The sequence below is a fragment of the Delphinus delphis genome, chromosome 17 (assembly GCF_949987515.2).
Source record: "Delphinus delphis chromosome 17, mDelDel1.2, whole genome shotgun sequence".
NCBI lineage: Eukaryota > Metazoa > Chordata > Mammalia > Artiodactyla > Delphinidae > Delphinus > Delphinus delphis.
Genome location: NC_082699.1, coordinates 52,277,811 through 52,349,899, shown reverse-complemented (window position 1 = coordinate 52,349,899; position 72,089 = coordinate 52,277,811). Strand labels below are relative to the sequence as shown.

The 72,089-nt window shown below is 39.4% G+C and overlaps 1 protein-coding gene across 1 annotated transcript; it reads right to left on the bottom strand.

Moving 5' to 3' along the window:
• Positions 1 to 16,737: 16,737 nt before the first annotated feature.
• Positions 16,738 to 58,305, bottom strand: TRHR (thyrotropin releasing hormone receptor). The gene is made up of 2 exons (XM_060035238.1): positions 57,517 to 58,305; positions 16,738 to 17,145 (listed from the first exon to the last, which is right to left on the bottom strand). The coding sequence occupies exons 1-2, from the start codon at positions 58,303 to 58,305 to the stop codon at positions 16,738 to 16,740; spliced, it is 1,197 nt and encodes a 398-aa protein (XP_059891221.1).
• Between the last annotated feature and the right edge of the window lie 13,784 nt (positions 58,306 to 72,089).

Below are 72,089 nucleotides of genomic sequence, written 5' to 3'. Positions count from 1 at the left end.
TGCCTGCCCAAAGAGGCTTTTTCTTCCAGCCTTTCTGAAAATCCTCTTGGAGCCACTTGTACTGTCAGTGTCTCCAAGTGGATCTGGCAAATGAATTAATGCCTCATTGGACAGCACGATACCTTAACCTCCTTTATAAAAATGACAATTTATTTTGACATGAGTGTCCGTCTGGTGGATCTAGGGCAAGGGCTCTCCGTGTTCCCAAGGTGATCAGGGATCATCTTGTGACTCAGTTAAGGTAGAGTAACACTCGTAATCTACCGATGATTGATGGTTAAGTGGGAATAAGGGTTCAGTGTCTTAGAATCTAAGTCCTGTCCTTTATTGATTCCTACACCACTTATCCATTCTTTCCTGAAATCTTAGCAATTTTTCTGTTCATTAACATTCTTTGACATTTTCATGCTTGTTCATATTTTGTGCTTTGCCCATAACGTTCCCTTTCCTGAAAAATGTATTTTTCAGTTTTTTTCTCTATCTCAAGATTTTACCTATTTTAAGGACCTTTCTTAAATGCTTCCTCCTTTGTAATGGCTGTCCTGATATCTTCAGGAAGAATTTACCATTTATTATATGTGATTCCAAATACTTTGCTGATCGCTAGGTTAAAAAGCTTATTTCAGTGTAGCTGTGCATGTGTCAATTCACAACGGAGGATGGGGGTGGCCTTGACCTTGCACAGTGCACATTGTAGGTGCTCAATAAAAAATTATTACTTAGTAAATGAGCTTTCATTATATAATTCACTGACTCCAGGTGGCATGGGTCGATGACTCGGAGAATGTGTAATCTAAGCTAACTCTCAGGAACTAACACTTGCAGACAGCTTGTATCTGAAGGATTTATAAACTCAAATCATTGCCTCAGATCGCAAAGTCTGATTTAAAAAAACTGGCCTTTGGAGTTCAACAGGCTATGCTCTAATCAGATCATATTCATTCTTCCATTCGGTGAAATGGATTTTAGCTTGAATAATCATTTATTCAATTCTCTGCAGAGTACAGCTTAGACTTAGATATATGCAGGTTATTCTGTCATTCAGGTTTAATTCTGTTTTTGATGCTGGAGGCTGCTGACATAGTGGAGTCCCGGATGGAAACCTAGGCTGCGCACCCACAGGGGGTTCAGGACCAGGTGCATCCAGCCTTGTCTGAATGGCTGACAGTGGGGAGTCACCAGCAACTAATTTTCTGGAGGTTATTTGAAAGCCTCATTGTGAGGAGCTCACCCACAAAGAAGGAAAAGTTACGGAATGAAACCTTGGTGTGAATACAATGTGGCGTTTTGAATTTAGGAGTGTGATTTATGGCTCAACCCTCTTAGCATCAATTAAGTTATCTGTGAACTCAGACCAGAACCATTTTCCTTTTTCATGCTACTTGCATACTGATGACAGAAATAACTGTAGACCTTTAGAAAGTTGCTCTTCCAAGTTGCTCAAAATAAAGAGAAACGCCTGCAATTTCCGAAATGTGTCCAAGTTGCTCAAAATAAAGAGAAACGCCTGCAATTTGCAAAATGTGTAAGCTACTCCCAGGTGGTTCTTGGTCCATAGTTTCTCTTTCCTACAGCCTCTTCCTCAGGAAAACAATCTCCCCACATGACTACTAAACCCAGGACTGCTGGCTGACGGCCCTTCAACACACCTTCTTCCTTCCTGCCCAAATCCTGGTTTTGCTCAGCTATCTGTCCCTGCACCACACAGCGCACATGAGTAAGAGGAAACTGACACCATCTCCAGTACCAAGTGTGGATAATAATTAGCCTAAAGGAATCATCACATGGAATTCTCCTGGCAACTATTACTGATGCAGGAGTGGGCTTCTGACTTTAGTTGGCTCAATGAGCTTAAAGTGAAAGACATATTCCTTCCTTGAGAGCAGTGATTTCTCTCTTCCCCCCCCTTCCCCCTCCTTCTTCCCCTCCCTCCCTCTCCCCCTCCTTCTAGATGTGAACAAGAGACCACATGGCTATAGTCGCTGCTGGCAGCCATCTTAGGACCAAAACAAGAAGGACCATTAGGATAAAGCAAACACTCTATAGACAGCAGAGCAGAAAGACAGAAAAATCTGGGTCTCTGATATTGTAGCTTGAGCCCATGAATCAAATCACCCTGCAGTTTACTGCCATACTTCGTGTTATGCGAAATAATACAGTTCCTTATTGTTTAAGCCTAGACGAGTCATGGCTTCTGTTACTGCAGTTGAAACCATACCAACAGATATATTATGAAAATAGCTAATTATGAAACTGCGAACACAAAATTTTGTGTTGTACTCAAACAAAACTTAAAGTTAACCTGACTCATTTAGTGGTTTACGTAATTGTTATCACACTGCATAATAATTAGATATAAATTATAAATGCACACAAATGACTAATTTCCCAGGGAGACGGTGGGAGAAGGTGACATGGAGCAATGAAGAGCTTACCTTATTCAGAACTATGGATGGAAATGTTCTACCCCACTTACTTCTAAGAAAAGGAGCTCCACATACATTTGTGATCAATAATCAGCTCCCAATTGGAAAGGGACTGTTGCTTATTGAGTACTTACTGGAAGACGAGCAGTCTCCTGGGTGCTTTTTATATAGTTGGAGTCATGCAGTCATTGCGAGCAGTAGATGTGGAAGAGTGGCTTAGAACTTGTTCCATTGGGGCACGTGCTGGATGCAGCCAATTTTGAATTGAAAGAGCAGATGGGGTATACATCTTCTCTACTCTGCTTCACCCAAATTCCACACTTGGATTCCCAAGATGACTGTTCTCTTGGCGAAATCAATCCTTCCCAGAGCACAGCCACTTTGCCCCAAGGGGCTGGTTCCAGAGGAACTTCCCGTATCAGCCACATACAGTGTCAGAATCAGCCCTCCCACATAAAACTCTTAGGCCCTGGTGTTAAGGCTGGATCAACAGCTGAAATAGCTACCCTTTTTTGTCAAGGTAAATTTATTTCAGGTGCTGCATTGCTTGTCGATGAAACCTGACTGGCGCAATCCCAGAAAGCCCCATCGGGTCTCACCAAGTTCTGTTCTCAGGAACAGTGTTGGATCTGTGGTCCCTTATTCCCCAGAAGTCCTCTGGGCTCCTAGGTAACGCTTTTGAGATCCTGACTTGATCAAGTTTAAAAAGCACTAATCTAAGAGTGCCTGCTTTCCTACACTTGAACAACCAAGGGGGCTGCACAAGTGATTCAGCACTTTATAAAGGATTGTTAACATTTATATAAAACAACACATATTCAAATTATACACATGTATATGTATGCAAAATCAGATCATTACACAAATGTTCCATATCTTTTTAAAGGTCTCATGGAATTCCATCTATAAGAATACCATAATTTACTAAATCAATCTTCTAACGATGAACTTTTAGATTGTTTCTTTTTTTTCTCTTCTATAAATATTTCCTCACAACACCAAATGCATAAGTTTAAACGTTCCTGGTAACATTTTAAAAAAACTGTTCAAACTGACCTTGGGGAAATCCAGAATCACTGTAAATGAATATGGGGACTATTGTGGAACGTGTCACTAAGTCTACCAGAGAGATTACGAGCCAGAACCACATAGCTGCTCCTTTTCAGGGCAAACGCTACCCGCGTAATGGACCCTCATTCCTCTTCTTTGACCGTTTCCTTGCTGTGTCCTGTTGGGCCCTATTAGCCTCCCACATCTACTTCCTCAGCTTTTCGTGTTTCCTCTGCTCTCCCCCCAGGTGACTCCTGACCAAGGCCTTGCTCCGATTCCGCCAGCCAGGCACTGGGGTGCTTCAGGGAGCCCAGTCCATGGCTCTCTGCTTTCTTCCTCAGCCTTTTTTGGAACTGCCAGCTTGCCCCAGCCCAGCTCTCTGTGACCACACGAGGGTTTTAAATTGTTCTGAGTAAGGCAGGAGTTATGGGAAGGCTGAAGAGCAGTGCTGAGGCCGGGTAGTTGAAAACTTAGGGAAAACCCGCCATTGGGCTGCACCCACCGGCCCTGCAAGGCCTGTACTTGCCCAGCTTTAAGGCCCAAGAAGGGGCCTGGAACCAGCAACAGAGACATCAGTGGTTTAATGCGTGGGGGAAACTTACGTGTCTGAAGCAAGGTCCTGGAGCGACACCCCACCGTGTGCAGCTGACCGCGGACAGGACATGGCGGCGTTCTTGGCGTTCTTCGCGGAAGATTGCTAGTTATAGGGGGAATTGACAGCAGGTGGGCTCATTAGTTACCAGGGAAACCAGCAGAGGGGTACGCCCCTTCCGGCCCCTTTGATGAGAACAATCACCAGCTGGGGCCTGGGGCAAGTACTAGGCAAGTCAGTCAAGTGCCTAGGGCTTAGGTGAAGCACGCACTGGTCGAGAAGGGGATTACAGAGAGCAAGAGAACAGCCATGTTGAGTGGCCTGACCATACACCCACCTTCAGAGCACAGATCCCACTCTTTCCCGAGGTGCCTTTTAGCGATGATATTTGATATTCTACTTTACTTCCTTTTTGCCCCAGGCTAATGTTTCAGCGACTGCACCTGAGCTGCAAGTTTCATTTATTTTTATCTTCTGTTGGTAAGCATCTGGACCCTACATTTTGAGAGGCACTGGCTTCTGATTCTATTAGTCCTTCTAGCCCTCCTTAGAGCTCCTGGAGACCCAGGTGCTTCCCCTGCCTCTGCTCTCGCGGTAATGAAGAGGCCGTGCTGCTCAGTCATTTAGTCATTCATTCATATTCATAGAAAAGCATAAAGACAGTTTGCTTAATTACACGGCTTGATGCTGCCATGTGTCTCCCAATTTTCCGTGTGTGGTTTCATCAGTGTAACAGTCACTCTCCATGAATTTAAGACCTTTAATTGCTGGGGAAATTTCTCCAGGAGAAGTAAGATGCAAAGAGGGAAATTGACTTCCAGGATTCCATTTAAAGGATGCTTATTTGACTCTGGTCTTATTGAGGCTGAGATTTGCATGTACAAACCAAAATTACACTTCTGGTTTGCATTCTTCATTTGCTAATGAAAGTTTGTATTTACCTGCAGGTGAAGATTCAGACCTCACTCTCTCCTGAGATCACTGTGAAAGAAGGGAATGAATAATTGGATGGTCTCTAAAACATGGAGAGAAAAATGCAGGTTTTCACCATAAAATTGAATTACGGGAATCTATCAGTTAATGTTTACAGGTTGTGAGGAAGTAGAGTGTAGCCTCTGTGACTTTCCTCCGAATGCACTGAACAAATCCAGCCGTTCTAGGTTTGTTGGGTAGAATGCTTTGCGATCTCAGTGCAGAGTCTATAGGATTTCAAAACAACAGCTGGGGGGACTTCCCTGGAGGCCTGGATTATTCTCCATTACCATAATGATCAAAACATTTTTTTTTCTTTTAAAAACTCTATATAAGCCTCAGCATATAAAATGTCCTAAAACAAAATAATCCTTTCAGTTATTCTGTTATAAACTGTATGGGTCACTACTTGTGATCCCAAATTAAAATCTGTCCTGTTACTTGGGATAGATTTTTTTATAATAATACACACACACACACACACACACACACACACAAACACATACACAAGATTTTAATAATTTTTATTGGTTTCTGGGACATTTTTCATTCCTACTTTGGTGGTTAATCAGAATTTTAAAACCCGTAACTAAGAGGTTCTTTCTCTTCCCAATAAACACTTGTATTTAAAATATTTAAAACATTGATGATCAAATTCTTCAGACATGTGCCTGCTTTGCTCTGGGAAATACACAATCAACAGTTGGGGCAGCATGTGTTTCTGCTCATCCCATTCCTGAAAAGACACTGAAATTCCCCTTCATGTGAATAGTAATCACAATGTTCAAGTGAGAACATAGGAGCTTAATGTTGGTCAGGTCTGCCTGGTCTTTGAGTCTCTTCAGTCTCCTTTGTAGGGCTGGGGTCACTTGACCTCACTTTGAAAGCTCAGTCTCATTCCAGGCTCTCAAAGAAGTTGTGACTTCAGCTGGGTCTATGTAAACACTTACAGCTCGTGACTGTACTGCTCCACACAGCACCAAGTCACCCACACTTCAGCATGGCTCTGATTATTTACATTGATATTTGTCCAGTTAGATCTCTGAATATCATTAATTTCTTTCAAGTGCTCTCCTTGTCTAAGTCAATAAACAATTATGATGAACTTCCCAGTATCAAGTATATGTAGTGTAAGATGTATGCTACCAGTCATGGTGTTGGCACGTTGTAGATGCTCACTACCCATTTGTTGCCTTAAATTGAATTATGTAGATGCCATTTTTCCTAATAGACTGGACTCCCTCTCTGTTTCCACAGATGGATGGACCCTCACCTCAACTTCCTTCTCACAGTGCCTGCTAAATGCAGGAAGCAGTTTTAGTGCTGGGTTCCAATCTCTTTGGGTCTCCTAAGTGCCACTCTATTGATTATGTCATACCAGTAATAAGACATGGTCATATTAATTTTTATAAAATCCCAAACACATGTAACTGATATAAGAAATTAAAGGACAGCAATTCGTACTCATCGTATCCATTGCCATTTCCGATCAGTGAGCAGAAGTACAGTGTGAGGTATAACCTAGGAGAACAATATGAAATGTGGGTAAACTTAGCAAATGCTCAATTTGAAAGAAGCTGTAGTTCACCATTTGGCTTGAGCGGGTTACCAATATGGAAACTGGGGGCTGGTCAGGCTGAAGACCTTCTAAAGAACCTTTTGAAGATGCTCAGAAAGATGAGCATCTTCCACCAGAAGATGAGAGGCTGGCGCTTTTGTCCACTGGTTTTCATCCCTCACTGTCTTAATGTATTAAGATAGTTTTTTAAATTAGTCAAATGGCAAAATTAGGCAAACCTTCTTAACAAAACCACTAGCAAAGCTCATAACTGTCAAACCATAATTCAAGTGCAGGGATTATTTTTGCAAGGAGCTCTTTGAATGTCTCTCACTTGAATCAGTTAGCTTCGTATTTTGTTATATAGTAGTATAAACCAGAAAAGCCCCATCCTAACCCCAAATACACACAAACACACTGCCAGATTACAGAATATAGAGAAGCGTAAAATAATTAAAAAACCAAACTGACCATAGACAGCCTTCTTCGTTTCATCCATATAACCATACGTTGACTAAAATATATCATTCATCTACTACATGACTTCACAGGTATTATAAAATGGACACTAGTTGACTTCAAGGAGTTTCTAATGACTCTGCCATTGCCAAGGTACCCTCAGAGAAACTCCATCATTGTTGATTAAAACAGTGTTTCAACTTTTACCTCACACTCCAGACCTTGAAAATCACATCTTATGTCTTCAGCTATTATGGCAGGTGACATGGTTGTGGCAATTTCCAAGGTCTAAGAAAGACTAACTCTTAAACTGAAAAAAAAAACCTGAAAAAGAGGTGACAATAGCAACAATTAAAATACTTGTTTGTTTGTTTAGCTTCGTAGTACTATTAGCTATGACTGGACAGATGTGTACAGAAACATCTTTAGACAGTATCCCAACAGTCGAAGGGAAGAAATATAATAACAACAACTAAAAGGAAATAAAACAAGGATTAATGAAAATAACTTTTCCAAGTATCATATTGTGTTGGATTTATTGAAAGAAGTTCTTTCAGAATTTACTAACTTCTAATATAGCACAAAATTTATGAATCACAGAAAAAAAAAGTTGTTTCTCTATACTACTCTATACTACCATAAAGGATCCTGTCATTTCAATTCATCTTTTTTCTTCTCAATTTCTCTTATGTAATTTATAAGTATTTAACTCAGCATATAATCATTGCATTTGTAAAATGGAGATAGAAACATCTAAGTATGACCTAGAATGTTTCCCTATGAGATCCAGAATTACCCAAGGACATTAACTCCCTTGAAGTCTATGCTCAAGCTGAGTGGCTTCCCACAGCTTTGCAGAAAGTTGTGAGGCAGAAAAGCAGTCACCTCGGTTTGCTGGAGCTGCGAGGGAAGAAATGTGCATGGAACTGTCCACCACAGCTGTGCTGAAATCACGGAAGCCAAAGAGGAGACGTGATGCAAGTCTCCACAGGTGGCTGCTACCACTGGTTGATTTGCATAGATTCACCTAATATTATCTCACCTTTTATAACAAATCTATCAGCAGAGGTCACAGTTTTGTGGAGTGGATGGAGTGATCACATTTGGTGGATTTTTATCTTATTTTATTTATTTATTTTTATTTCTTAATTTTTTGACAGCACCGCACAACTTGCAGGATCCTAGTTCCCCGACCAGGGATCGAACCAGGGTCCATGGCATTGGAGGCTCAGAGTCCTAACCACTGGACCTCCAGGGAATTCCCTGGTGGATTTTTATGTCAGAGGAAACAATATTAAATCATGAAGCTGAACATAGTTTAAGGTTAGTATAAATAAGTGGATGGTATTTGAGACTGAGGAGATCTAAGACTTTCAGTGTCCACATGCAACTTATACTCTTAGTAGTTATCTGTGGCATAAAATGCTTTCTGTCCATTAAATTTAACCATTTGCTAAACATATTCATTCACATCCATTAACAGATACTTTTGGTGGGTCCATTATGTGCCAGGTAGTGTGCTAGTTGTTGCACTTTACTGACCATGGTGCATGAAAACGTGTCTTCATTGATTTTTATAGCATTTTTAGGAGATTTGGGAAAGAGGAATATGCTATTTGGTAAAACCCCACTAAACTAATGACCTGGGATGGGGGCTGAGGAAAAGTGACATTGCTGAAGGTGCTACCCATCATGATATAAGAACAAACGTTTTGGAAGATAAATAGGATTAGTGGTGGCAAGGTTGTTTTATTCTTGAATAAAGAGGATTCAAAGAATCCACTGTTGTTCACTCAATGCTGCAGTGCTTCAAATGTTATTTTTTATTTTTCTCATGTTCTCCAAGTATGAAAGAATAAGGTCATTCCAGCAAAGTTTGAGATTTACTTAAGCAAGCATTTTCTTTTACATGGCAAGATGAACTTTATCAAATAGAGTCTGTATACTAGAGCAGTGGCCCCAGGAATAAGCCAAATCCACTTCTACAAGAGCTGAACTTTACAGTCCACGTATTTTTGCCTTGCTTATTCCAGGTAAGTTGGAGATTACTTGGAACTACAAAGGTAATGGAGCAATCTGCTTTTCAATGATACACACAAGTATCCGGGTTTACTTTGCTATTGTTCAAAAAGGGACAGACACCTGAAACAATTACTTCAGTGCTGTCCACACTTCAGCCACTTGTTTAAACCTCATGATTTTTCGTCTTACCTAATATCAACATCAAACGAACTCATTAACATCATTGACATCGTGAATTTGATGAGCTAGTCATATTTGCTCCAATACACATTAAAATGACTATTGAAATGGAAAACGTCTATCTCTGTGTTACTTATAATCATCTCAAAAAACCACACTGGTACATGTTGGGTGCCACTGGATTAAAATGATGTTCTTCTGACCAAGTGGTTAAGAGTCAAGTTGCACCAAAATGAAATAATTTGGAAGACAAAGGAAACTAAAGAGCCAGTTCTTTCAGTTTGATGCTTTATTGCTCACAATACACATATTGGTACAGACAGTTTCCCACAGCAGAGCACATGATACTGTACTTTCTTAAAGAAGAGTCCTTGTCCCACAAGGACACAGTGATTAATTCCCAAGTGATGAAATGAGTCAGCATACAACTTTCTAAAACTGATAGAAGGAAGCCAACGCATTCAGGAGCACATCAAAAGCAACATGCAAGTCCACGGTGTCGCAAGTAATCTGAAACTAATCACTACTCACTTTTCAATACAAAGTTAATCTTAAAGCTTAAGTTCATGAAAGGCCTAGGTCCCTGAGCTAGCTCTGATTTCTATGGTTAACATAATTGGATAAATCCAGGGCTGTTAAGGACCCCTGGATAATATACACAGGTATAAATACTTTAAAATGTACGGTGATGATAAGATATAGAAACAAAGATATACATGTATATGTATATATACACATATTTTCCACTTCGAAAATTAAGACTATAAGAGTACTTTTGGAATTATAATGCTTATAAGACACATAGTGTTCTATATTTTCTATACATAATAAATGAAATATTTAGAAAGTAAATATAGCTGACCTATATGCTTTTTAACTCTATATTCCAGTGTATGGGTGAATATTTCCTCACCAAATATAAGCACAGGTAGGTTCTTGACTTCCTTTACTTTTTCTTTACTTGGAGTTTTATTGGTGGTGGCAAATATTAAAGGACTAGCTGCCTTCCTTAATCTCTCATGAAATGGACATACTTTGGACCCGTATCCATAATGTCCAGAGCCTTGCTCTAATGTTTATTTGTACCTCCCTGACCTCACTCATCTTATTTCTCCCACATGTATTGTCTTTTCTTTATCTAAATCAAACGTATCCTTGAAAGAAGTCCTGTGTTCTCGACAACGTTATCCTTAATGACTCCAGGCACCAAAGATGTCCCTTTACCTCTGAAGAGTTCAATTGTTTGTAGTCTGAAATCACACAATTTGGCTTCCAGTTATGCATTCTGTATTTCTTATGTTTCTGTGTTAATATGTTATCACGAGATTGTAATCTCCTTGAGGGCAGAGGCAATGCATTAGTCTTGAATTATTAAATTAGGATGTGGAAGTGCTATTGAAATTGTCAAGCACTACACATATGTAAGGAATTGTTCCGACCCTCATCTAGCACACTTAATGTAGTGCCTTTCACTGAGCTGGGAGAACTGTTTAGAAAAATAAAAACCAGATAGAACTAGTTATCTTATTGTGTAGAAAGATTTAGAGGCAAATTGGACATTAGCAGAAAATTAAAAAATATATTAGCTTGCAATTCATTGATTTATTCATACATTTACCAGATACTTAGGGACATCATCCAAGTTTAGATAATTTGTGGAATACAAAGATGAAATAGACTTACTCTCAAGGAGTTTTTCATGTAGTTTGTTTATTAAGAATTATGATAGTAAAGAGCCTTGAAGGTCTACATTGGGGGCTATGACTCAGTGGTTTTCAAGGTATGGTCAGAGGACTCCAGGGATCAAAATTACCTAATAAGAATCTTGGGGCAACGTCAAATAAAGTGCATTTTAAGATAAGCTTCCAGGGCTTCCATGGTGGCGCAGTGGTTGAGAGTTCACCTGCCGATGCAGGGGACGGGTTCGTGCCCCGGTCCGGGAGAGGCCACAACAGTGAGAGGCCCACGCAAAAAAAAAAAAAAAAAAAAAGATAAGCTTCCAGATAATTCTTACGTATATTAAAGTGGGAGTGATTTATTATTCTTGGCTAAGGTGTAAACATTTAGCCTCCTTACTGGGGCATTTTGTGCCATTTCAGGAATACAGAAAATGTTCTTAATTGTCTTCTAAATTCAGACCTGTGGTTAAGTTCAATCTTATTCTACTGCCATGTTGTGTTTATTTTTCTGTTCTGGAAAGTCTCCATCTTTATCAATATCAGTTCATAACATTCTTGAGAAAGTTCATTCTCTCTTTCTTACAAGTCAGAGAACGACCATATGCACAAAAATTAAGTCCATTATTCTGTGAGGAATGAAATATTCACTTATGGGTGTTGCTTAGAGGCTCAATAAGTTGCAGGAACTCTAGCCAACTCCATTGTTTTTAATCCCATCCTTTTAACTTGTATAACATTCAAAATGCTTTTATTTCCATTATTTCAGTTGAGAGCCTGTAGTACGGACTTGACCCAGATGCTCCTCCACGAGGATATACAGGTGATCATTGTGTGGATTTGCTGTTTATTGGCCATAAAACTGTCTTTTGTTCTCTTGCGATCCAGATTTGACAGTTCGGACAATGTGCTGTCCCAGCTGAACTATTTCATCCAGCTTAATTTTTCCAGACGTAATCTCTAAAATATAAACCAATCACCTCATGTTGGATTTGCCATAAATGTACTTGGTTTAGAATAATGTAAACAAGCCTGACAACACTGTCTACAAACGTTCTTGGCAATTCTTTTCACAGAGATTACTCGAATATTAAAATCAGAACCATATAGATTTAGTTTATATCAGCGTCGTCCATTTGGTTCTAACCGTCTCAGAAACAAAACTATTCCCCAGTGGGCACTCTCGTAAATGAGCTTTTCTGCTGAGTGACTTGAGATTACAGACTAAACATAAAAACAAAATATTACAGGGCTGTATCTGACCTTTCTCCCCCGTGTGATCAATGAAGTTAAAAATTAATCAATATTTCTAATTATAGTTCATAAAATAGAATCATAATACATGAACGATCTTAATTGCTTCTTTAAAACATTTGTTTCTAATTCATGTTCTAAATATTGCCAAAATGTTATATCTTGAGATGATATTATATTGATTTAGTTTTTCCTCATTGGATTGTGAAATCCTTAAGAATGGGGAGAGCCTTTTATTTTCTTAAATTTCTGCAATCGTTTTTCACATATGGAGTATTCTTTTATTGGTTTCTCAGTGAAGCTCTGAAATGCCAGACTTCCACTTATCTGTGAGGGAAAAAACATTGAGCAGCTCAACTCTACACATGACTCCCCACCATGAAAATTGGGAGATAAATAGAAACTTTAGAAGCATCAGTTCTTCCACAATTTGAACATGATTTTATGAAACACACAAGTGTTTAGAGCAACTATATATATATACATATACATATATATATATATATACACACACACATACATATCACATATATTTGAGAGTACACTTAAGATAGTTCATGTCCAGGTTTAGTCTTGAATAAAGTCACATAAAACTGGCTGCTCTGAGGAAAACCATGTTTGCGGAGGGAGAAGAGTTTGATAGGGGAGGTGGGGAAGGAGAGAAAAATATATTTATTACTACAGAGTGCTGTAAGGCTTCTTCATGTGCATTACTCTAAAAACTTATATTCGCTCAGCCAAATCTTGGTTTTGATGGTTATTTGCTGTGGACAACTACAGATAAACAGAAAACACATTGCTAGAGATGTCCATACTCTGCTTTTTCCAAGGAGAACAAGTGACTCCAAATAGTTTAAATAAATGTCCTTTTAGCCTGGATGGACTGGTTGTCTGTGGCTGTTCCACCATTCACATCCAGTTCCCTTACTCCATGATCAAATAGTCCAACCCCTTTGTGAGCTGCACTTGGGAGACATAAATAATGTTGCATATATTATTTATAGAATTCATAGAGCCATGGGTAAGCTATTTAAAATTCTCCTTTTCCTCCCCAAAGTTAATCTTTTCTCTCTTCTCTCATGTTTATAGATTTAACGTAGTTTGGAATGACGTAACTCTTATTCTTTAAGAATAAGTCCATAACCATGTGGACTCAGCTTTACTATGACATACTGTCATTATTACTCCAACACATTCTTCTGAAAATGAAACAATTCAAGTATCTATTTAAGACTTAGTTACACTAACCTAAGTTTTATGGCTATAGTTTTCTTTGACTTAACTAGCTGTTTAGCACAAATCAGCCATGTGTTTGGGTATATCGTCAAGGTGTACTGTTCCGTGCATTTGGCCTGTTTAAGAGTGATTACAGAGTTTTCACTTTTCTCATTTCTCTTTAGCGTTTAGAATATTTGTGTTGGAGTGAAGCTCTAGAACTAAACTCATAATACTGATGGAGAAGTCTTAAGAGGAAATTTATGTCTGCTTGTTTTATTCATGATCTGTGCCCTTTACCTAATTACCTCAGGTCCAAGATCTAACCAAAGACACTCAGCAATTAATGAAATTGGAAGTAATAAAATAGCTCAAGGAATTTTATTAAGGGAGGCCTTAATAACATCACTCCGTCAGCAATTTTTAATCTATTTTTCATTTGATGGTTTGTTAACTTTTGATTATTTATGGCAATATTTTATGATTTAGTACAGTGTGATAAAGAATACCTTAAAAAGTTATATTTCTGCTGTGTAAACCCAAATATCTATTGGATATTGCATGGGAACATTTAATTTCATAATGGCATTTGCTTTAGAGTTGAAACGCTATGAACTGTGTTCTTTTGAATTTCCCACGTGGTCTAAAACTAACAGATTATTAGCAAATAACTTTTTAAACATTAAAACAAAAACTGAGCCCATATATTAAATTTCCAAAGGTGGGAAGAGTATATTGTGTTCTGTGTATAACATATAAAACTAATCATAATTTTTTTCAACATCTGATATTACCACTCTGCAAAGAATATTTTTTAAATTATTTAAGCCATCAGGTCACAAGAATTTTAATCAGCATGCTGGCTTATAAAAAGAAAAAAGAAAGACATTTCTTTATTTTCTTTCCCTAATATCTATACAGTTTAGGGAATTAATTCCTGATCCCTGGTCTTATCATGAGAAAATCACAGCTGTAGTGAGACTGTGATGAAGATAATGTTGATTAAGTACCTACCAGCATGCCTGAGACAGAGTAGATGCTCAATGATATCAGTTCTTTTCCATAATGAAAAAAATCTAATATATTCCAATCCTCATGGATAAGCAATTTACACATCCATGTGTATGTACTTGTATGCACCTGCATACGTGCATGTGTGATTTGGGGTTGGGTCACTCTAGTGCTCTATCTATATGATCCCAAAATTAATATTTAATCCAGGATGAAAAGTCAGTTAAAATAGTTTTCTTAGTGTCGTGCATATAGACCTTTAGTGTATTTCCTGTAAGTGTTTGCTTGCATTTGTTTACGGAAACAGTGACAGGATAAGAACGTTTTCATGGAGTAGATGAGGGCAATTTTCACCAAAGCATGTTCGGGACTGAGGTTCTGGGTGGCAGAGTCTCCATGAAGCAGCATTTAAAAACTGAAGTTTGAAAAATAGAGTGATATATTCTTCGTAAAGAAGGTGTTTATGTGGGTAATTATCATTAGCAATTAGGTTTCAGGTAAAAATCCACAAGATAAGTATATACCCTGGAAAGGGAAAATGCCAGTCTATGGGGCACTTAGAAGTACACAGTCCTTTTTGACCCAGTCATTAAAAGTCAGACACAGACCTACTAGAGAACGGACTTGAAGATATGGGGAGGGGGAAGGGTGAGCTGTGACAAAGCGAGAGAGAGATATGGACATATATACACTACCAAACGTAAGGTAGATAGCTAGTGGGAAGCAGCCGCATAGCACAGGGAGATCAGCTCGGTGCTTTGTGACCGCCTGGAGGGGTGGGATAGGGAGGGTAGGAGGGAGATGCAAGAGGGAGGAGATATGGGAACATATGTATATGTATAACTGATTCACTTTGTTATAAAGCAGAAACTAACACACCATGGTAAAGCAATTATACCCCCAATAAAGATGTTAAAAAAAAAAAAGTCAGTTATTACTGAACCGACACCAAGGACGATTTTTACACTTGGCCAAATCTTAGTAGGTGAGTCGATTGAAAGGGATTAAAGTAGGACCTGACAGATTCACATTCACAACTCTCTAATAATCACTGGAATAGAAGAGCAGGCCTTAGTCATAACTATAAAGAGATATTAATAATGAGATGAAATTAGTTTTAGCTCTATTGGAAATAAAGCCAACAAAATTTTGCATTGCTTTGATTTAGAATCTGTAAACAAAATGTCACAAGCATTTGGAAAAAAAAAAAAGAGAGAGAACCTACAAATGACAAGCAGGCAGGAAGGAAAGACATTTGCAGACAAGTTGAAATCCATAGGCTACCATGCTCAGTGGGGAGTCTTCAGCTGGAAGTGTAATAGTCAGCCTTTGGCTGACTTAGAATAGCAAGTAAGCTTTTGAGAATGTTTCAGACTTTTAGCTAGATTCAGCTAGAAGGATTTGCTTGACATGGCTCAGTAGTTTATAGGATTTTCTTCTCAAATGCTCAAATAGGATTTTCTTCCTGAAAAGTCTCAGAGGAAGAAGTAAAACCTTATTTTAAATACTTGGTCTTGTCTTGGCTACTTTTCAATATTAATTATATGTTAGTATGTATCTTCACAGTTATTCAATCTTGATATTTCTCCTGTCTCACCCATCGTTTAGACGCCTTGCAGAGTACAGAGCTGGATTTATCTAAATATCAAATCTACATGTCTTCTCAGTGAGTAATTTTGGCTATTTTGGGGTTTGGCTATTTACATTAAAGTTGAATGGTGACTCACCGTCTACACTTTGTAAGATATAAAAATCAACTCAGAATTTTATAAGCATTATGACTTTTTTTTCATATGGTGAATATATTTGTCTGAAATCTCATTTTTACTCCTCAAATTTTTTTTCTATTTTCCCCTGTAGTTTCAAATATTCATGAAAATAGCACTGTACTTTATTAAAATGAAATGCTAAATGAAAACATTAAAAATTTTCATGTTGCCAAATTACCACATGTATAAATAATTTGGGAGGGGTGAGAAAATACATTTGATAAAGTTATTTTGAATAAGGTAAACTGATGTCTAGATTTTATCTAAACTTCACAGCCCCAGAAAATAAAGTGTCAAATTAAATGGAAAATTTCCACCATTTGGGTCTTCCACAGATCTGCTCAGTTTTTCTATGATATACATTTTCCTGATACGAGAAGGAAGCTGTGAATCATTCTAACGGGTTAAAGTGTCTTGGGGCAGCAGGTTAGAGCACTGGTGAGGACTTTATCTGCTCTGTCGTCTCATACCAGTATTGGCTGTTTCCTCTCTTGGGTTGATAACTGCACAGATTCTCATTTTCTTTATCATCCATTTCCTTCTACTTCATGAATCAACTTTGGCTAATGGTTATTTCAGAAGCCAAGCAGGTGTCATCAAAAGACACTTTCGTGGCAGACAAGTAAGTGTCAGTGACAGTGATGTCATCAAGCTCTGTGCTGAAATGATCTGACTCCTTGATGACGCTGTAATTGAGGGCCACACTGTAGTTAGCCGGCTTCTCCACCGGCTTCTGCTTACAGTTGCAGAGCTTTCTGAAGGCTGCACGGAATTTCTGGGACATGAGATTGTAAATCACTGGGTTGATGGCACTGTTGAGATAAATGCAAATTCTGCAAAAGAGCAAGAACCAATTTTCTTGGAAAGGGCTGGAGAGAAATGAGTTGACAACCACAAGAGTTCTGTAGGGCATCCATAAAAGGGCAAACAGAATGACAACCACTGCCAGCATCTTGGTGACCTGTGGAGAAACAGAAATGCAAAGCAAACACAAATTAAAACAAAACAGAACCGAAACATGAAAATAAAACGACTCCGCCTCTGCCCTCCTCCAGCATTTAGTTCCCAAGATGTAGTCTGAGACAAGGACTTAAGTGTAGGCAGTTTACAGTATTTGGGAGATGAACCCAGGAAGCAGGATTAAAGGCATAGAAGAGAGTGTGAGAGAGGAGGAAAAGCCAAAATACGGTGTGTTTTTGAGACAACTCCCACTGCGGGCAACTGTGGATCAAGTAATGTGTTTCGGGATCATCTGTCCAGAGACAGGGAAGCTGAGGCATTTATCTACTGGCTGCCATCTCCCCTTTGTTGAGAGGTGCCTTAGGGGCTTTAAATGCATGGTACTTCCAAGTTTCACCTACCTGGAAACTCCTAGGGGCTTTAGACAGAACCTTGAGGCAGAGAAGAGGAGAGACAGTCAGGGGACATTGGATACCTGTAGTGCAGTGTTCTCAGCAAGCAGGAACCATCCACAATAGCCATGAAATCATGGCTGAAACCACAGTCTGTCTCAGAGGATGTGACCCAGGGCACCAAAAGTGTCTGCGGTAAACACTAGGACACCTAGGGTCTAATTCCATCTTTACTCACCTTTCCTTCGACAGCAACACTTTACATATTTTAAAATAAGTTTTTAGTATCTATAGTCTCTTACAGAGTTTGACAAATTTCAGCTTCCTCAGTCCAGACTTTCTAGATGTTCTGAACTTGAAAACTACTGCAAATAGAAGGAACTGATACTTCCTCTTTCATCCTTCCCAACCTCTCAGCTGTTTTCCTAAAGCCCTCTCCCCCAGCCTCTATCTTGTTCTGGCATTGAGAGAGATCCTGTTTTTACACAGGGCTTTTAAAAGTTCTTTAGCGTAGAAATAAGGATTCCACAGCTAGATACTCACTCTGTCATTAGTATCTACTATAAATTCAGCTCCTTGTACTTAATCCTGATAATAGAATCCATCTTGCTCTCCTGTGTTAGAATACCTTCCGTTCCCCTCCTAGCACTCCTTCTGATACTGGGGCTCTGTCCTACCCTTAACCATATCTTGTCCACCCCAGGAACTCCCCATGAATCCCACATCGTGGGGGTAATGCTCCCCTCTTGCTGTTATTCTATAGTAACTGCCTTCTTCCGTGGCTCATATCATTTGCTGTAAGACTTCTCACTTAGGGACACACAGAGCCTTTATCGTTTTTTGAACCACTACTATCTTTTTTTGAACAACTCCTACAACTTCTTTGCAATGGCACCTATGAGCTGTCTATCCACCTACTCTCAAGCTACTGTGTTTGCTCTTCTTCCAGGGCCATTTGATCACTTTCTTGAAGTCCTTCCTACCCTCTAAGGATGCGCCCCACGCCCTCCAGCTCTACCTCACTCACCGTTCCCTGAGTGACCACGGTTCATTGTCCTTCTGACTCACCGCATGTAGGATAATTACATTTTATATTTGGCTTACTGGGGTAGGGAAGTTGTCCAGTGGGAAGATATGATTTTCACATTGGTTCATATAATACCAAGTAAAACATTTCAGAGATTCTTGACTTCTTTCAGAAATAAAGAGGACCTATTCAGACAAGAGGTTAATGGAAGCCTGCTTTTTCAAAGCTGACTTTTAAGATTATGAGTAAATACGTTAATTGATCCTAGGAAACTAAAGGCTTAATTCAGTGATAAATAGTCTGAGCTTTGGAAGGAGCCATAGTAATTATCATCTTCATCGTCACCATCATCACTCACATCCCTGCCTGATTCCACTGCCTCGTACTCCAGGTTCTCTGATATCAGGTCACTGCTTCACACTTACCAACATCCTCTCACTCCTTGCCAAGGACTAAGCATCTTATATTTGAGCCCCTGGTTTGATTTACAATTGGATTGCTAGCATCACATTTGAGTCTTTATAATGGCCCATCATAAAGATATGTAAACATAATCTTATTTAATGCTTTTAATAACTCTGTGTGTAAGCTAGTATTGGTTCCTTTTTGCCTATGAAGAAATTGAGGTTTAGAGGATATATGTGATTTGTCTAAAGACACCTGGCTAGTAAGTGACAGCCATGATTCGAGCTAAGTCTGCTTAAGCCAAAGCCCATGCTCTTTCCTTTATACTTTGCTCTCCCTGTGAAAGTCTTTTGCATTTTCATTAATGATATTTCTACCATGTTACTCCCACATGGTTGCCAAAAACATTTAATCTATTCTAAGTATAATTTCAACATACTTATTGCCGCTTAATTTCTGAACTTAAAGGTTGAATTTTATCTGTTTATTTTCCCCTACTATTTTCAGATGAAACACTGAATTCACATATAATATCTACCTACCTCTTTTTAATTAATGTAAGGGGGCAACTTTCATTGTCTCAAAGAAAAGCAATCTGTTTCTAGGTTAGTATCTCTGCCACGCGCTTCCACAGGCCCCCAGGCATACATTGGCATCACTCCCCAAACTTTTTATTGCAATGAGTTATATTTGTCCACCTGTCCCATAGATGGTGAGCTTCTTCAGGACATGAGTAAAGTTTATTCATTTCTCTTTCCTCAGGTATTTAATACAGTATGTGACATAAGATAGCCCTCAATTAATGTTGAATAAATTCAGGCATGGAAAGAATTATTTCAAAATATGTAATCATGATCCTTTTCTGTTTTTTTTTTTCATTCAGTGAACATTTATTAAGCACTTGCCATATCCTAGGGACTTTTCTAGATGTTGGGGATTCGAACAGTAAGGCTCTCTCCTCTTTTCATGTTGCTTATATCAATGCATTGTGAAGTCACTGACTTTATACATTAAAAATAAGCAGACTGTGATATATGCCTTGTGATATATATGAGTCCAGGGTTCTGAGGAAGGATTAACTTACTCCACCTGCAGAGAAGGGGAGGCTTCATGAACCTGGTTCCCTTGGAGCTGACCCCTCTTCACTCCATACTCCATCCTGGAGGAGACACCATTCCTCGAGTATTCCTTTTCTGGGTTTTTAATACTCCAACATATTGTTAGAGGATTTTTGCAAACACTTAATTTTTTAATATTAAAAAATCCCTTTTAAATAGAAATTGGTTAATTAGTAAAATGAGTCCTTAATATACTTCAGCTTTTTGTTTGAAATATACATTTTTTAAATGTTAAGGAGATGTTAAAATAAAATAAATGCAGTGATGTTTCTAAGACTGTCCCGGAGGAACATATGTCTCCAGTGGGATAATAGAGAATACATTCAATCTCACTCATAATTATTTTTAGTTAATTCCAAATATCTTTGATTGAGCTTAATCACTTTCTAAAATGTTCCCAAGTTTTTGGTGTAGCCATAGCTTGGATTTTAATAGTTCTTAATACAGGAGCAAATACCTAGAAAGGAAATGTCCTAGAGATTGTCTTCCATACCCAATTAATTTCACTGTTGGTTGCTGAAGTTTTATTTCTGTTGTGGTTCCAAATAAGTGACAAAAATGCAAATTTGAAAATATCGTTGGGCCATTGTTTTTAGGCATTGACATTTTTACTGGGGAAGTGCACAGGATACAAAATGAGTTGAAAGATTGCTTATTTACAGACGCCTCTGCCCCAGGACCTAAAGGTCTTTGAGAAACAGCATGAAACAATCTTCAGGGGAAAATGATCTTACCATATATATATGTATATAACCATATATTTTTGATTGGGAAGGAATTAATTTACTCATTTACTCTAGGAGATTCATTGGCATTCCTACTGTGTACCAGTCAATGTCCTGGCTGTTGAGGATTCGACAGTGACCCAGAGACACATTGCCAATAGCTTCATGTATCTTATAATCTGATACAATGTGACAAATGCTAGGACGGGAAAGTTTTGGTTCTATGAGAGCCCCCGATCTGGACTTGAGGTTGAGGACTGGTGAGTGAGGATTCGGTCTCAGTGGTAGTTAAGCCGAAGTCTGAAGATAAGGAGAGGCAGGACAAGTGTTACTGCAGAGACTGGGTGTGTGTGACAGTCTGGAGGCATGAGATAGTGGGGCATAGCATGAAGACCAGAAGTAATTTAGTGTGCAAGTTCTGCAGACCACAGAAAGAAGTGGAGCGATCTCTTTTCTCTAGGAAGCTTGTGGAAATCATAACAAAATCCATCATTTTCTGTGGGGTGCTTGGCATTCCTTCTGCTAGGACAGAAGGGGAGATGCAGCTGCCAAAGGGGATGTAGAGTGTTGAGTCCTAAAAGGGTCAGCTCCATGCAGCTAAAAAGTCAACGAAGAAGTAGGCAGCCATTTTTGCAGAGTATATTGAGGGCAAGGAAAAGAGGTCATAAAAATCAGTTGATTAAAACATAGTGTTCAGCTGGAGAAACTGCTTACAGGGATGGCTGAGAAGAGCAGGGTGGGAACAGGAGGGTCTAAGGTGGGCAGGCCCCGTCCTTGGCCACCATGGTGAAGGGTTATCTTTTTTGTGAGTATCAGCTGGAAACTTTAGAATCAAGCCCTACTATATATATTTTACTCTTTATGATATTTAATTATGTGGAATAAGTGCCATATAGTTCTCACAAGAGAGTTTAATTCGAGTATGGCTTCGAGTATGGACCAGATGGCTTCACAGGTGAATTCTATCAAACATTTAGAGAAGAGCTAACACCTATCCTTCTCAAACTCTTCCAAAATATAGCAGAGGGAGGAACACTCCCAAACTCATTGTACAAGGCCACCATCACCCTGATAGCAAATCCAAATTCAGTCCTCAAAACATCATTTTGTAATCTATAAAATCTCTAGATAAAGACCCTATTCAAGGATTTCTTTTCTTCCTTTAAAGTTTTCTTTAAAAAAGACATGAACTGGGTAGAAGTCTATCTGACTGTTAAGGTTGAGATTACATTTCCCCGAGTGGACACAAGCTCAGTTTTGCATACGTGTGCTGTCGGTAAAAAGCAGAGGCGAACTAGTTTCTCTATTCTAGGCTGCTGAGGAACCTCGTTTTACTAACTACTATCTCTAGTACTAGTACTACGACTTTTACTACAAGTTCTAAAACTATTAGCTAACGTTTGTATATAACCTTTAAAAAGATAGTGTTAGATTTATAGAAAAGTTGCAAAGTTAATACAGAGAGTTTCCAAATACCCTACACCAAAGTCTCCCTATCACTAAGACCTTACGCTAGCATGGTGCATTTCTTTGTCACAATTAATGACTATTCTTACACAGAATTAGTTAACTCCATACTTTATTCAGATTTCATTAGTTTTTCTCTAGTGCCCTTTTTCTGTTCCAGGATCCTATCCAGGATACCACATTATATTTAGTCATTACATCATCTCAGGTTCCTCTGGGCTGTGACAGTTTCTCTAACTTTCCTTATGTTTGATGGTCTTGATAGTTTTGAGGAGAACTGGTTAGGCATTTTATAGAATGTCTTTCAACTTGAGTTTGGATGATGTTTTCCTCATGGTTACAATGAAGTTATGGACTTTTTGGAGGAAGGCCACAGAGGTGAACTACCGTTTTCAACACAACATATCAGGGGCGCAGGATATCAACTTGACTTATGACTAATGATGTTAACCTTGTACATTGCTTTATTGAGATATAATTTACATATAATTAAGTTCACCCACTTAAAGTGTTCAATTCAGGTGTTTTTAGTATATCCACAGAGCTGTGCAACCATTACCACAATCTAATTTTAGGACATTTTCATCATCCTGAATAGAAACCCTATACCCATGAGCAGTCACTGTTCACCTTCCCCAGCCCTAGGCAACCACTAATGTACTTTATGTTTCCATAGATTTGCCTATCTGAATATCTCATATAATTGGGATCATGCAGTCTTTTGTGTATGACTAGTGTCTTTCACTTAGTGTAATGTTTTTAACATTCATCCATGTCGCGGCTTATATCAGTACTTCATTTCTTTTAATTGCAGAATAACATTCCATCCTATGTATATACCACATTTTATTTATCCACTCATTTGGGTGGTTTCCACTTTTTGCCTATAATGATTAATACTGTTATGAACATTGGTGTACAAGTTTTTGTGTGCATGTATGTTTTTATTTTTCTTGGGTCTATAAGTAAGAGTGGAATTGCCAGGTTGCATATTGCTTTTTAAGTTACAAAGTATTCAAGAATATTAAACATTTAATATTTGATGTAATTCTGAAATAATTCTGATAATTATTACAATTATGCCTAGTAAAAAGTACTAACTGATTTTACAGATCAAGACTCAAGAAAGATAAAGAGTAAAAGACAAAACTAAAATAGTTGGGACAACCCTCTTAGGCTACTCTTGTAACTTGGAGAACAACTACAAGACAGAATAGCATGAATAAGAGGAAATGAGTAGTTTTGGAGAAAAGCATTATTTATTTATACAAATAAAAACTTTAATTTATCAGGCAAGCCTGTTTAGAGTGGGTTCAAGAGAAGATGGGAAAAGTGGATAGTGACTATAAACATATCTTTTGAGTTTTTCTGGGAAAAGCAGTAGAAAAGCAGAAGGGCTGCCAGAGGGGGATGAAGAGTCTATTTTTATAAAGATGAGAGACATCACAGCATGTTTGTTTGCTTAGGGAACAATCCCCATAGACAGGGGAAATCCTATGATCCAGGAGAAAGAGAAAGAAGACAATTGGAAGAACTATGTTCTTGAATAGGGAAGAGTGTCCAGTGCCCAAGTGGTGTGGTTGGCCTCTTCTCAAGTGTAGACACAAAATTACTTTTTCAATATCTGCTTTTCTTTTCTTTTCTTTTTTTGTTCTTAGCCACACTTGATCTAAGCAATCGAGATAATCTGGGAGAAAATGCCACTTTCTTGTGAATACCCTGAATCCTGAATGGAGTCCTGATAGCAGTTAATTGTTTAATTCCTTGGAATTAACAAAGTACTTTCATTGTCCTTAAACCATCTTCTGTTCATGTCCCAGTGAGACCTGTAGGACAGGTGTTATTATTCCCATCTCATTGATGAATGGAAACAGCTCAGAGAAGCAGAGAAATAAGGTCATACAGCTCACATATAAATAGCAAAGCTAGTTATTAAACTAAGGTCTGTCAACTCTAAGTCTAGTTTTCTTTCTAGATAATTACAAAAATCAACATATATGGTAAGCTGAAGCCTTCAAATTTGCTGTAACATATATGCAATGGAATATTACTCAGTCATGAGAAGGAATGAAATAATGCCATTTGCAGCCGCATGGATGGACCTAGATATTGTCATACTGAGTGAAGTAAGTCAGACACAGAAAGACAAATATATGATATCACTTATATGTGGAATCTAAAAAAAATGGTACAAATGAAATTATTTATAAAACAGAAATAGAGTCATAGATGTAAAAAACAAACAAACATGGTTACTGGGGGGATGTGGCAGGGAGGGATAAATTGGGAGCTTGGGATTGACATATACACACTACTATATATAAAATAGATAATTAATAAGGACCTACTGTATAGCACAGTGAACTCAGTACTCGGCAATGACCTATATGGGAAAAGAATGTAAAAAAGAGTGGATATATGTACATGTATAATTGATTCACTTTGCTGTACAGCAGAAACTAACACAACATTGTGAATCAACTATACTCCAATAAAAAAAATGTTTTTGAAGTATTTGGAAAGGATAACATTATTGGCAGGAATCATTGGTAGCCCTGAAATCACATATGATTTTTTGCCCCAAATTGGAGTGTTACATTTAGAAAGTACTGATTAGGGAGAAGAAAATTGTCGTATCAAGGCAAATAGGAATCCTTCATACCAATTTCCTAGGGAAAAAACAAAATTTAAAATGTGAAAGTAATAAAATGGAATAAAAAATAAAATGGAAACTTCTTTTTTGGGTTACAGCTCAGTTAACAGTATGCCATTTATGAGGATCTGCTTACATAGAACCTGAGGACATTTTGATTAATTATCAGAGATTGGTTTATTAGTCTGCCTAGGAGGTCATGGAGAATGGTTGATACCTCAGTACTCTGGGAAATTTAGTTGGAATTCTTGTACTGATTCAGAAAAAAAAATTGAGTTTTGATTCTATGTATGATTCAGAAAAAACCCTGTGCCTGGTCATGGGTCCTGCTATTATCTGGACATTCTCCCCTGGGAGATAAATGCTGTGGCATAGTCCTTCTGTGTGTTAGTGAGGGACAAAGTGCAGTGGGCATAGAAGGAGCTGGAACTGGTGTCCAGCATCTTGGTTTCACAATCTACCTCTGAGTTCTGAGGAGATTGGGCAGGTCACATGACTTTTGTCTGAATCTCATATTCCGAGCCAGTAAATACACAATCTGGATTCCTCTCAAAAGTCTCTCCAGTTTGAACATTCTGAGAAAATCGAACTTATATGTTATTAATAGTAACACAATATTCAGACATGTTTGTGATCTTTTTCACATAATGGGATTTTGTTATTTGGGGATTATAAGGCCAGGCAAAGGGAAATAACACCGGGAACATATGTATCCCTCAAGATGCTGATGAACTATAGGAAGAGATTCAGTTCCCAATCACAGTGATTGTTGGTAATCATCTTAATTGCTGCATTCAGAGAGGTGATGCAGTTTCTTGAAGTGTTGAAGACATTACTAGAGTTTATATTAATTTCCTGTGGCTATCTAAGAACACAGTGCATCTCTAGACCCAGGACCCTGGTTTCCAGACCAACTATTGTTTCTTTTTTAAAGTTCATTATAGGGCTTCCCTGGTGGCACAGTGGTCAAGAATCCGCCTGCCAATGCAGCGGACACGGGTTCGAGCCCTGGTCCGGGAAGATCCCACATGCCGCAGAGCAACTAAGCCCGAGCGCCACAACTACTGAGCCTGTGCTTAGAGCCCACGAGCCACAATTACTGAGCCCACATGCCACAACTACTGAAGCCCGCGTGCCTAGAGCCCGTGCTCTGCAACAAGAGAAGCCACCACAATGAGAAGCCCACACACTGCAACGAAGAGTAGCCCCTGCTCGCTGCAATTAGAGAAAGCCCGCGTGCAGCAATGAAGACCCAATGCAGCCAAAAATAAAATAAAAAAAAAATAAAGTTCATTATAACTGAAATATTGTTGAAGACATGGAGCTATAGAAAGATATAGAGGTATCACTTTGAGAAGAAAGCAAATAATTAAATCCTTTTTTAGGGGTACTGTCAATTTAAAAACTGAATTTATAGAAGATTTAAAAAGACTAGCCAGACAAGAATTACTTAATAAAATGTACCAAGGCCCATGCAAACCTTTGGCTGTCATTTAGGGGCAGAATATCTAAATTTCAGGGCAATCTGAAAAAGCTTTCTTAGAACTAAAAAGGCAAAGCCATATTCCAGGAAGTGACAACCACGTCAGTAAATGTACTCAAAGAATATTTACCACTTTTTTTTGCGCAGGCCCAGTGGCCACAGCTCACGGGCCCAGCTGCTCCGCAGCATGTGGGATCCTCCCGGACTGGGGCACGAACCCGTGTCCTCTGCATCGGCAGGCGGACTCTTACCACTTTTATGAGTGATCATCAAGAGCATCTTAGGCTAACTTCAGTTTGTAAAGAGGCTCTTTAGCAATATTGGATCCCACATTCTATAATGCTAAAGCTCTGTTTTTGGCTTCATGAACAAAGTAAATGAACAACTAACTTTTGTAGGATTGCATAACAGGTTGGGAGAAGGCCTTTGTATGCATGCCTGTGATATAATAAGTGTTCAATTAACAGCTGAATTATTATTGAGTAAATACTTATTTTTTGCAAATGTTAAAATGTAATTGTGGAGGTCTATGTGGGTGCAGGGCTCTTTAAATTAGCGAAGTGCTCTAGTTCTTGCACTTCTGACTGGAATGTCCCCATTTTCAGAAGTGTACATCCTTCTGGACACAGTTTGTTGGTTAATGGATATAAAAGTTAGCCTTTAATCTTCTAATGCCACTTTTTGAAGGGTGACAATACATTCTGTGGTTGGAGACTATCCACGTTCTCCTGCATTGCTGCATATTAGCAAAGTGTTCTGTTACCGGGAATGTTTTGCTCTCAGATGGCCTATGATCAATGTGATCGATGTCCTCTTGCATTTTGTTACATCAGTTGAGCCAACTGAAGGAAAAACTTGACTAGACAATTATATAAATCTGAATTTAGCCAAGCTTCTACACTGATTGGGGTGCTCTGGAATTTTCCACTTTCAGCTTGTTCTGCTTTGTTCTGACTTAGTATCTGCACAGGCAGTTTAAAAAAGACAGTTATAATCAATGTGGGGTGCTTCATATCCTGGTGTGAGATCATTGACGGGATTTAAAAATTAATCATGGGGCCAGAAAAGGGCTTGGAATCAACTCAAAGCCAGTTGAAGTATAATAAAAGTGAATAAAGGCTGAGTGGTGACTCACGGTGGAGAGATTGTGGACTGTCATATCCTGTGTTGTGGATTACTTATAGATTTCTTCACAAGAAGCCACACAGGGATGCTAATGCATGGGTTCTTGACTCCACCTGTCAAGTACTATATCTAAATGTTCTATTCAGAACAGCCATTCTGGCAAGAATTCTGAAGTGTTTTCTGGGCTCTACTCTGATTAAAAAAGTCCATAAAAATGTTAGCAGAGGTTCACAGTAGAGAAACTGTGGTTGTATTTGGTGATGCTGAGGAAGGAGAAGTAGTGATTAAGTGAAAAAAATGGTGATACAAGATTTTTCAAGTATAAATTTGTAAGTGTGGTATATCCAGTGACATTGAAAAAAAATTTTTTCACAATTCTAGGGGTGTTGAGGAAGGTGGACTTGTCCAGCAGAGCTGTTTCTTGAGTGAGATGATGTGGGGACAGAAACCTGGACTCTGTGTCTCAGGGGGGCTTCGTGTGCCAGTAGAGCCACAAGTGGCCACTGCTGTTGGTAAGACACAAGAGCACAGATGAGAGCTGGAGTAACAGGGTGGCATACTTCTGTGCAGAAGACGATGTGACCCTTCTGTTGTGACACGTCCAGGTCTCCAGAATAATCGCTGAGCGTCACCGAAAATACCAAGTGTGAGTCACTTCCTGTGGGACACGGGCAGAGCTCTGCACCCAACTCTGATGTGGGAGGAACCCTCAAAGCTTGTACTTTCTTTCAAGAGCAAAGACAGGCAGAGGCACAGACACATGAAGCGTTAGAAAAAGTGATGGCATGTTGAGCTGTCCCCGTTAGTAGAGCTAGGGTTCAGGGTAAAATTACACCAACAGCTCTCAGGGTAAGAGAGACCCTGAGTGGCCGGCCGTAAGCCTCACTTTCTGAGAATCTCTGAGAATCTGTGTTAGATGGGGACTGTGCAGTATTTCTTAACATGTTTCAATCTAGAATGAAGAAAACTGGATGAAAATGAAAGGTATTCCAATCTAGCAGTGGGAATTGGTAGATGAAGGAGAGAAAGAGAATTAAGATTTATGAAATACTTACTATGTACCAGACAATGTGCTTGGCATTTTCTTCATGATAGCCCTACTTTATCTGCATTTTACAAAGGGTACGACTGATGCTGAGAAATGTCATACGTTAAGGAATAAAGTCACAGTTTAAAAACACGTATAAACATGTATATTTGACTCCAAAGTCTCCTTATCCTCCTTACTATAATACCTTGAATTTGGGGAAGAAATACTTTTTTCCTGAAGTTTGCAAAACCAAAAAGAAAAAAAAACCCCATAAAATGTGCTGCTTAAAGGTTGGAATTGATGAAGGCTGTATGTGCAGGGGAGCAGGGAGAATGAAAAACTAATTTTGAAGGGAACCTTCCTACACTGTTGGTAGGATTGTAAATTGGTGAAGCCATTATGGAAAACAGTATGGACGTTCCTCAAAAAAATAAAAATAGAGTTACCATATGATCCAGCAATCCCAGAAAAGACGAAAACTCTAATTCCAAAAGATACATGCACCCCACTGATCGTAGCAGCGCTATTTACAATAGCCAAAACATGGAAGCAACCTAAATGTCCAATGACAGATGATTGGATAAAGAAGATGTGCTATATATACACAATGGAATATTACTCAGCCATAAAAAAGGATGAAATAATGCCATTTGCAGGAACATGGATGGACCTAGAGATTATCATACTAAGTGAAGTAAGCCAGACAGAGAAAGACAAACACCATGTGTATCACTTACATGTGGAATCTAAAATATGATACAAATGAACTTATTGACAAAACAGAAATAGACTCACAGACATAAAAAGCAAATTTTATGGTTACCAAAGGGGGAAGGGGTGGGGAGGGATAAATTAGGAGTTTGGGATTCGCAGATACAAACTACTATATATAACATAGATAAACAACAAGGTTCTACTGTATAGCACAGGGAACTATATTCAATATCTTGTAATAAACCATAATGGAATAGAATATGAAAAAGAATATATATATATATTTATCAGAATCACTTTGCTGTACACCAGAACTAACACAACATTGTAAATTACTTCAATTTTTACTCCAATTAAAAAAAAAGGCCGAGATGATGTTAAAAAAAAAAAAGAAAGCCTCATTCTTAGTTCAACACAGTGTTTATGTCTCAGCACCTAACAAAGATATTCCCATTCACACTGCAATACTAAGTCCAGACAGAACATATTTTTGGAATGTTTCTGATTTCAAGTTCTTCTGCTAAGAGTAGAAAGTAGCTGTGTGCTAGGTAACATGTGCAGCTGGACTTGAGGATTAGATGCAAAACTTGCTGCAACACTAGCAACTACTGTAGGGTGGAGGTTTCGGTACTGGTTACAGAGACTGATTATTGTGCATGATGAAAGGCTGGCTTCCTTCCTGTGGCTTGGATGTTTTCTTGTTCACAGGAGGAGGATATTTGGAAACATGCTGGGAAGGGAAAAACTCAGCTGGCATACCTGGGATTCAAATTATAATAACATCTCAATTTAGAAAATGAAATGTCAGTCTGAATTCTTTCATGAGCCACGCTGGAACAATGCTGCCGTGGGTTGAATGTCCTATTTAGTCTTTTCTGAGTGTTCGCTCTTCCAGGTAAATTATTGGAGAATGGCTAAGCATGTGGAAAAGCTTGTCTTAATAAGTCTTCCTTTGGTTTCCTTACCTTTGTACCTAGGGTATGTTTAGTTCCTTTGATCATTTTTCTCATTGGAATGAGACCTTAGAAGTTCTGAATGAGGCATCTTGGCTGGCTCTGAGGTGGGAATCCGGTTACTGGCTATCACACATCTATGAAGATACTGTTCCTTTCTGAGGGAGCTATTTCCCAATCTCATCTCTCCCTTGTGCTTCTCTGGCCTCTTACGGGAGACATTGTAGACTGTAATACAGACAAGTGATCCCTCAGCTGCTCACCCACCAGGGGATGGGAAATCAATGAGAATATTTTAAGATGTAGAATATGAATGATGGAGGGGAAGGGAGGTAATCTCTAAATAGCAGTAAAGCTCTCAGGGCTGCCAAACTTTTAGTGGGCATTTAGTTGTCTTGCTTCTAAAGGTCTTGGACAAAGTCCCTTATCATGGGGCTGAGAGCACTTGGGAGGCAGCCAACTCCTTCTCTACCTGTGTCTGTCCCTGGAGAGACAGCCCGTACCATGCTTGGGTCCATCTGGAGTTACAGAGCTAATTTTCTAGCTGTCCCAAAAGAACCCACAGAGACAGCCAAAAATGGGGGAGATACGTTTCTTTCCTTCAGCGAGCCATAAATTCAGCATTTTCACTGAACTTAACTTTCTGATGTGTTAAACATGGGTCTTAGAAGATCTGGTTTGAAATTTTAGCTTCACTAGTCATTACCATTCAAAGCTTTCTGGAGCCTTGGTGTCTGCATTTAATATAGGAAAATATATGTTTGAAGATTATTTGCGAGGAGGACATGAAAACAATACTCTCTAAAAATAGAGAGTAGTGGGTATAAACCCTTCTCTAAGCTCCTTTCATCTCTTCCTGTTTATTTTTTCTGTACTAATAACCACATTCTGAAGAGATCCTGTTGCTTCATTTGGTTCTTTGTTTAGAGTCTCTTTTTTGTCCCTAGAATGATGAGGCGTCCTTGAGGATCCCTGTTCTACCTTACATGCAAGGAACAACGTGAAGGTCTGGTACCGAGTAGGTGCAATAAATGTTCAGGAAAGAAATGCATGTACAAATGAAGAAACAATTCACTAACGCTATTCTAAGTTTTGCTCCCTCCATGGAATTCCACGTGGTTGTCTGATACTTCCAGCCCTAATTGCAAATATCATTCTTATTTTGGGTCTGTTTTCTTTCCTGGTACATAAGATCTTGATGGTGGGAATAACGTGTAGTGCACATTTTTATCTCTAGCCCCTGAGGCAAGGTTTGGCATCAAAAAATGCTTGAAGTTAAAAATTAAAATCAGTGTGTAAAGATTCAGTGTCCAGAAGGGTCATGATAGATCAGACTGAAATTATGTTGAAGAAAAATTTCTGGGGAATAGTCTGTAGAAATAAAGAATTGTTGGATATATTGTTATGAAGAACTTATGAAATGTAAAGAGTTAAAGAGACGCTAACTCAATATGATTTATGCTGAGTTCATTTCCCATTATTGGATGTTGACTGTACTCTGTTAATATATACCAAAGCTTGCCTCCAAAAGATACAAATCTCACTTTACAGCCATTCTTGTTCTGTTCTTATCTGCTGCTGTCAAATTTAGTCATCTGTGGCTTCTCTGTCACTCATGAAACTGTAGAAAACTATTTTTCTAGATATCACTCTGCATCTTAAATTTGTATTTTTAGAGCCTATTGAAATCAAGGATCCTCCCATGTAACAGGCAAAGCATTTTCTTTAGGAGATACGGAGTCAAGTGAAGGCAGGGGATATACTAGCTGCTAACTTAGCCTGCCTGTGATAAGCTTGAACTTTTCTGTTTTGAGTAATTTTGTGGAATTCAAACATATTTATTTAATATGTACTTATCATTTGTTTTTGAACACTTGTCATTTACCAGTGCCTGTACTAAGTATACAATATTTTTACAAACTCTTTTTTTTTTTTTTTTTTGGTGGTACGCGGGCCTCTCGCCGTTGTGGCCTCTCCCATTGAGGAGCACAGGCTCTGGACGCGCAGGCTCAGCGGCCATGGCTCACAGGCCCAGCCGCTCCGCGGCATGTGGGATCTTCCCGGGCCGGGCACAAACCCGTGTCCCCTGCATCGGCAGGCGGACTCTCAACCACTGCGCCACCAGGGAAGCCCTACAAACTCTTAAATAGGAATAGTTCAGAGGTCAGCAATCTTTTACTATAAAGGGCGAGATAGTAAATATTTTAGCTTTTTTTGGGCCATATAGTCTTTGTCTCAACTACTTAACCTGGCTATTGTAATGCAAAAGCAGCCATAAACAGCACATAAATGACCAGGCATGGTTCTGTTCCATTAAAACTTTATTTAGAAAAACAAGCAGTTGAACAGGATTTGGCCCATGACTGTAGTTTGCCAACCAACTGAAGAGTTGAACTCTTTAAATAAAACAACAAATGGCATATAATGTATTTCAAACTATTGTTGTATTTTATGACTAATTTTTTTCAAGTTCTTCATTTCATTATCAACAGAGCTTACGAGAAACATAAACCAAATAATGCTGGCTTTTAGCTCCTGAACCAAAGTTTTGATTTAAAATTTGATTTCTCTTATGACAGAGTCATGGTTAGCATTACCTCTCTAAAAAACATCACCTAAAAAATGTAATGTTAACACTGTACTTTCAATAATCCTGGGAGCTACTTTTCTAGAAGATATGGTGCACTCACGGGTGATTAAGTCAGGAGTGTTGCAGAAACCAGTATAGGAGCCAGTGGGAGAAGGTGCATTTACATGTTGATTGGTAGCTGGTCCTCCTGTCCCTAAGCAAGCCAGTCCTTTGGTTTTTATATCAAACCCTCCTAATTTACTAATGTCAAAGACTCTTCTTTTACAACAGTCACTCTGTGCTGGTATCCTGGTCCCACCACTTACCAATTGTTAGACTTGGGCGCTACTGAAACTACTTCTGAGGCTCAGTTTTCTCTTCAGGGAAATGGTGAAAGAAATGTTACCTCCCTCCCAGGGTTTCTGTGTGGAAACATGAGATGATGTAGATCAACGGCTTATGCTAGGTCTTGGGACATAGCAAATGCTAGAATGGCGAAAGGTATTTTTGAAACTAATAATAGAAAACACTCATTACTTGCTATGCATCAAGTGCTGTTCTAAGGGCTTCATTTACACATTAGCTCATTTAATCTCTACAATAGTATCGTGAGGAAGGTACTATCATCTCCATTTTACAAATGAGGGAACCCATATACCACTTACAAAGGGTAAAACTGGGATTTGATCCAGGCAGTTTGTCCCAATCTGCTCTTTAAGCACTCCGGCTGCCATCGAAAAAACGGAATTCTCTTATCCTGTCCCTAAAAAGGCAACTGACATAGACATTATTTTGTCAGACTTTCTCTTACAGAAATGAAGAGGCCTAATGCTGTATTTGGGTAAAGGAACATTGGTCACAAACCTCTCTCAATCACTGACCCACCTAGAGGTCCCTATTCCCACCGCTGGGAAATACTTCAGTTCTGAATTAGAACGTAAAATTCATTTTCTTTTAGAATAAGTGCTATACAAGTTTATGAAATATAATTAAATAGTATCACTAATGCTATACTTCCTGTGCATAAAAGCCAAATGACTAATGTTAAGCCAGCCTGTTTTAACATTTCATCAATGGGAAAAACCCTGTTGTTTCAGGCATTGATTTATAAATGACATTTACTAATGCCTGCATATAGAATCAAAATAACACTGCACTCTGCAAATGGGCTATTTATTTGATATCTCTGACTATCCTATTTAAAAGCATACCCCTCCTATTTCAAGTTTTCATATCCTCATTATCTGCTTAATTTTTCTCTAAAATCTGATACCCTATGTGTGTTTGTTTATATATTATGTGTATTTATTCCCTGGTTCCCACCTACCACTCCCCCTTTAGAATGTAAGGTCTACGGGACAGGGATTTTTGTCTTATTTTTTCATCTCTGTTTCTCAAGGTCTCAACAGTGCCTGGATCATTCAAGCAGGTGTTCAACACATTTTGTGGAATGAATGAATCAATTTAACTGTCACATATACAAGAAGAAGTTCCCCTTTTCTTAGGCAGATAGGCCCACTCTATACCTAATCTCTCAGATACTAGTACCATGGACAGGTATGTGAGGAAGTAGAGTGTAGCGTTGTTATTAGAGGGCTTAGATCAGATGTTAGGATTAAACTCTTTCCCCTCCTATTTTTGACTGGGGGCCCTGAGCTTAATGTTGCTAAACCTCAGACCCCTCACCTATAAAACTGAGATGAGAAAATAATGTCTATGTCGGAGGCAGAAATGAGATGAGATGTGAAGATCCCTGAGAAACATGCCTGGCTCAATGTAGCAAAAGCTCAATAATATTACCTATCAGAAAGGTTAATAAACAACTGACACCTAGGTAAGGGGGACAGACTGCTTGCTTGGTTACATTGGTGGGAGGAAGACAAGGCAAGTGGCATGGGGCATGATTTTAACTGAAGAATCTAAGGTAGCATATTTAAACAGTGACTCTCCACCTGGGGTGGGGAGGCTTTGAGGAGGGTTGTAAGAATCTCTTGGAAGTTTCAGCCTTTTCCGGTAAGCGGCCTGAGGTGACCGCTGAAAATGGTTCGCTATTCATTTGACCGAGAAAACCCCACAAAATCATGCGGGTCAAGAGGTTCAAATCTTTGTGCTCACTTTAAGAACACTCATGAAACTGCCCAGGCCATTAAGGGTATGCATATCCGTAAACGGTTTTGTGAATTTTATCCTTGGTAGTCACCATGCTTCAAGTTGTCTTCATGACAAATTATTGGTGTTTTTGAAAGAATAGTTTATATTCCTCCATGTTACTAAATAACTTGACTCTACCCTTAGTATTGGGATTGTACTGAGTCAGTTTAGTTGAGGCAGGAAGATGGCCTTATTGAATAAATAGAATTCTGGTTATAATACCTTTACTCTGTAACTCTTTAAAAGATAGCAGCAGCATCTGAAGGTGGGTCTGCATTAACATCAGTTTGCAAAAATTATTGTGCCTTCCTTAAATGCTACCAAGAGTTTCATAATGCTCATTAAAGATTATTTGAGAAAATTCATACCATCATAGTCTAGAAACTTCTGTCTTTTGGCTGAGTTTAATAGGACCATGAGTTTTCTTTTGGTGCCTCAGTTTTCATGATTTAAAAAAAAAAGTTCCAGAGTGCATGGATAATTTTCTATTTTAAAGCATGTTTAGAAGGGGACAAGAAGCCTGGTGTGATTTAATAACCTCTTTTGATTAATTATTCTGAGGAAATAGGTGGAGTTGGGGAGGAGCCAGCAACAGAAGCTGTTGTTCATGAGCTTAAGAGCCACCGTGAATAACAGCAGTTTCCCACCTGTCTGAATTTTGGGTCTGCACTGGATTTCGAGTGGCTGGCACAGACTTCTTGAGATGGGAGAGCTCCCCTGAGGAATAAAGAGATATTCTGCGAGATGCTGAAGTGTGAAGAGTAGCACTGATAGAAGAAAGTGTTACTACGTGGAGCCTCTCTGGCTTTTCCCTTTAGCATCTCAAGAGTCTTGGTGAGGCACGGGAAGCTGGTATGCTTTGCATTTGGACAAGAAGGGTCAAGCACCCTTGATCGTGTGGATCCCTATTTATTAAGGGTGTCTGCACCTCATGATACCCTCTTTCTCTGAGATAGAGTCAAGAGCAAAGTTAAAGTAAAGGACTGTGTGCAAAATGGAGTGTGTTGCTTTTGTCCCAAGGCTAATTGCTTTTACGTGTGTTTCCAAAATCCTCTAAAGATAAAGTGGACAAATATCATGTATCACTTATATGTGGAATCTTAAAAAAAAAGGGTACAAATGAACTTACTTACAAAACAGAAGTAGAGTCACATATGTAGAAAACCAACTTACAGTTACCAGGGAATAAGGGGGGGGTGAGGGATAAATTGGGAGACTGGGATTGACATATACATACTACTATATATAAAATAGATAACTAGTAAGAACCTGCTGTATAGCACAGGGAACTCTACTCACTACTCTGTAATGACCTATATGGGAAAAGAATCAAAAAAAGAAGAGTGGATATATGTATATGTATAACTGATTCATTTTGCTGTACACCTGAATCTAACACAACATTGTAAATCAACTATACTTCAATAAAAATTAAAAAAAATAAAGTGGAAAGAGCCAAGATGTTTGAGGGGAAGGAAAAACAGACTGAACACTAGGCATGTCAGCTGAGGATGCTGATAAAGGAGAGATCTGGCTCTAGGTGGTGAGGAAGGAGTTACTGCCCATGAGCTGGTCCTATTCATGATATTTTTTGAGTAAGGGGTTTATCCAGGCACCTGCCTCCTCTCCATTTGGAGGCAGGGCTCCCCATGGCAATTTTGGCAAATGTAGAAATCCCTGCCCTGTGGCAATGCATCACATCTGATGTGATCCGGCCCTTTGTCCTAAGATCCTTGCCTCAGTGAAGGGGAATGAAGTGCTAAATGTGAAATTGTACCCATTGTGGATGTGTCACTTGCAACAGAAAAGGAAACAACCTTGAGGACAATGAAATGGCTCATCTAAATAGGGCACCACGCATAAAGACCTCTGATTGTCCGAACAAAGTGATGGATTTTCCTAATTTGATGGAGAAGATGTTTACTGGAATAAGTCCCAGAGGAAGTCCACTGAAAGTACTCAGACGTCACTAAGAAATTAGATCGCCTGTAATTTACTACTGCTCCAGTTCATTTTTTCTAAACAGGAATGCGACTGAACACTGTTACCATTCTACCTGTCATCTACTTTTCCCATTTCCCACAACGAACTGCCATGTCCCCTCCCTCTGCCATTGCCCCTTCATTCTCAATCAATATTGTCCATCTTATCACTGAGAAAATAGAGAACAGCTTGTGAGAACTCACCACTTCCTGCCCCAGAACTTAAAACTGATCTGCAACATAGTCATCCTCATCTCTTTTCCTTGTATCTTATTCATTTCCTCTTTCATTCACTCACTTTTCCATTTATTTAACAAACATTTATTGGGTACCTCTATGTGCCAGGCACTGTGCTAGGTGCTAGGTGATGTAAACGGGTCAGTGATTTAGAGACAAAACCTGCTGACAAGGAAAGCAAGGATGCACCCTTTTCTCTCCAAGGCTGACTGCTTTGCCTACACTCTTCATGGTATCCCTTGTTGCATCCTCAGGAACGGTGCTCTCTCCATACTCAGTCTCACTTGTGTATCTACAAATAATTCCTCCCACTCTACCAGCTCTTTCCCATCAGGATTTATACAGGCTCAGGTTTCTTCATCTTAAGAAATAAAATACAAGTAAAACAAACATAAATACCCTGCCCTGTTTCTCACTGTCATTATTGTTCTCTCTCTCATAATCAAGTTTGTTAAGACAGCTGTTTACTCTCACTCTCTTTCCAGTCTTTTTCTGCTTAGAAATTCATTCACCAACTCCATGAGATCCGATTTATTCCCCCCTACACTTTATGGAAATGCTACTCACAAAGGTTACCAACGCATGTTTTAGGTGCTTTTTCAGTTCTTATCTTTTCCTCTTTATTGATCACTATTGAAAGTCCCTTCCTCTGGCTTTTGGGACTCTACTTCTCCTGTTCTTCCTCCTTCCTCTTTGGCAATTTTTTTTTTGCGGTACGCGGGCCTCACTGTTGTGGCCTCTCCCGTTGCGGAGCACAGGCTCCGGACGCGCAGGCTCAGCGGCCATGGCTCACGGGCCCAGCCGCTCCGCGGCATGTGGGATCTTCCCGGACCGGGGCACGAACTCGCCTCCCCTGCATCGGCAGGCGGACTCTCAACCACTGCGCCACCAGGGAAGCCCGCGGCAATTTCTTCTGTTTATTTCATAGGCTGTTCATCCCAGTCTCCCTACAATTCTAGCTACTCCAGGGTTTCCGTTCCATTCCACAAAATTTCTTCCTGTAATTATACTTAATCCGGAGTCTTGCACAAACCTGATTTGTTCTCAGATCTGTATCTCCAGGCCAGATGTTTCTTCTGGGCTCTAATTCTATATTTCTAACTGCACCCATGTATCCTACTGACACTTCAAATACTGCGAAGGCAGAATTGAGTAACATGCTCACCCCCACCCCGTGAAATATGTTCCTCCACCAATTGTCTTCATTTAGGCAAATTACACTCTCCAATTAATAATAACGTTTATTATTTTCATGTTCCAGGTACTCATATGGGCATGAGATTCCAGAATGCAGACTCTCAACTGTCATACCACTTTTTTTCTCAATGGTGCAGGTGTTTGAGTCCTTTCTCTCCCCCTTTCTACACATCTGCATATATCAAATCTATTGATTCTATTCCAGATGTATCTACTTCTTTCTATCCTCACTGCTATTTACCTCATCATGTTAGGCCTTTGCAGAATTACTCCGATTATCTCGCCCATATGGTTGCAGCACTGTCCTAACTAATGCCCTTGACTTTGATCTAATCCTTTGCCTACTGAAAACAGTGATCGTCCTCAAGCGCAAATGTAATTATAATACACCTTGCCTTGCAGGCTTCCAGGGACTTTTCATAGCCTTTAGAATATTGTCCAAATTCTCAGTATCCTAGATTAAGACTTTATTTCCTGGTTTAGTCTCCTCTATTGTTGCCCAGCCTTGATGACCTACTTGCAGTTCTTTGGACTGATTGTGTTCTTTCTGGACTCCTGGTCTTCAACGGTAGAGTCTCCTTTGCATAAACCATCTTCCTTCCCTTCTTCACCTACAAAGCTTCTATTAATTCGCAAGGCTCAATTTAGGAGTCTTCTTTTCCAGAAGACTTTCTTGATGCCCACCTTTCCCCAAGCCATCTAGGTCAGGTAACACTAATCTGTGCTTTTTCCCATGATAACACTTATTCCTTTATGGCTTTAATGATCAGTTTACTTTCATGTTTTTTCCTGTTAGACTGTGACCTTTTTGTCAGCAGGAACTCAGACTTTTTCATTTTTATACCCTAGTGTCTAATACAGTGCCTGACATATAATAGGTTTTCAATTGACTCATAAATGAGTAGGTACGAATTTGTCCTTACTTCCACTATTTTCCCATTCTGTATAAGAATGCACTGGAAGGGACTGTAATAACTGAACAAGGCCATCTTTAATTCCAGGATCATACCTCCACTGTGCACTACAGTTGGTTTATATAAAAGTAGTGACTCGATTGCTCTTAACTTATTCAGAGACTTGTCTAATTGATTTGTAAAGAAATTCCTGGTGGTCCATTCTAGCACTTTATAATATCTAGTCAAATATTTCTCCTGTAGATTCACCCTGAATCTGAGCTTCTTTCTATCTTTCCCAGTAGAAAAGTGCACACTTTTCTCTCACTCTTCCCACCCAGATTTTTCTATATGCATAATATTTCAAATGTTTGCCAAGTAGAATCACTCACAAAGCTGAACCCTTATCAGAGGAAACACGGCAGTGTGTCAATACTGCACTTGGGTCGCTTGACTTTAAAAATGATCTTTGAAAAGTGATGGGGTGCTCTGCATTTACTCTCTTTCCTCTTTCATTCTCATGATCATGCCACCTCGCTCACTGAGTCACTTCCTTATTTTCAAAGCTAAGAGCTGCTGCCTGAGGAAAGTATGCTGAGTTCTCCCATAGTCATAAATCCACATAAGACTCAAACAACAAAGGCACGGAATGGAGAGGCAGAGGATGCTGTACTTACTTGCAGCTACTATAAAATTATGTTCAGGCAATCTATCCAAGAGAGATAGCTTTTGGCTAAAAGTGTTGTTTACAAAAGGTTGCAATATTTTCTTTTCCAACATAATATTATCTATTTTTATTTCAACTAAATATGGATGTCAGGTGTTTTACATTATTCATCCTATCCCATGTGCACATGTATTTAGCCTTGTTTAATTTTCAGAGCTAATTTAATTTTTAGTTTATTCGAGTTCTTTTCAGGTGCCTGCCATGCAGCTCTGAAGAGCTGTGTTTGACTCTGGTGGCAAGGACACGACGCCCCAGTTTTAGATAAATCCACTTATTCATTTAACCGAACCTCCTCGCTCTCCCTGGCTCATTCTTCTTTCTTTACTTTCCCTCCTAACTGGAATCATCCACTACGGCTATGCCTTTGACACTCTGGCTGTTCAAGGACGGGGAAATTGTGTGTGGTGTTTTTTTTTTTTAAATCTGTAGCAAAGAATCCAGTCATCTTCTAGCCTCCTAAATGCAGACATTCCTCCAGAACTAGGTTTTTGTCAGTCTGTCCTTCTATTTTAAAAAATTCAACTCTAGCCAGAGTCCAGATCAAGATGGTGGAGTAGGAAGACCCTGAGCTCACCTCCTCCCAGGGACACACCCAAACTACAACTATATAGAGAACAAGTGTCTCTGAGAACAACCTGAAGACTAGCAGGACAGCATTTCTACAACTAAGGATATAAAGAAAAGGCCACATCGAGATGGGTAAGAGGGGCAGAGATGTGGTCCAGTCAGAACCCACGACCCCAATTCAGTGATCCACACGTGGGAGGGATATCACAATCATGGAATTCCCCTCTGAGGAGCTAGGGGGCTGAGCCTTACACTGGGCTCCTCAGCCCAGGGGTCCTGCACCGGGAAGATGAGCCCCCATAACAGCTGGCTTTGAAATCCAGAGGGCCTTATGGCCCGGAGAGCTGGAGGGCTGTGGAAAACTGAGATTTCACTCTTAAAGGGCTTGCACATAAACTCGTTCCCTCTGAATCCCAGCACAGAGGCAGCAGCTTGAAAAGAACCTGGGTCATATACAAAGGAGAATCATTGACTAACATAAGGGCAGGCACCGGAGGCACAGGTATCTGGCGGCACTTCCTCCGCGGGCGAAAGCACTGGTAGGTGCCAGTTTTCTTTTACTTCCCTTTCACCTAGCTGGCCCAGTGCCGGCGAGTGCCATTTCTGTCACACTCCATCAACCTAGCTAAAACCGCGCTCCCCACCCTGGTGTTCTCTGGGACCCACCTCACTCAACCCACCTGTCCTGGCTGGCCCCTCTGAAGTGGCTCTTGTCCTCCCCAACCTGTCAGGCTATTCTAGCTGGCAAAGTGCCCCTTCAAAGTGGCTTCAGCCACAGGAAGCCAGCCCTACAAATCGATGTACCAGCAGCAATCGAGGTTGGACCTCCCAGCCAGCTGCACTGAGGGCCAGCCCTCATATCAGCATGCCTGCAGCAGTTGCAGACAGGTTTTGTAGACATTTGGGACGGGGACCAGCCCTGTCCACCAGGGAGTCTGCAGCAGTTGTGGCTAAGCCACACAGCTAGTTGGCCTGGGAACCGACTCTGTCCACCAAGAGGTCTGCAGCTATCATGGCTCTATCACAGTAGGAGGACATGCACATCCCACACAGGGGATACCCCTGGAGCACCTGCCTCTTTTGACCAGGTGAGATCGTACCATTGAGCCCCACAGAACACCTTCTACATAAGGCCATCCTTTCAAGACTGGGAGACATAGCTGATATATATAATATACAGAAACAAACGCAGAAAGTTAGGCAAAATGAGGAGACAAAGAAATACCTTCCAAATGAAGGAATAAGAAAAAACCCTCAGAAAAAGAACTAAATGAAACAGAGATAAGGAATTTACCAGATAAAGAGTTCAAAGTAATAGTGTTGTAAAGATGATTACAACAGGAGTAGAATGGATGAACTCAGTGAGAACTTCAACAAAGAGGTAGAAACTATAAAAAAAAGAACCAATCAGTATTTTTTAGTAACTAACTAGAACTAAAAAATACACTAGAGGGAATAAACAGCTATTTAGAGGATGCAGAAGAATGGATCAGTGTTCTGAAAGACAGGGTAATGGAAATTACCCAATTAGAAGAGCAAAAAGAAAAAAGAATAGTTTAAAAAATGAGGATAGTTTAGAGACCTTTGGAACAACATCAAGTGTACTAACATTCACATTATAGGGGTCCCAGAAGGAGAAAAGAGAGAGAAAAAGACAGAAACCTACTGGAAGAAATTATGGCTGAAAATTCCCTAACCTGTTAAAGGAAACAGACAATCAAATCCAGGAGGCAGAGACACCCAAATGAGATGAATTGAAAGAGACTCACACCAAGACACATTATAGTTAAATTATCAAAAGTTAAAGATAAAGAAAGAATCTTAAAATCAGTAAGAGAAAAAAACTAGTTATGTACAAGAGACTCCCCATAAGTCTAGCAGCTAAATTTTCAAAAGAAATTTTATGGGCCAGAAGGGATTGGCATGATGTATTCAAAGTACTGAAAGAAAGAAAAACTTATAACCAAGAATATTCCACCTTGCAAGGTTACAATTCAGAACTGAAAGAGAGATAAATAGTTTCCCAGAGAAGCAAAAGTTAAAGGAGTTCATCACTACTAAACCAGTCTTACAAGAAATGTTAAAGTACTTCTTTAAACAGAAAAGAAAAAGCCATAACAAGAAACAAAAAAATTATAAAAGGAAAAATTTTACTAGTAAAGGCAAGCATACAATAAATGTAGTGGATCGACTATCTATAAAGCTAGCATGAAGATTGAAAGACAAAAGTAGTAAAAATAATCTATACATAAAATAATTAGTTAAGCAACAAACAAAATAAAAATAGGTAAAATACAATGTAAAAAACATACAATGTGGGGTAGGGGGAGTAGCAAACTGAATTCAACAGTACATTAAAAGGATCATATACCATGATTAAGAGGGATTTATTATTATAGGGATGCAAGGATGATGGTTCAGTATCCAAAAATCAATCAAAATGATATACCATATAAGCAAATTGAAGAATAAAAATCATATAATCACCTTGATAAATGCAGAAAAAGCATTTAACAAAATTCAACATTCATTCATGCTAAAAGCTCTCAACAAAGTGGAAATAGAGAGAATATTACTCAACATAATAAAGGCCATATATGACAACCCACAGTTAACATTATGGTAAAAATCTGAAAATTTTCTTCTAAGATCAAGAACAAGACAGGGATGTCCTCTATCAATAACTACTTTTATTCAACACAGTATTAGAATTCCTAGCCACAGCTATCAGACAAGAAAAGAGATAAAAGTCATCAAATTAGAAAGAAAGAATTAAAACTGCTGCTGTTTTCAGATTATATGGTACTATATATAGAAAATTCTAAGGACTTTAACCCAAAACTATTAGAACTAATAAATGAATTCAGTAAAGTTGCAGGATATAAAATCAATACAGAAATCTGTTGCATTTCTATACACTAACAACAAACTATCAGAAAGAGAAATAAAAAAAACACTCCCACTTACAATTGCATCAAAAAGAATAAAATACTTAGGAATAAGTTTAACCAAGAAGATGAAAGGCCTCTACTCTGAAAACTATAAGACACTGATGAAAGAAAATGAAGATGACACAAACTAATGGAAAGATATATAGTGCTCATGGATTGGAATAATTAATATTGATAAAATATACAAAGTAATCTACAGATTAAATGCAATTCCTATCAAAACATCAGTGGCATTTTTCACAGAACTAAAGCAAATAATCCTAAAATTTGTATGGAACCACAGCAGAATGCAAATAGCCAAAGCAATCTTAAGAAACAAAAAGAAAGCTAGAGGTATCACACTCCCTGATTTCAAACTATACTACAAATCTATAGTAATCAAGACTGTATAGTACTGGCACAAAAACAGACACGTAGACCAGTGGAACAAAATAGACAGCCCAGAAATGCACCCACACTTATGTGGTCAATTAAACTACGACAAAAGAGGCAAGAACAAACAGTGGGGAAAAGAAGACCCCTTCAATAAATGGTGTTGGGAGAACCAGACAGCTACATTCAAAAGAATGAAACTGGACCATTTTCTTACACCACATATATATGTTCTTACAGAACAACCTGATTTAAAAAAATGGACAGAGAAGCTGAATAGACATTTTTCAAGGAAGACATAAAGATGGCCAACAGGCACATGAAAAGAAGCTCAACAGCACTGATATGAGGGAAATGCAAATCAAAACCACATTGAGATATCACCTCATACCTGTCACAATGGCTATTATCAAAAAGGCAACAAATAACAAGTGTTGGTGGGCTTCCCTGGTGGCGCAGTGGTTGAGAGTCTGCCTGACAATGCAGGGGACACGGGTTCGAGCCCTGGTCTGGGAGGATCCCACATGCCACGGGGCAACTGGGCCCGTGAGCCACAGCTACTTAGCCTGCGCGTCTGGAGCCTGTGCTCCGCAACGAGGGAGGCTGTGACAGTGAGAGGCCCGCGCACCGCGTTGAAGAGTGGCCCCTGCTCGCCGCAACTAGAGAGAGCCCTCGCACAGAAATTAAGACCCAACACAGCCAGCATAAATAAGTAAATAAGTAAATAAATAAATTAAAAAAAATAACAAGTGTTGTCAAGGATGTGGAGAAAAAGGAACACTGGTGCACAGTTGGTGGGATTATAAATTAGTTCAGCCAGCTTAGAAGACAGTATGGTGGGTCCTCAAAAAATTAAAAATAGAATTACTGTATGATCCAGCAATTCCACTTCTGGTTCTGGGTATTTATCTGAAGAAAACAAAAACACTAATTCCAAAAGATATATGCACCCCTATGTTCATTGAGGCATTATTTACAATAGCCAAGATATGGAAACATAAATATCCATCCACAGATTAATGGATAGAGGATGTGAGATATATATATATATAAAGTATCTATTATATATAATAGAATATTACTCAGCCTTAAAAAAGAATGATGTCTTGCCATTTGCAACACATGGATGGACCTAGAGGGTATTATGCCAAATGAAATAAGTGGGACAGGGAAAGACAAATACTATATGACTTCACTTATACAGGCATACCTCAGAGCTATTGTAGGCTTGGTTCTAGACCATGGCAATAAAGGGAATATCACAATAAAGCGAGTTACATGTAGTTTTTGGTTTCCCAGGGCATATAAAATTTGTTTACACTACACTGTAGTCTATTAAGTGTGCAATAGCATTTTGTCTAAAAGAAACCAATATACATACCTTAATTAATTCTTTACTGCTAAAAAATGCTAACCATCATCCAACAACCCAGGGTTGCCACAAAACTTCAATTTGCAAAAATTGCAATACCTGTGAAGTGCAAAAAATGAAGTATGCTTGTGTGTGAAATCTAAAAAAGAAAACAAACAAACAAAAGAAAACAGAAACAGACTCATAGATACAGAGAACAAACTGGTGGTTAGCAAAGGGTAGGGTGGTGGAGTGTCGGGTGAAATAAGTAGAGAGCATTAAGAGGTATAAATTTCCAGTTATAAAATAAATAAGTTACAGGGATGTAATGTACAGCATAGGAAATATAGTCTGTAATATTGTAACAACTTTGTATGGTGACTGATGGTTACTAGACTTATAGTGGTAATCAATTAATAATGTATGTAAATGTTGAATAACTATGTTGTACATCTGAAATGAATACAATATTGTATGTCAACTGTAGTTCAATAAAAAGGATAGATAAATAAATAAATAAATAAATTCAACCCTAGTCATATCTTCTTTCCTTGATTCTACTGGTTCACAAATGCACATATCCGATTCTGACTACTCATCAGTCTAAATTTTTCCAAATCCTAAATACTTACAATGTAAAATTTCCATATCCTCATCTTAAGCTAAAGATTTCTGACAGTGTTTTTAACATCTTTTCCCTTAACATTTCTTTCAACAATTTTGCCATTTTTGGTCTCCTGAAAAAATCTTTGGAGTCATACTTGATCATTCTACCTTTATATCCAGTCTTTACTAGTTTAGTCATTTATCAGTATGTCCCTAGGTGCCAGGACAGGCACTGTGGACACAAAAATGAATGGGATAATGTTTCTGCCCTTGTGGGATATACAATCTGGTGGGAGAGACATTTGAACAAATTACTACAGCAATGCGGTGCGCACAGGCCCTCATTTGACCCTCTCATAGGTCATGACGCAGAGCAGGCTTCCTTTTTCTCCATTGGCAGGGATTGGTGTTTGTCCCTCCCATTTGTAGCATTTTGTTCTTGCATCTGTATGGAATGCTCGTGGCAGGGGGAGTATGTACACTGGCTTGGAGGCAGGAAAGAGTGTGGCCAGATAAGGAAACTGCTTGTAGAATGGTATGTGGGGGACAGAAAGGGGATGAGCTTGAGAAAGTAAGTGGGGAGCAGAACATAAATGTCCCAGTGTGCTATGATTGTGGCCTTGGATTTAAACCTATAGGGAAAAAGGATATTGGAAGACTTCAGGCAGCATGATGCTGTTATCAAGTTTGCATTTTAGATGATTCTAGCAGCACCCTGGGGGATGAATTGGAAGAGGGCAACTAAGAGGCAGGGAAGTTGGTTAGAATGCTTATGCAACAGTTTGGCGAGGCAGAGAGACCAGCCTCCTGGTCTACAGTGCAGGGAGGACATGAGACTGGAATTAAGGAAGTAGCAATAGAGAGGAGAGGTTGGATGTTGGGGGCAGATTTCAGAGGGAAAAAAATTCCAGGTGTGACAACTTCAGGAGAGTAGAAAGTTTTGAAATAGGCATGAAAAGAGGGAACCGGTGATGGTCCTGTAAATGGATCGGCAGAGGTTAACGAGGGCCCATTGGAAGGGAAACTCCAAGGCTGGGATAGCTGCGCCCTATAGAATGTGATTTCCCTGGTGTTGGTCACCAGCCTGATGACGGGCTTGGGGAAGCAGGTGGTGGTCCTGTGCTTGGTTTTCTGGTCTCACTGTTCCAGCCCCAGTCTGCATGTCCTCCAAATTTATTTCCCATAAACTTTTGGCCCACATCTGACTAATCTCATTACTATTCCTCAGACAGAAAATGCTTTTTAAAATTCTGGGCTTTTTTCTCCTGTTGATAATACTGTCATATCCTTCCCATCTCCCTCCTTTATCTGGAACGACCTCTTTCCTCTCAGTCTCTTTAACCCGGCCCAAACATCCACCTCCAGGAAACTTACTTTAGCCCTCACCAGTCTCACCTTTATTTGATTTTCTCTTGCCCTGTGGTTGAAATGGAGCAGGTGTGCTGGGTCAAAATCCTGGCTTTGCTACAACCAGCAGGTCACTTTGCATTCATTGGCCTCCAGATTCTCTTCTACAGTTAGTTCCTACTTCTCAGGATTGTTGTGAAGATATATTGAGTTAGTTCATATAAACTTAATGTGCTTAATGTATTTCTCTGGGCACATAGCAGAGCTCAAGAAATATTAATTTGATCTTATGAATATGCTGTTAGATCAGCCTGGAAGATCAACCTCTATTATAACCTCTAAACTTTGTTGTTTTGGGGAATCACCAGTCTGTATTTTTTGCTATTTCATGAATAAAGCGGGGTAAATAATATTTTAACTATAGCATATAATTTAAATGTAATAAATAAGCATTTTTAAATGCTTACTATGTACTAAGCATTTCCTCACAGCAACCCTATGAGTGGGTATCATTAGTATCCCATGTTACATTTGAACAAACAAGTATCAAGAAGTAAAATAACGTATTCAAAGTTACAGAGATAGGAAGTAGAATTGAACTTACATTTTTCTGACTCTAGAGCTCATGCTAGACTCTGCCTTCAGGTAGATGTCCAATGTACGGGACCCCTGGCTCTCACTGCAGCCTGAGCTGGGAACTTGAGCTTTTCAGAGAGGTGGGAGGTATGAAGAGTGGGGAGGGCTTTACAGGTGGGAAAAATTGCATGAGCAAGGTTGCAAAATCAAATGAGCTTATTATACATGGGAGAATCTGGTGAGACACGCCCACATCTATGCGGAAGGAGTAAAGTTAAGACTTTAAAAAGAACAGTTAAGACTGTTCTTCCTCTTGTATTCTGTGTCATGCTTGCTAACACCACTGCCTGCCCAGTCACTCCAGGTGAGAATCTGGGACTCACTTTAGGAACTTCTTTTTCATTTGCCAGATTAGTAGTTAAATTCCACTGATTTAACTCTTGTATATCCTTCCTAGACTTCTCTACTCTTACGCCCTAATTCAAGTCTTCTTTGCTTTTTGCTCTGATTGCAAAAGCCTCATTTCTGTTTCCCTGGTTATGGGCTGGCTTCATTGTAAAATTTTATGAGTGAAGTTCCCGAAAGTCAAATCCAGTTTGCCACTGTCCTTATTAGAGTTCTTCAGTGGTTCCCTGGTGCCTTAGAACCAGATTTAGTTGCTTTCAGTGGCACACAGGTACTTCCAAGGTCTTACCCTGGGCTCTGCTTGGCTACGTAAATTCTGCTGCTTTCATGTTGGCCTGGAGAACACCTACTCGTTTTTCTAAAGTGAAGTGACTCTTCTCTGTTGAGGGCCTGCTTTCCAGCCTTATGTATGGTGTTCACTCATTCCTCGTTGCCTCTTCTGCGCACTGTGCAACCTAACTTTGTATTTTCCAAGTGTTTTTTTTAAAAAAAATTATAGTTGATGTACAATATTATATAAGTTACAGGTGTACCATATAGTGATTCACAATTTTTAAAGGTTATACTCTATTTATAGTTATTATAAAATATTGTCTATATCCCCTGTGCTGTACAATATATCTTTGTAGATTATTTTATACCTAATAGTTTGTACCTCTTAATCCCCTAACCCTAACTTTCCCCACTCCCTTTTCCTCCCCCCACTGGTAACCACTAGATTGTTCTCTATATCTGTGAGTCTATGTCTTTTTTGTTATATTCACTGATTTGTTTTACTTTTTAGATTCCACATATAACTGATATCATACAGTATTTATCTTTCTCTGTCTGACATATCACTTGGCATAATACCCTCCAAGTCCATCCATGTTGCTGCAAATTTCATTCTTTTTCATGGCTGAGTACTATTCCATTGTATATATGTACCACATCTTCTTTATCCATTCAACTGTTGATGGATGCTTAGGTTGCTTCCATGTCCTGGCTATTGTAAATAATGCTGCAGTGAACATTGAGGTGTATGTATCTTTTCAAATTAGTGTTTTTGTTTTTTCACACCTCTCAGAACGGCTATCATCAAAAAGAGCACAAATAACAAATGTTGGTGAGGACGTAGAGAAAAGGAGACCCTTGTGCACTGCTGGTGGGAATGTAAGTTGCTGCAGCCACAGTGGAAAACAGTATGGAGGTTTCTCAAAAAACTAAAAATAGAGCTACCATATGACCTAGCAATTCCACTCCTGGGTATATATCTGAAAAAAACAAAAGTACTACCCCAATACTATCACCATTTTTGAATGATGATCTTTTGTATTTTACAAAAATTTCCCATAAGACAGTAATTATTATTGGTTTTCTGGAGTAATGCCTGACATGAAATTGGTGCTCAATAATTGTCTATTAAATTAAAGAAACAATGGATGAAAAAAGCCAGAAAAATGATGAAAAGGTCAGATTTTAGAGGGCTTTGAAAGCCAGTCAGAGGAGATTGGGGATGTTTCTTTTTGAAAGAAGATGATGTGTGCAAATTGTTTTAGGAAAATTAGCAACATAGGAGTGCTCGGATAGTTTATTCTCATCTTAATACTTCTGCTCACACTGTTTCCTTCCTTAAGTTGCCATCCTTCTGCATCTCTGTGCATTCAGTCCAATGTAGCTGTCTCATTGGGGAGGATATCTGAAAGGCTCTTTGGAAAGCCAACAGGATTCTGTACAAAAAGTAAATTATGATTTGAGTCCGCCATGTTTCTAAGTCAGTCTGTTCTGTCTGGAAGGGGGAAATCTTGCTCAAAAGTCTTATCTAGTAACAAACTCACTATCATACTAGCTGGTTGCTAGTTTTTCTGTTTTGGAATTCAAAAGACATTCAATAAAAGACAATAAATTTTAATTAAAATCAGTGAAGGATATGGAATAAATAAACAATAATTTTTCAGGGAGCAAAATAGAGTGTTGGAATTGACTTAGCTCCAAAGTATTCGTGTATGTACTCTTTTACACTTTCATTTATTATGTATGATACACACACAGAGAGAAGTGTACTGATCAGTATTTAACAACTGGCTCTCCACAAAAAAAGGGAGGCACCCTGAAATGTCATATTTGCTGATTTCTGCAGTGTTAGTACTCCAACCATGACCAATTTTAAGCAACTAGTGTGATGTCACTGAACATAGATTTGGGAAGAAATGCTAGCCACCTGCTGTATTGCAAAGCCTGTACTCTTTGGCTGCAACACATGACTATCTATAAACTCTTCTGGGAGCCTGTGACATGCCAAATTCAGTGCTGAGCGCACTGGGGATACGGGCCCTACTCTTACAGATGTTAGTGGCAATGGGAAGACCAACAGGTAACAATTATGATATATAAGAATTACTAAACCAGAAGTATATGCAATGTACTGTGGACACATAGGTAGAATACCTAACACACATGGTTATAGCTAGGCATCCAGTTACATAGATCTGCCTGAGACATTCAGGGAAGGCTTGATGGGATGCATGGGGGGCACCGTTTGATCTGAGACTTGGATGATAACTGAGAGTTTGCCAGATGAAAGGTATTCTGGCTGAGAGAACATAGCAAGTTCAGAGAACTACAAATAATTCAGTATCACCGGAGCATAAAGTCTGAGTTAGGAAAGCCATAAGTGATGAAGCTAAAAACATATAAAGGAGCCAGGATCTTACTTGTTATGCTAAGATGTTTAAACTCTAGGCCTCCGGGAACTTTAAAGCATTTTAATAACATATCTGTTTGTTAGAGAAACCCCCTAGTAAGAAATGTGCAGAATGATGTGGGGGGACAGAGGAATGGGAGTCAGAGAGGCTTGGTGAGGTGTGTCCTGAAATAGAGCAGGTGAGAAATAGTGAACTAGGACAATGGTAGTGTGACGGAGTAGGTCAAATAATGAGTTATCAGCTAGAGTCACTAGCACTTGACTATTACTTGGATTTGGGGTGAGTATATAGGACAGAAAAGAACTTAGAAGGACTCCTAGATTTGTGGCTTGGGAATCTAAAATAGGAAAGAAAAAAAGAGGTAGGGGTTTACGAAGGAAAAAAGAATGGATTTAGTTTTAGACATATTGGATTTGATGTAATTACACGATGTCCAAAACTCAATTAGGCGTAGGGGTCAGGAAGATGTCTTTGCTAGAGCTGTGTACTAGACTTTCATAGTTGGGAGTTGTAATCATGGGTGTGGGTGTAAGCAGGTAGAGTGACAAAGGTCAAGGATGGGGAGGAGAGATGGGAGTTAGATATAGCAGACCACAATCTGGTTCAGGCTTCCCTCAGTAGACAGTTCACTTTCATTGCCCCACTTCAATGATACTAGACTACTCTCTCCTTGAACGTGTCCAGTCCCTCCCCTATCTATTCCTCTCTTTCTGTTGAACTTTCTTCCTTTTCTCTCTGTCTCCTTATTGCTGCTTTTAGACATTCTGCCCATCTTTACAGGCCCAGATCAATGCCATGTTCTCCATAGAGCTTTCCTCCATTCTCCGCCATTTTGCTTTTCCCCTCATGGAGGCTTCGTCCTCTATTGTAGAACATAATGGTCTGCTCAGGATTATTTGTGTACATGGCCAATAGTGAGCCCCTTGAAGATGAAGAGTGTGTCTTTCTATATCCCAGTAGCGCCCCCACCTAGGACAGCACTTGGTGCTTTTAGGGTTGTGAATGAATGTTTCATTAAGTTGAGGAGGACAGTGAATATAAAGTGACCTACTGCAAAATTCTGCTTGATGTTGACCTAGCTCTAGCTTTTTACCTTTCACCCTTCCCCCAACTCATAAAAAAAGTAAAGGAGACTAAGAACATGGTAACAGCCCAGACTTAATCTGTCTGGAACTTGGAATATCTGCAATTTGAAGAATTCACAAGAGGCTACGTAAAGAAATATACTTTGTCATTTTCAAGATTAGCTGATTTTAAGGTGTTTTTTGGTGTGTGGTAAAATCAAGAATTCTGTACGAGTGCAGGTTTTTCCTTTTTGTAGGCATACAGGGAAATTTATATTCCTTTACTGGTGAAATTATGTCTCAAAGCTGCAGGCGTAAAATTGGGAATACACAATGTGCGCTCATCTAACCAAAGGACACAAAACATGTAACTGCAGGGCGCTTTCACTGAGGCAATTTATGACATACGTAGTTTTTCCTTATATAGGATGTGAATTGGAAAATGGAAAACTTTTCTTTAATAATAAAATAAGATTGCACACTTAGATAACTCTGTGGTAAGTTACAAAAATTGCACTTTTTTCCCATCTAAGAGATCTTTATACTATTAAGGATATAGTTGAACCCAGAAAAATGGAACAAATAAAACAATTAAAAATGAAAGGTGGACCTGTGAAAACAGTACAAAAACAGTCCCAGTAAACTTGAGGAACCTCTGATTTAGGCCTAATGCTGGAGAGTTTAGTATCATTAATACACCCTTCTTTGTTGTTTTTTGTTTTTTGCCGCACCTGCAGCATGTGGGATCTTAGTTTCCCGACCAGGGATGGAACCCGTGCCCCCTGCAGTGGAAGCACAGATTCTTAACCACTGGACTGCCAGGGAAGTACCAATATGCCTTTTAAGATTAATCGTTGATTAAGCTACCCACACGACTTAAGGGACTTTATGTTTTCAAATGTCAGCCCTACTGCCACCATTATGCCTGCTTTCCTTTGTTTCTTAAGTGTCTTTCCTTGTTCAAAATTTCTTCTTTAAAAAGTAGGTAACACTTGAGGCAGGAGTTGGAGGGAGGCAGGGGGAGAAGAGAAAAGACACATTTAAGCCCTTTCTTTAACTGAATTCTTAATTTTCCATGAGCACATCCTACTTGGTTTACTCAAGAGTCAGAGTCAGGAGGCTGCCTAGGGGAGTGGAAGTCACTGAGAAGTAAAGGACTGATGGAAGGGTAGCTGATGGTACAGGAGGGAGGAGAGACCAAAAAAACCCAAAAAAACTCACAAATTTTGTCTGATGCATCTCATCTGATTTGAGTAACTCCATGAGGAATTGTTAGTATCATTTTATTAATGAGAAAACTGCGGCTGAGAAAAACTGACTCACAATCTTATCCATTTTCTTTTACTCTGTGCTATTCTTGAGAAGGTTAATTTCACATTTTGTGTAAAAACAGCATATAAAATTATATATCTGTATATTGACTATAATGATATAAAAAAGATCAAGTGAAAACATGAAAATAAATATGACTAAATGCTAATAAATTGTGGGTTTTGAGAGATGGGGTAAAGGATGCCTTTTTTCTTATTCCTAGTTTTCTGTGTTTTCCATAATACATGACTGCTTTTCTATCATCAGCAGCAGTAACAGCAACAAAAGGCATATATTGCTTTAAAAGGAAAGCTGCCTTTGTCTCTTGGGCTACCAAAATTCCTCTAGGAAGGTAGAAGGCTTTTAAGAAATTTGTGTAAACAAAGACTGTTTGGCATTTCAAAGGCTTTTTAAGCCAAACAAAATCCACAATGAAAATTTTGCCATAAACTTGGACTATGTTGCACAGTTTCCCACCAGTTATACTGTAAAAAACAAACAAAAAAGTATGTTAGTGTGACTCAACTGAAAATGAAACTGATAGCCTGATCTGTAAAATATTCTGCATACCCCGTATCCTGTGGAAATAATATATTTGAATTGAATGTGTTTATCCATAGTGTAGTCCTTTACCAAGATATTTCTGCGTCTCCAAAATACTGAAAGATCCAATCAATTCCTTTGAAATATGCAGTCAATGATAAAGATATTTTATCTACACAATGCTGAACACCTGAACTGACTGAACAGAGACGTATCTTTTGGGAGTGTGTAGATAGAGCTGAAATGGGAAAAATGTGACCATTTAAACCATGCCTCCATTATCATCACAGCCAATTGTAAAGCAAAAGATTTCATCAATCAGATAATTCTTTTGTCTACACAATTCCAAGCCATTATTCTGAGTAATTTGTTTCACTGAATTTACCAAATATTTAGTTGGTTTCCTAAAACATAATTGAATCTGAATAATAGGAAGAAAAAAGATTCTGGTCTGAATTTTCTGCAGAGGGGATATAAGTTAAAAGCAAACAAATGAACGAACAAAAACCCCACACTTGTCCCTTACATATAAATACTCTCTTATTTCTTCTTAAAAAGTAGTTCTTTTAGGCTATGCACATTTGACCTTCATTACTTGGTTAGAAAGACCTGGTCCAGACAGAATATTTATTAAAATGTACATTAAAATTGCCTGAAAGAAAAAACATGCAGAGAAAATATTAGAATAATAGTCCTTGGGTTATAGGAGGTGGAATTAGAACCTTTGGAAGGTTTAAGAAAAGAACCGTTTCGGAAGAGGAGGAGCCAGATCAAAGGGTCACTGACTCTGGACAAAACTGACTCCCCTTCATGGTTCTCATTCCATTCATTGGAGGCACTACCGTTCTTCCAGACTCGGAACCCTGAAGCCACATTGAATTGTTCCCTCTTCATCCTTTGTATCTGATATGTTCACATCTCACCCTCTCTTTCTTTGAAAGCTCTCTCTGGTTCACACCTTACTTTACATTCTCCTGATAGAGAGTCGTACTACTTCATGCCTGAATTACTACCAACAACTTCCAAAGTGGTCCCTCTGCCACAAGTCTCTCAGCCTCCAATCCTGCCTGGTCCACAGCTGTCAGATTTATTGTCCCCAAACATCACTTTCCTCATTGCTGCCGCCTGCTCACCACTCACTTTCTTCATTGTCCCTGCACTAAGTTCAAACTCCTTGCTCTGCCTGATAGCTGGGACTCTCTACAGCCCTTTCCCCTCATTCTCCTTCTCTCTCTCTCTCTCTCTCTCTCTCTCTCTCTCTCACACACACACACACACACACACACACACACACACACATCAATCCAATCTTACTTTTTGCTGTTCCCCAAAGACTTCATTTTAGTCAACCAAATCACTACATACTATAAAAATCCCCTTCCTGACCCCTTCTCCAAATCCATACCATTCTCATCCCAGCCATGTCCTCTCTGTGTAAAGTGCTGTCCCTCTTGACTTTTACTTTCCAAATTATCCTCATCCTTCCAGAGCCTTCTAAAATGCCACCTCTTCCACGAAGGCTTCTCTGATCCCTCTAGACCCACAATTTCCTTTCTTTTCTCTGAACTCTCCTCCTATCTATAATCAAGACTGAATTACATGACATATTACTTCAATACACTTCTTTTGATTTATATGGCATCCCTTGTTACTCAAGGAGGGTGTTATTGACATTTGTAACAGGGAACTTCATTGTGCAGGGCTGTCTAGCACATTTCAGGTCATTTGGCATCCCAGGCTCCTGATGCTAAGTGACAGGGACATTATTGTGACAACCCCAAATGCTCTGAATACAATTCCAAATGCCCTAATTATTAAAAAGTTCCTTGGAGAAGTTGCTATATCATATACACACCTGCTCAACAAATGATCTTTGTTTAAATGGTGAATGCATATTTTAAAGAATAAATATTTCCCTTACAGTTGCCAACATACTAAAAAAACTCAGAATGACACTAATTAAACATTCAGATGAACCAACACTCTATTTTAGGTGTTTTTCATAAGGTATTTCATTAAACCCTCACGCCAGCCCTGGTTGTTATTTATCCTTATCCTTAAAGATGAGGAAACTGAGGCTCAGAGAGTTCTGCTTACCCAAGGTCATACATCCAAGCTTGATTAGAGCCCTGGCCTTTTAAAGCCCAGGGTATTTGGAGTCAAATCTTTGGCTTTTTCTCTTACCACTCAGCCTCTATAAGGGCAGCCTATTTGTAACAGCTTTGAAATAAGAGTGTGAACGTGTAACACAATTAGCAATTTGAAGCACATTATTAATGCTGATAGGTGCTAATGACTATAATTGAAAGGGAAGATATTAGACCAGACAAACAATTTTTTAGAATTTAAAACAAGGATCTAAATTAGAGTCTAATGAATGAATCTAGTCCTTGATCTTCTTTGCTACAGACATTACCCCATGTTTAGTCTCTAACTGAGAGGTAGGTATTCTTTACTCTCTTATTGTATTCTTTACTCTCTTAATGTTTGTCTTGGCAGATGGCCAACAGATCTCTCTAAGTTTCCCTTAATCAAGTTTTGGGTAATAGATGCCCAATACAAGGCCCAGTAAATATGCCTTGTATTAGGTAGTACTGCTAGACCCGAGCAACAGAAATCTAAGAGCTGGCAATATTTGCTCAACTCTTCCCTAGTTGCTCAAGTCTTTTCTATCACCTGGGCATCTTTAATACTAAATGTTATATAAATCAAGTATCATGGTATCATTTAAAATGTTGTATATACTTCTTTCTAGTGACAGTTCCTTATTCATTTCATGCATGTCTAACACACCTACATTTATTAGTAACTTATTTCACTATGTGCCCAATGTCCAATTACAGTTCTTCATATTTCAGCTGATCTAGAGTTTAGGAAGTGATAGTGTGGATGATTCATGTGCTTACTTTAAAAAGTACACTCATGGGCTTCCCTGGTGGCGCAGTGGTTAAGAATCTGCCTGCCGATGCAGGGGACACGGGTTCGTGCACCGGTCCGGGAGGATCCCACATGCCGCGGAGCGGCTAGGCCCCTGAGCCAGGGCCACTGAGCCTGCGCGTCCGGAGCCTGTGCTCCGCAACGGGAGAGGCCACAACAGTGAGAGGCAAAGGCTAACACCAAGCTCAATTTGTTACAAATAATATTGAATTTTTTTAAAATGGAAGTCCTGGTGTTAGCCTTTTATTAGAACATTTCCTGAGCAAAGTGCATTTTGAACTGCTACATGCTGGGACACTTTGTAGGGAGGGGGAAGAGAAGGTAATAGAATCTTTCTCCACTAAGACTAAAAAAAAGAAAAAAGTCAGTAACCCCTTCAGTTTCATTACTGTTTTGACTCATCTTTTCTCAAACTATCTTGTCAAATATTTGTCAGACAATAGAATTCTTAAAAATATCCAGCTGCTCCCTATAGAAGCCAGAAATGGTCTAAATATTTTGATAACATTTCCCAGAGAGGCGCAAACATTTTAAAGGTGGAATTCTAGGGTTTTTGTTATATCTCCTTATATCCTAATAGCATGTGAACTGGTATCTGCTGAAGTGCTATCAACATTTTCCCATCTATTTTTAGATCTTCAGTTGTTTTAGAGGTGGATTTAATATGTAGAGCAGAAGCTTACACTGTGACACATTTGCATGATTGTATTTTAGTTTTACCATTAGCTAAGTAGGGCAAAGTTGATCCCATCTCACAGGGAACTCTCTCCCACATTTCCTCTGTGGACTTGGAGGTTCAGATTTGCTTACCTGCTTCCTTGAAGATACTGTGCTGTTGAAATATCTACTAGAGGTCTTTGAATTCAAATTCTTGGTCTGATGGGTTGAGTCATTTTTCCATGTCTTAGAGTTTTCTTTAGGATCTGAAGGAATGGGATTTAAGAAGAGGATCCTAGCTATGAATCCATAGAGGACAGTGGCCAGGATCATTGGAACAACATAAAAGACACCAAAGTCCATTAGGTAAATAGGTGAGTAGTAATTCCTGGAGATCTTGTAGCCACAGGACACCACAATAGCATCTTTATAGGTGCTAATATTGAGATCCAGCAAGAAGAACCACAGCATACAGTAAATGGATGTGAAAGCCCAGACAAAGATGATGATCTTTTTGGCTCTGGAAAATGTGCAGAGAAACTGGGCTTTGATGGGGTGACAGATTGCTATGTACCTCTCAATGGTAAATGCTGTGATTGAACAAGAGGATGCATTAATGCCCAAGTACTGGAGGTAAGTGATGCAGAGGCATCCAACGTAGCCATAAACCCAGGAACCATAGATACTGTCCGTTATGTTGGGGAGGCCTGCAGCCACCAGGACCATGAGATCAGCTACTGCTAGACTCACCAGGTAGCAGTTTGTGGGCGTCCTCATGTGCTTGGTTCTCATGACCACCAGGACTACCATGATGTTGCCCACGATGCCCAGACCACAAATAATGAGCACAAGTAAGATGGTGACCACTTGGTATTCTAGGGCCACCACGGCTCGAGGCTGAAGCTGGGTTTGGTTCAGTTCACTTACTGTCTCGTTTTCCATCTTTAGTGGCTTGAGGTTTCTCTGAAACACTTCTCAACACATCTTCTTGCTAGTGCCCTGCCTTTATCACAGTGGTTCTCTCCCCCTGTGAAGAATTACAATTCATATTCATTCACAGCATCACCAATTCTGATCAAGTCACAGTCACTTACAGGTAATTCTCCTCTCCTTTCACCTCCCATTTTTCCGCAGTAATAGGGCTCATATGTACTCCCCGAAACTCCTTTTATTGCAACTCTAGTGTAGGATGGAACAACTGTTTTGACTACCTTACCATAAGAGGGACCGGTTTTTTTCTTAATGGAGAAAAATGCTCAAGAAAAGAGACACAGAAAATGCTCCTTGTTTTGAAAGAGTGCTCAATGGAAAAAAAAAAAGAAACAATATCTGCTACCTGAAAAATAAATACAAAGACATCTCTCAGATGCTTGGGAAAAGTACAATGGAGAAGAAAAAGATACGAGGGGGGAAAAAGCCAAGAGGCTCAATGATCAAGCTTGACAGAAAATTAGCATCTGCCTCCTCTGCTCTCAAAGGGTGAGATCCCTTTGCTACAAAATAGCAAGCCTCTGAACCTACCTCTCCCCATGCCCTCTGCCCTGCAGACCCAACAGAGAACAATTTCTTCTCTTACCTTTTCCTCTGTAGCGTTGCCTGCTTTCCCAGGTAGATGAGGCAGTATTAAGCGTGAGTTTCCAATGCTGCAGAAAACCTCGTCTACTTTGTTTGACAGGGAGACTACTTAGCAGTGCTCTGTCTTCAGAACTGCGGTTCTTCTAAACCCTTGCAGCCTTTCCAACTGATGACAGACCATACAGCCGCAGCAGAAGCAGCAGCAGAAGCAGCAGCAGAGAGCCTGTCAAATCGTAGATCGTCCCCTAATGAGAACATGCTCGCTCTCTGTCTCCCCCCGCCCCCCTCCCACACACGCGCAAACACACACACTCACAATGGCAAATGCCAGTCAGTCCTCACTGATTCATAATCTTCTCCCCTTGAAGGATTTACTTTTAAATGTGCTAGTGATACAGTTCTAATCTGGAAGGCTGAAATCACCAGCAAGGGGTCCAGAGGCAGCTGGTCTTATAGTTGTTTATAGTCTAAGTTCTACAGCAACTCCAGTACCCGAGGCAGCCCTGAAATATATTTACACTCCCTGTTTGATAGGACTTGGGGGCGGCAGATCCTTCTCAGTCCAGACACAGCCCTTGAAGCTTGAGATATGTGACTGAGCTGAAATCAACTTCTTTCCCTACTAGGGAAACCCTTAGACTATTTCTCCAGTGAACCAGTGAAATTGACTCCCTCCTCTCATATTATATGAATGGAAAATGAGTTGAAATGGATTTTAAACCATTTCAGCTGCAATCTTCTGAGGCTTATGAAGATTATTTTTTAAAAACCTGTTGGAGCTAAGAACATCAATTTAAACCCACATATGATCTGTGGACTTTGTTTTTCGCCTCTGGCTCTGCGTCACTTACTAGGATCTCTCTAACTGCTCTGGACGCCTCTCCCCTCTTCACCCACCCTGTGGACTGCCAACCAACATGTAGCACCCAGCAATGTTTTGTGTCAATTTACCTCTAGGTGGAAATCTAAACCAGGGCCACTCTGGTAACCGCCTCTGAAACAAAACTTTATAAACAATCTTTTTTAGGAAAGTGTACTTCGGCTTGATTTTTATTTCTCTGAAGTAGCCCATGGGCAAATCTTTATACTTTTTTTTTTATTTTTTTTATTTTTTTTTTTAAACATCTTTATTGGAGTATAATTGCTTTACAATGGTATGTTAGTTTCAGCTTCACAACAAAATGAATCAGTTATATATACACATATGTTCCCATATCTCTTCCCGCTTGCGTCTCCCTCCCTCCCACCCTCCCTATCCCACCCCTCCAGGCGGTCACAAAGCACCGAGCTGATCTCCCTGTGCTATGCGGCTGCTTCCCACTAGCTATCTACCTTACGTTTAGTAGTGTATATATGTCCATGCCTCTTTATCGCTTTGTCACCGTTTACCCTTCCCCCTCCCCATAGCCTCAGTCCATTCTCTAGTAAGTCTGTGTCTTTATTCCTGTTTCACCCCTAGGTTTTTCATGACATTTTTTTTTTTCCTTAAATTCCATATATATGTGTTAGCATACGGTATTTGTCTCTCTCTTTCTGACTTACTTCACTCTGTATGACAGACTCTAGGTCTATCCACCTCATTACAAATAGCTCAATTTCATCTCTTTTTATGGCTGAGTAATATTCCATTGTATATATGTGCCACATCTTCTTTATCCATTCATCCGATGATGGACACTTAGGTTGTTTCCATCTCTGGGCTATTGTAAATAGAGCTGCAATGAACATTTTGGTACATGACTCTTTTTGAATTATGGTTTTCTCAGGGTATATGCCCAGTAGTGGGATTGCTGGGTCATATGGTAGTTCTATTTGTAGCTTTTTAAGGAACCTCCATACTGTTCTCCACAGTAGCTGTATCAATTTACATTCCCACCAACAGTGTAAGAGGGTTCCCTTTTCTCCACACCCTCTCCAGCATTTGTTGTTTCTAGATTTTTTGATGATGGCCATTCTGACTGGTGTGAGATGATATCTCATTGTCGTTTTGATTTGCATTTCTCTAATGATTAGTGATGTTGAGCTTCCTTTCATGTGTTTGTTGGCACTCTGTATATCTTCTTTGGAGAAATGTCTATTTAGGTCTTCTGCCCATTTTTGGATTGGGTTGTTTGTTTTTTTGTTATTAAGCTGCATGAGCTGCTTGTAAATTTTGGAGATTAATCCTTTGTCAGTTGCTTCATTTGCAAATATTTTCTCCCATTCTGAGGGTTGTCTTTTTGTCTTCTTTATGGTTTCCTTTGCTGTGCAAAAGCTTTTAAGTTTCATTAGGTCCCATTTGTTTACTTTTGTTTTTATTTCCATTTCTCTAGGAGGTGGGTCAAAAAGGACCTTGCTGTGATTTATGTCATAGAGTGTTCTGCCTATGTTTTCCTCTAAGAGTTTGATAGTTTCTGGCCTTACATTTAGGTCTTTAATCCATTTTGAGCTTATTTTTGTGTATGGTGTTAGGGAGTGATCTAATCTCATACTTTTACATGTAGCTGTCCAGTTTTCCCAGCACCACTTATTGAATAGGCTGTCCTTTCTCCACTGTACATTTCTGCCTCCTTTGTCAAAGATAAGGTGACCATATGTGCGTGGGTTTATCTCTGGGCTTTCTATCCTGTTCCATTGATCTATATTTCTGTTTTTGTGCCAGTACCATACTGTCTTGATTACTGTAGCTTTGTAGTATAGTCTGAAGTCAGGAAGCCTGATTCCTCCAGCTCCATTTTTCGTTCTCAAGATTGCTTTGGCTATTCGGGGTCTTTTGTGTTTCTTTATACTTTTTAATGGGATCTCAGAAAATATGTCTTTCCTCTCCAGGCACCAACTGAATACACCAAATGTTAATGTTTGTCTGCTTTTATTTCAGACTGACAACGAATAACAGCCCTTAACTTAATGCCCTATAGAGTGAACAGGTTGATTCTCTACTCTAAGAAGTTTAGATGTTCTTTTTTCTAGAAGATGTCAATGGAAGAATAGATTCGGTGTAGAGAGGACCATGAAGGAATCAGAGTCACATTCAAGGCTAGGTAACAATGGGATGAAGGCGAAGCTTGGATCGTATTGAGTGAATTCCACCCTCTGAACCATCGAGGGCTCCTTGAGTATCTACTTCTCCTTCTAAATCAACCAGAGTTACAAATTAATGACCCATGACTCAGATTCAGGCTTCAGAAATGTATTGTTTGGCCTGCACAATGTAGGCTCAAAGGTAGATTATCGTCTGTCTACCTTTCAATATTGAGAGATTGTATAGTAAATCTGGATTTCTGCCTCTCATAAACATGGAAAGATCTGGCAACCAAGAGTCCATATTCCTGCTAGAAATAATCATCTGAAGCTGAGTAGTGGTTGTGAGTAGCAGTCTGTGGGGGGACAGGATGTGTCCTCTCGTCTTTTCCTCCCTCTTTTCTGTCACACAGGCCAGCTTCACTCAATAATCCTGCACACCTGGCCTCTGTGAGTCTTGACTCTTGTATCACATGCAGTTCCTGAGAGAGACAGTGGAGGGTACCAGCCAAATACAAACTCTTTTACCCTGAATAGGATTTCTGCCCACCTTCTAGTTTGTTCCCTCAACTGGTTTAGCAGATTGGGTGCCAGCTTTACTCCTCTCCCTGCCCTGGAAGACAGAGATTACTCTGAACACCTTGTTTCTGGTGGAGTCCTCTGCATTTTGGAATGAAAAGTGCTTTCTAAGGTGAAAGCATTGCCTCCCTACCCCATCCCAACCCCACCACCTCCAATCTGAAAGGCCTCTTCAAAAGTCACACTTCATAAAGCACATCTTCCCCTCTCATTATCCCCAGGATTTTCGTCAGCTTTCAGGCCTTCTGAAGAGACCTTATTTTAAGTCTTGGGTAGTAAACATGAGGGGAGAGAACATCTACAGTGCTACCTGCCCTGGCAATTCCACCTCCCCCCAAATCTTAGCACATTCTTCAGCATTTCTATGTAAGGACACCATTCTGAGTCTTCAGTTTCGTTGCCTTGGGGCTGGGAAACCATTTCTCCAGGCTTCTTCTCCCCTCCCCTGCCCCCCTTAGGAACAGGATTGGCCTCAGCTTCTGGGCCTATCTGCTGCCTTCCTTCTACTTCCTATTAGCTCTTCTGCTTTCCTTTGAGCTCTGTTGGGCTTAGGGAATCTTAGTTTTTATTTCCCAGCTCTTCAGTTTTTTCTTGTGATTTTTTTTTTTTTTTTTTTTTTTTGCTTCTGAGAGAGCATTTGCCTTTTTTCCCCTTTCTTCCTCTCCCAACATAACAATTGTGGTAACAGAATGCGACTGCTGATTTACCGCTGCAGACTGCTGCAGTCTTCATTCTTTTAGCACTTAATTGTTAAGCTCTCCCTATGTACCAGGCATCTAGTATATAACATTTTGTTTTTACCTTCAGATAGGTCACGGTGTATTGGGAGAAGCAGACTTATGAACAATTACAAATATGCATAGATATGTTGAGAGGGCTTAGGTTGTGAAGGGGAAAGCATTTGTGGGCAGTCGGCACAACAGACGGAGGGGCCAGTGAGGGCTTCCGCGGCAAGGTCACATCTGAGAACAGTCTTGAAGAAAAGTATAGTTTCTTTTTGAAGGGTGGGATGAGTGAAGATATTCTGACTGGAGGAGATAGAATATATAAGGCCCAGCTGTGTAAAGTGGCAAGGATTGTGGGGGTAATTTTCTGGTTCTGCTTTGGCTGTGAGGCGTATGAGCTGGTGACCGCGAGGCAGCTTTCAGAGTAATGAGCGCTCCTTTCTGCTCTGGCTCCTCCTTCCCTCCCCTTTAGCTAGTTCTTTCCTCTCTAGAGAGTACAAACTTCTGCTTTCACCATCCCAGACTTGCCTGTCCCTTATGGTCCTGTCTGTTTTCAAGCTAATTTATGCTCTTTGCAAAATTATGTTTTCAAAGTAACTGTGATTTCATAAGGTAGGTTTTTTATTTGTAAAACTCAATCAGATAATATCTAATAAATGCTCCCTAAGTGTAAAGAGCTGCACAGAAATGGACCTAGAGTCTGTCATACAGAGTGAAGTAGGTCAGAAAGAGAAAAACAAATACCGTATGCTAACACATATATATGGGATCTAAGAAAAAAAAATGTCATGAAGAACCTAGGGGTAAGACAGGAATAAAGACACAGACCTACTAGAGAATGGACTTGAGGATATGGGGAGGGGGCAGGGTAAGCAGTGACAAAGCGAGAGAGAGGCATGGACTTATATACACTACCAAATGTAAGGTAGATAGCTAGTGGGAAGCAGCCGCATAGCACAGGGAGATCAGCTTGGTGCTTTGTGACCGCCTGGAGGGGTGGGATAGGGAGGGTGGGAGGGAGACGCAAGAGGGAGGGGAAATGGGGATATATGTATATGTGTAGCTGATTCACTTTGTTATAAAGCAGAAACTAACACACCATTGTAAAGCAATTATATCCCAATAAAGATGTTAAAAAAAAAAAAAGAAATAGTGTACAACTAGATTACACTTTACATTTTGGGTTGAGATTTTTTTTTCTCACAATAATATCTTAAATTCTAACCAACTGTGACTTCTATATCTTTTGAGTAATTCCGACTAGAGAGAAATGCATCCTTTGAAAATAGTTCAGTGGCGTCTGTTTTGAAAAAAGGTTGCTAAGTCATGGTTACAGCATGTAGATGGTGCACGAACTTCTCACTGCCCACTTTCAGTTTTGCTCCATTTCCTCTGCCCTTTAGCCAGGCCTTCTCAGTCGTGTGCCACTTGGCTAGCATCAATAAGAATGAGCACCACACTAACAGGCTCCTTTGTAAGAACGCCCTTGGACTCCAAGCTGGGACTCTTTTTTTTTTTTTGGCCTGGCCTCAGACTTGACCCTCAAGCTTCAGGAAAGATTTAGCACTTCTGCTTCCCACTCTTGGCATTCCCACCCAGAGAGCTTGCTCTTGGTATCTGGCTTTCCCTTTCTTAGTTACCCCAGGAAATCATCTGCTTGGCCAAGTCTCTGTCCCTGAGACACAGTGGCTGACATGATTTTACACAAGAGGAATTCTACAAGAATTCTACATAAGAGGAATTCAGGAAAGCCCTACCCTGGTCTCTGAAGGTGATCTTAGCTGTCTAGGTAGTAGCTGGCTATCAGCTGGTTGTCATGAACCCTTTAGTAGAAAGATGATTATTTATGCTATCAGCATTTCTCAAACGTTAGCGTGCATCTGGATCTCCAGGAGAGCTTGTTAAAACCGTCCCCAAATTACTGTTTCAGTAGCTCTAGGGTGGGACCTGAGTATACGCATTTCTCATAAACTCCAGGTGATGCTGACGCTGCTTGTCTGTGGACCACACTTCGAATAACCTTGTACTATATGATCTAGCTCAGCGGTTCTGGTGTGGGAGGTGGGAGCAATGATGAATCAGAATCACCTAGAGAAAGTTTTAAAAATTTACATATCAGCTTAGCCCTCCTAAGTATTTTGGGTTTTGGTATATGTCCTCAGATTGGACTAGGACCTGAGAAAGAGAGTGGGGCTCTGGACAAAAGCAATTGACTTGCTCTCCTCGGTATCTATCACTCTTTTTCATCTCTACTATCATACCTGGAGCTTGGCTTGGCAGGTGGGGGATTGCTGCGAAAGAGAATATCTATGGTACTGTGGTCAAGTGGCACTGGGGTCAGAGATACTGTAGAGCATCCAGCTAGGTCAGCGGTTTGCAGGACCCAGACCATGGTCAGGAGAGGGCAAAATTTAAGGGGGTGCCCCAAACCTCAGTGATTTATACCATCAATATTTTAATGCAATATTTTTTAAATTAAAGTTTATGCAAAAAAGTCTATGATGAATACAATATCAACTTTTTAAATAAAGACAGCATCAATATTATGAATTTTCCCTTTCCGTCCCTTGTTGAATTTCAGAATCGTCTGGGGAGTTTTTTTTTTTTTTTTTTTTTTTGCGGTACACGGGGCTCTCACTACTGTGGCCTCTCCCCTTGCGGAGCACAGGCTCCGGACGTGCAGGCTCAGCGGCCACGGCTCACGGGCCCAGCCGCTCCGCGGCATGTGGGATCTTCCCGAACCAGGGCACGAACCCGTGTCCCCTGCATCGGCAGGCGGACTCTCAACCACTGCGCCACCAGGGAAGCCCTCGTCTGGGGAGTTTTAAAAAATATAGATAGTTAGGTCCCTTTCCCAGATATTCTTATTTAATTAGTCAGGAAGCGAAGCCTAACCTTTGGTATGTACAGTGATGATTAAGAACCACTGAGCTACACCAACCAATGTTGGTCTCTGGAGGTGAGGGAGTGGTGGTATGTGGGCGTCCAGGCTGTGGGAGGGCCAGGGAGGTGAGTAAACTAGGTGCGGGTAACCCACCCAGATTTGGAAAGATGACAACAGAAAATGTTGGCAACAGAACACTAGCACAGACTCTGGTTCCTGAGAAAAATTATATAACTATACAGGTTTCTAGATTTAGAAGAGCAGAGTAAGGTACAGCCTATCGAGTTGAGATTCTGACACAGAAACCACAGAAGACTGGGTCACTGGAACTGGGATAGAAGGTTTGGGTTCTGGAAGTAGTAAACAAAGTCAACTCAGGATTTGATGCTAAGTCACCTAGATACTGAACTAAGTATCCTTCAAAATTTCCCTGTTCAGGTGTAAGCTTGGTCACAGAGCTTTGAGTAAAAGAAAGCATTTGGCAAACATTATAGAAAAGGTGTCAAAATTCATTTTCGCTGAAATTTAAATGTTAGCTAGAGAAAACTGTTGGCTGTTGATCAATAAAGAAAAATACTTTATGAAATGGGATTATGAAGTTGTGTTTGGGCTTATTGGAAAAGGTACAGAACCTGAAAGGTAAATAAGTTGTACAGTAATATTGTATATTTTGGGCAAAAAGTGCCCTTCCTTTCTATTTCTCAACCATATATACTCTTATTTTTCCATTCCCTAGTGTCCACATTTCTGGAGAAAATAAGATCTTAGATTTAAAAATGAAGTACAGTAAAAGTCAACCTAAAAATATTTTAAAATGAGAAAGTAGAAACATATATACATAGCTTCTTACCCTCTGCAGTCTGTAGCATTTGTTATCTGGTTGGGTGAAGCATGTTCAGGAAGTGTTAACACCAGTTACAAAAGTTTCCCCAAAGTGTCATGACCTACACAAAAGATTGAAGAATAAGAATTTTAATCAAAACTTCTGAGCTCATAAATTAACTATACTTCAATTAAAAATAAATAAATAAATAAATAAAAAGAAAAAACTTCTGAGCTTCTGATTATTTTGATTTATTGCATGTTTTATGGAACACTAAAGTTATTTTTTAAAAATTCATATAATATTAAAAAGTTACTGTAATTTAGTTATTATAAAATTCCATTTTGTAAGCTGAACATGGCTGACTCTGGCTGCTAGGAATTTGAAGTCCGAATTTGTATCCTTACATAAATGGTTGTGTAAGACTTTATCAATAAAATGTTTTTTTTGCTTACTAAGTCTATCAACTTTGTATTTGACCTTCAGTTCCTCCTCTGCTCTTATTTATTATGTCAGACACACAGATGCAGACACATAACACTGCTTCCCAGATATGTATATATCATTTAAAAAATCAATTTTATCGAGGTACAATTTACATAAAATAAATTCACTTTAAATATAGAGTTTTGTGAGTTATAGCAAATACATATAACTTTGTAGCCATGACCACAATTAAGATACAGAAAACTTCCATCGTCCTAAAATGTTTCCTGTGTTCCTTCCCATGCAATTCTGTATTCCTCAAACAATTCTATGTTCAGGTAAATGTTGCTCAGCTTTCTATCTCTAGACTATATTTATCTTTTGAAGAGTTTCAAATAAGTGGAATTATACAGTACACACTCTTATGCACACATAAATCAGCATAATTTTTTTATATTGACCCATTTTGTTGCCTGAATCAGTAGTTTGTTCCCTTTTATTGCTGCACAACATTCCATCATATGGCTATACGGATATATCATATTTTATCCAATCGCCTGTTGGTGGATATCTCACTTGTTTTCAGGTTTTGGTTAATATGAGTGAAACTTCTATAAATATGCATGCAAATACAATGTCTGTAAAAACATTCTGCCATTTTTCTTGGATAAGAATTACCAAATTCCAAGCGTGAAAACTGTTGGGACATAAATTTAGTGTATACTTACATTTTTAAGAAATCACCAAAATGTTTTCCAAAATGATTGCACCATTTTCATACAAATTTACATAATGTTTTGTTTTCATAGAAACCTACATAATGGCTACATATAAAAAATTCAAAGCAGAAAGTAACTGTATACATTTAGGGTGAAGTCTGCTTTATGTATTTGTTTGTCCCCCAGCATGCAGCAGAGAGAATGCATAGAGTATACAGAAAAGGCAGTTCGTGAACAACATGAATTTGTTGTATGAATGAGTGAATTAATTTTCCCAAATGATTGCCTTAAACTTAATTCATAGAACAGATACGCTGAGTAAATGACATAATATATATCAAGCAGTCAGTCCAGTACTTGGCACATAATTAAAGTTTAGTATATTTATTATTCTATAAACACAATGTGTTCATGGAAAATAAAACTGGTATTATTAAATTTGCTAAAACACCACATACCACCTTTAAAATTTCTAAGTTATAAAATATGTCTTGCTGAATCCAATGGGGTTTTTTAGTGGTTTGGCTAAGATATATCTCTGTGGAGATCCTAGTGCCGTATCTCTCTTATTCTTCTAAAACCCAGTAAATGTGAATTATAACATTAAATGTTTTCATGCCTCCATAATTGTTTATTAATTAATTAACAAAATACAAGCATTTGTTCATTCACCATAATTATGTTCATAATGAATGAGGGAATTTGTAGAATTGAAATTCTTACTGATGCCTTCGAAATTACAATTGTGATAGGAAACGTTGAAAAAAATGGCGTGTTTTAGTTGTCAGGAATTGTTGGCTTACATAGTATGCTAAGACAGAAAGGAGAGCACAGAATACTGAAACTGTACATATTTAAAAAAAAAAGAAAAAGGAAAATGAAGACAGTAAGTAGTTAAGAATAAAATCCGGTCACTTAATTATTAGATTGTAGTGGCAGCTGATTATTTGGTGTTACTGATGAAATCATCCAAGCACTGATGTGCAGAAGGGATGCATCTCCCTGAGGAAATGTTTTCGGATCCCCGCATAGGTGGCCCAAACCCTTGGAGAAGGTGGGTGGGGCTTGTTGGGAGTGATGGTGATAGGCAACAGGGGTTTGTTTGAAGGAGATAAGTAAGATCTGCCCAAATCAAAAGTACAGCATCTTAGAGAATCAAAGGCCACCTCAATACCGAAAATTATTTTTTTAAAAATAAAAAGAGGCATTAATGTGGAACAAATTTTCAGTTTGTGACATCGTCATAGTAATTTCCTCTAAGGTGAGATACTTCTGTAGTATTTTGTTACAATGTTTCTTAAACTTTCAGTCTTCTGGGAAATACTTTTCCAAGAAGAATGGCAAGAAAGAAGTGTGGTGAATGAATTAAGGGACAACATTGCAGAGTGATTTCTCACCTTCAGTGTGGAGGTTCATTTGTCAGTCCACCTGCTCATACATTCACACTTGTTAAATGCTGCCTTATTGAGTGCCAGTTATTTGACAGGCTCTCTGCCAGACTCTATAGATAGAAATGTGAATATGAAAAGCACAGAGGAGTTCCCAGCCTGGCAGGGGTGACTTATACAAACTGCCAATTATAATGCAGTGTGTTAGCTGCTATAATTGAGGTATGTACATATTTTTAAAGCTGTAAGGTGTTAGGAGTGACTAATTCTATGTGAAATGGTATGGAGTAAATTCACAAGACCAAGGAGAAGGACTCCTTGGTCCAGGAGAGAAAAAAAGCAATAAAGAGTTGGACAAGTGGCCCCTGACCAATCAGCTGGGGTGTAGGGAAGCTACCATGCATAGAAAATTCTCAGTGGACAGCAGTAGGTGCCACGTTCTCCCTGAGGATGTCCCATGGTGAACGCTACTCTATCACACGTGCAGTGCCTGACTCCTCCACCCTTGGACAAACATAGAGCCCAATGCAAAGGCATATACAAAGCCCATGGTTCTTGACAGACTGACTGGGTCTTTCATCCCGGTTCACTTACTGTCTGTGTGACTTTGGTGAGTCATTTAACTTTTCTGCACGTTAATATCTTCATTTGTAAAGTAAGGATAATAATAGTAGCTATCTTATAGGGTTGTGTGTGGGGTTTTTTTAGGATTAAATGAAGTAACACGAGTTAAAATTATTAGAACTATGCCCACACAAGACTGTACTGAGTAAATGTTAATGGCTACTATATTTAGAGGAGAAGAAAAAGACTGTTTTCTAAATCTGCTGATTTAAAAAAAAATAAATGTATTTATTTATTTTGGCTGCGTTGGGTCTTTGTTGCTGTGCGCAGGCTTTCTCTAGTCGAGGTGAGCGGGGGTTACTCTTTGTTGCGGTGCGCGGGCTTCTCACGTCGGAGGCTTCTCTTGTTGCAGAGCACAGGCTCTAGGCACGTGGGCTTCAGTAGTTGCGGCACATGGGCTCAGTAGTTGTGGCTTGCGGGATCTAGAGCGCAGGCTCAGTAGTTGTGGCTCATGGGCTTAGTTGCTCCACAGTATGTGGGATCTTCCCACGCCAGGGCTCGAACCCGCGACCCCTGCATTGGCAGGCGGATTCTTAACCACTGCACCACCAGGGAAGCCCAAATCTGCTGATTTTTGAGGCATGGTCCTCTGAAGTTGTACCCAGCTAAATTCTTGTTGATTTCAAGAAGTGGCAGGGCTGTCTACAGAAGCTGGATGCTCATCTGTATTACAAAGAAATGACAAACCAAAGACAGGATTCGAATCTATTTAATGATGAAAGGAGTGGAGAGCGTAGCTCCTTTTTTGCTGAACAAATTCTTTTTTGTTTTTTTCAAGAGACAGTGATATTTTATTTTATTTTTTGCATCTCTATTTATTTATTTATTTATATTTAACATCTTTATTGGAGTGTAATTGCTTTACAATGGTGTGTTAGTTTCTGCTTTATAACAAAGTGAATCAGCTACACATATACATATATCTCCATATCTCCTCCCTCTTGCATCTCCCTCCCACCCTCCCTATCCCACCCCTCTAGGTGGTCACAAAGCACCAAGCTGATCTCCCTGTGCTAAGCGGCTGCTTCCCACTAGCTATCTATTTTCCACTTGGTAGTGTATATATGTCCATGCCACTCTCTCACTTCGTCCCAGCTTACCCTTCCCCCTCCCCGTGTCCTCAAGTCCATTCTCTACGTCTGCATCTTTATTCTTGCTCTGCCCCTAGGTTCTTCAGAACCATTTTTTTTAGATTCCATATATATGCATTAGCATACGGTATTTGCTTTTCTCTTTCTGACTTACTTCACTCTGTATGACAGTCTCTAGGTCCATTCATCTCACTACAAATAACTCAATTTCATTTCTTTTTATTGCTGAGTAACATTCCGTTGTATATATGTGCCACATCTTCTTTATCCATTCATCTGTCAATGGACACTTAGGTTGCTTCCATGTCCCGGTTATTGTAAACAGAGCTGCAATGAACATTGTGGTACATGACTCTTTCTGAATTATGGTTTTCTCAGGGTATATGCCCAGTAGTGGCATTGCTGGGTCGTATGGTAGTTCTATTTGTAGTTTTTTAAGGAATCTCCATACTGTTCTCCATAGTGGCTGTATCAATTTACATTCCCACCAACACTGCAAGAAGGTTCCCTTTTCTCCACACCCTCTCCAGCATTTATTGTTTGTAGGTATTTTGATGATGGCCATTCTGACTGGTGTGAGGTGGTACCTCATTGTGGTTTTGATTTGCATTCCTCTAATGATTAGTGATGTTGAGCTTCCTTTCATGTGTTTGTTGGCAATCTGTATATCTTCTTTGGAGAAATGTCTATTTAGGTCTTTTGCCCATTTTGGGATTGGGTTGTGTGTTTTTTTGATGTTGAGCTGCATGAGCTTCTTGTAAATTTTGGAGATTAATCCTTTGTCAGTTGCTTCATTTGCAAATATTTTCTTCCATTCTGAGGGTGTCTTTTCATCTTGTTTATGGTTTCCTTTGCTGTGCAAAAGCTTTTAAGTTTCATTAGGTCACATTTG

What these genes read in the sequence shown, in the direction of transcription:
- TRHR (XM_060035238.1), bottom strand. Translation starts at nt 58,305, where the DNA reads ATGGAAAACGAGACAGTAAGTGAACTGAACCAAACCCAGCTTCAGCCT. An exon ending in CAGTATCTTCAAGGAAGCAG is followed by an intron (nt 17,146 to 57,516) that starts GTAAGCAAATCT and finishes GTTTCTCCACAG; the next exon opens with GTCACCAAGATGCTGGCAGT.